Genomic DNA, 72,089 nt, shown 5'->3' with positions numbered 1-72,089 from the left:
AAGGCACCAGGTGAGCCTCCCTTAGCAGAGTATTCTACAAAGAGGGGCCACTGCAGAAAAAGGTCCTGAACCTCTTGTGAAGGGGGCACACAATGAAAGGCCTCAGATGATGATCGCATGGTCTCGCTTAGTTCATGTGGGACATGACAGTTTTTTTAGGTATCGCAGTCCTGAAACACTTAAGGCTCACTTGAGTGATTTGTACCTGACCAATATGAATTATGAGGTACAAATAAGAATGTGGCTTAGCCCAAGATCTGTCTGTTCCAAACTCTGCACATTCTGGCAGATTCTGGGCTTGAAATGTTCCTTAAGGTGCTGATATTAGATTCATGGCTGCCACAAGTAAAAAGATAACAGTTGATGATTAATATGGGGATGATGCAACTATTTGGCAAAGACAGAGAAAGCTGTCCTTCTTCTCTCATTCACTGAATCTACCACAGATCTATGGGCCTGGCACTCCTAGGGAAAATTAATATAACAAATATATGGTACCAGAGGTTTTTACAAAACAAATCTTACACAATGTCAGCAAAGAGGTCAGTAGAAGGACATTTATCAAAGTCTATTGAGTTGAATAATATGGAGATCTGAGACATAATACCAGCAATGATGAGGTCTCCTGGTTGGTAATACTTGTGAAGAAAAGGAAGGGGACTGCAGATGCTGCACTTAGTGTTAGGAATCTTGCACATCACCTGAAGCAGAAGCACTGATGGCAATAGTACAAATCCAACTATCTTGCAGGAAATAATTCCTCTTCTACCTAAATTCTCCTGTCCCCACATTATCTTTCAGTAAGTCCTTTGCTGTGTTGGGCAGCCTAACTTAAGTCCACACTACATTGATTTGTGAGTCAGATTGTGCAGTGTAAAGCATTTGTTATCAGCCTGACCAAGCTCTGACTATCTCTTGTTACACCTTGGAATTGTACTGGCAATATTCACAGCACCCTCCTATCTTCATTGATAATAATGCAACTCATATTTGTAAATCCCTTGATATGTGGAATCGAAGCTCCCATGCTTAATTTCATAATTACAGGGAGGATAATAATATCATTGAGATTTACAGGCACTTAGATGTGACGGCTGCAATCATCCAGCTCATGTGATCATCCAATGGTGTTATGGGAATCAATGGTCCCAGATAGTGCAATTTGTAGCTGAAAACTAGGTGGATGTAACTATAGTAGTTAGGAGCAGATGATATTTATATTCTCGACATTGTACAAGCAGGGACCTTTGAGCAAATACCATACTAGATGCATTACACTTGAAAGTGAAGTTACTCAGCTTGCTCTGTGCAGGTCTCACTGGTATTCACAAACTGACAGATTAATAAGATGATGTCAGAAATCCCCTTGAAAAAATGATGTGTGTGGAGGGAGTTAAATGTCGTTGAAAAACCGCCCGAAGTTTGTATTCTTTACAGTCCTGAGTTTTGTTCATTTTGTTGTTGTTGTGGGTTTTTTTAAATAAATTTATTTATTTTTAAAATATTCAAATTAACAAACAATCCTCAAACAACAAAAGAGGGGGGAGGTATTCCATAAATACCCATGAACCTCTCTCCTCCCCATTGTGGGTCCTTTATTATATTTTTTCTCCACATTTTCTCTGTTGGACTTCTGTTCATTTGTAATGAGATACCCAGAGAGTAAGGAGCAACTCGTCATCCCAGCTGATCCACCCCCTCTTCCCATGGCAGATGTTGCCCATCTTATAATGTCTGCCAGAAACTATTCATTCCCTGCCCAGAACTGTATTGCAGAAACTTCCAAGTTCACTTAAGATGAGTTTGGCTTCAACGGACTTTAAGGCCCTAGAAACTATAGACTGGTTAGCTTAACATCTGTCCTGGGAAAACTGAAATACAGGTCAATCATTCATTAGTATTTTTATTTATACACTCCACTTCCACTGAAAGCATCTTACTCCAAGTAGCTAACAACAAGAATACAGGAACACATCTCAAAATCAAGAGCGTCAAGAACAATTTCATAATAAAAGAACAGCAAAATAGCAAATATAATGACATAGAAAAAGGAATGGTTTAGTGTAAGAAATATAGCAAGATGACATTAATAGAATTAAACCTCTCGGAAACAGCAAAAATAACCACTCATCTAACCACAACACCCTGCTGACTATATGGTGACTGTAATAAATGATGAAGATTCAGTATCACACAAGCCGGAGCATTATACGTAAGCTTTGCTCCACAACCAGGCCGTTCGGGGGAAGAACACAAGATGGAATGCTTTGCTAGATGAAATGCACTCACCAGCAGAGCTAAACAGGTTGCTGAGTGCAGACCTTTCTGGCCTTCATGCAATGAGAACAGGGCTTTCGAATCCCAGACCTGGGAGCTGAATATGATGCTGATATTTGTAATTCTACCCAGGTAAAACCCTTTATAGCCAGCTCTACACCCAGACATCTTTCCCCCCAATGGAATGTGTCCCTGAACTCTAGTAATGCTCGTTACTTGACTTGTGAGTGTGTGCAGGTACTAGTGTACTGTACAAATGCAAAATTTACATGTGTTGCTGCTAACTCTTTTGCCTCTGGCCCCATGTGTGACAGGCAGGTGGATGGCTGCTCCGGAACTTTTTTCTCATTTCCTTTTGTAAAAGGTTCGATCTCCTACTCCCCCAATTTGAACTCTAAATCTGTCCTAGGTTCTCCCTCCCCCGACACGCTGGAGCAAATATTGGGAGGGTATGAGGCCCACGCAGGGAGAGGAAAAGGGAGAAAATCCATTGTACAAGCAGAAAAGCTTGCACTCATGGGATGAAGCAGTTGGATACGACACACAGAGTTGGGGCAGGAGGTTTCTGGAGTTGGGAATCTCCACAGAACAACTAGCCAAATGATATCGTCCATTTGCATATAGGCAGACAAAATAAATTTCCCACAAATTCTGGGCTCTGTATAACTTGGATTTATTGTTTGTACTGGAAATTATTCAGGAAATAAATGGCAACGCTGTGGCATTCAAAATGGAAGGGAAGAGCTTATATTATATTCTTGAGTTGGCTGTATGTTGTTGGGCTGCCGGATGTGGGGAGGAAATAATGAATTAACATAGGATAGCTCCAAAGAGGGGGTATCTTCATATCCACTCAAGGTGGCAGATAATTATGCCACTACGTTTGGCAAACCTAAGGAAGAAAGCTTTGGCTCCCATATCTTGTTTGGTTGGCAGACTTGGGATAGGGAGTTGATATTAACATAGGATGGTTCCTATATTCAATCCATATGTTGCAATATATATGTACTGCCTAATGAGGGAATAAAGGGAGAAACTGTAATCTAAACTGAAATCCAGTTGAACTAATCAGTTGTGGTTGGCTTAAATCCCTTTGCGTAGAAACAAATATAGATGCAGCAGGGCCATAGAATTGTAGGTGCTTCACTGATTTCTTCTTCTTAACTGGTCCTTGTTGTTCAGCTCTGGCTTCATCACAATAATATAACATTTTGGGGAAAATATACAGCCTAGTAAACCAGCACTGGAGGCCAAAATGGAGAAGATCTCCACAGCCACCATATATTTTCCTTTGGTGCTTAAGTAAGTTGGAACAAAGGACAGCCACACACTGCAAAATACCAGCATGCTGAAGGTGATAAACTTGGCTTCATTAAAGCTGTCAGGTAACTTCCTGGCTAGGAAGGCTACAGAGAAGCTGACGATGGCCAGCAGGCCCATAAACCCCAAGACACAGTAGAACATGGTGACTGACCCTTCATTACATTCCAGAACAATTTCTTTACTCATTGAGTTCATGTCTAAAGCTGGGAATGGGGGAGAAGTTGCCAGCCACACAGTACAAAGAGCAGCTTGAATCAAGGAACAGGAAAGAATAATGGAAGTGGCCTGTTGTTTCCCCACCCATTTCCTCATGCTGGACCCTGGTTTGGTGACCATGAAAGCAAGGACCACAATGATTGTCTTTGTCAACACACAAGAAACTGCCACTGAAAAGATGATGCCAAAAGCTGTTTGTCGAAGGAGACATGTCACTTTCTTAGGTCGACCGATGAATAGCAAAGCACAAAGGAAAGCAAACAAGAGGGAGGTGAGAAGAGTGTAGGAGAGGTTGCGGTTGTTGGCTTTGACTATGGGAGTGTCCTGGTGCTTAATGAAAATCCAAAGCACCAAAGCTGAAAGGAAGGACAAGAAAACAGCAAAGCAGGATAAAGAGATCCCCAGGGGTTCCCCATAAGACAAGAAATGGATGACCTTTGGCACGCATGAATCCTTTTCCACATTTGCGTAATGATCTGGTGGGCATTGAAAGCATTCATCCATGTCTGAAAAAGAGAAGCTGTAGGAGCACCACGACATGCATAATACTAAAATGATCAAAATGAAAACAACAAAACCTTAAATAAGGGTTGCCAGCTTCAAATTTTAAAAACAATTTGCCACACTTCTCATGTGATTATATTATTAGCAATATGCCATATTCAATTCCCACCCACTCCCAGATGTTAGGACCTAACTTGACTTCTGAAGCTCAGTGTTATCACTTACGGTCAGGATTCCATCAGATTTTAGTTGTTCAAATTTTTAACATCCCAACATGATTTGAGCTTCCCATTGTAATATGTCAACTGGAGCAAGGTTGTATATCCGTTTTAGCGCTTCTCTGAATTGTGAAACATAGATCTTTGGTCTTGTTTTTAAGACAGCGAGAGGCTGTTGTCCGTTAGCTTTCCCCTGAAGTTCTTTTATATTTCTGAAAGTTTCTGCTTTTTCAGCTTATGATACCTCCTTTGTCTGATTAATAGCCAGCTATCAATGGCTTCGACTGATATTATTGAATATATCAGGCTGTATCCCCATATCAGGAACCACAACCTTCACTGAATTCTGAACAACTTTCCGGAAATTTATGAACAACTGAACACCACAAGGGAAGTGTGTGTCTGAATATCTTAGTGTCAGTACATTTTAAAGGCTCTATACATGATGTCTCTTACCTGTCTGGTTAGAAATCTTCCCTTCTGGACATAATACGCAATCATAGCAGCAAAATGGTTTCCCTTCCTTCTTTGTTTTTTGATAACCCAAAGGACAATTGGCATTACAAAGAGAAAGAGGCTGGGCCTGTTCACAAATGAAAAAGGATCATGGTTTCTTTTTTTGCAATATTGTGTATCCACAATGTATACTTGCTGAACCATCTCCTTGAACTGCTGCATTACCAGCACCAAACCTGGGCAGTGTGTATGGAGTTCCTAGGTTGCCCAGACAAAAAGGCATCCTGCTCGACCTCACTGATGTGGTCCAAAGGAAAGCAGATCAATATGTCACAGATTTGGGTAGGGAAAGGAAACCAGTAAGCCCCGTTGTGATAAAAGGAATCCTTGGGCATGGAAGAGACTTAAGAGCCTCGGACACAAGATCACCAGGTTGATGGACTAGATGGAATGGACAGTAAGGACTGACATAACCCGAGACCAGGAAGAAGAGACGTTGGATGAAGATTGGAAGAAAGTTTTTTTTTTAAAAAAAAAATTATTTTGAGAATTAGTGTAAAACTAATGAGTATTAGGAAAAATGTTGGAATGAAACTATTTGGCTTTAGCAGAAATGATATAAGGAGTTATGTATAAATAAATATTAAGTTTTAAGTTTTAAGGTATTTTATGGTAAGATAAGGTTAAAATAAATTAAGGTAAATTGAATGACAGAACACAGTGAAAGATAGTAAGAATTTGCTGAGTGAATTAATATGTTAGACCGTTAAGGTAAATTACTTAACAAAAATTGAGAAAGATGGAAAGAATTTGCTGGAAAAATTAACTAAACTAGAATACAAAAAGGGAGGTGTGAGGAGGTCGAGGAAACAAGCAAATGAAAGATAAAGATATGGAGTATTGGATGTGTGTTTTTTATTGTTGTATTGTTGTATTGGTTTTTATGTTTTTCTTTTCTTTTTTTATGTATCGAAATGTATGTCTTGTTGAACTTTTTGTTGTTTTCCTTTTTTCTTTTTTCTGTAATTTCTAAACCTCTAATAAATATCTTTTCTAAATATCAAAAAAAGAAAGAAAGAAAAGATAAAATGAATCCTTAGGCTGCCTTCCCCTGCATGAATATGACACTCCCCAAATTTATAAAGTTTTACTTTTTTTCAGGTGGTATATTTGGTGGTAGTAGTGCAATAATGGATTTAATGAGTGTCACTTAATTGGCAAAACATGGAAGATCTCTACAGCCATGCCCTTACTCCTACACTAAGCACATGGATGAACAAAGCACAGAGCTAGGTCAGTATCTGAACTGCAAATCATTGACTTCCGGAGGCGGCGCCTTCGGCAATGGCGGATTCCCTCTAGTCTTGAGGGAGTAGCTCCGCGGAAATCGGGTCTTGACGCTACGGCAAAGCGGGGACCCCTTCAAAAACCACAGGCGGGTGAAGCCTGTGACTGTGGGACTTGGCGGGCACCTTTAGCGCCCCCCCAATCTGCGAGGGAACCCTGTAAAGAGTTCCGGAGCGAAACGGGGAGTCTGGCACGGTGCTGAGAGTCAACTGCTTCTTCCGTGGAGTGAAGCCGCGCAGCTGTTGCCGGAGAGCGCTGACCTTTTTCCTGTGACAATTCGGCTAATAAACAACTACCCGTGAGTAGGTCAAGTTTGAAGATCGGGGAATTTAAGGGAAAGAAAGGACTAATTTGGCACTGAAGTGGGAAGGCGTAAACAGGAAGTCCGCCTTCCGTTTTTTGTAAATAGATCAAAGCGAAGACTGTCTAAGCTAAGACCCTGAAAATCGTGTTGGAAAAGATTCAAATCTTAACATCAATAAAAAGAGAACTCCCTCCCTGAGGTGCGGGAGAGGGGAGGGAGAAGGGGAAGTATCTTTTGCTTGCAAAAAAAGAATAGAGAAAGGGAACAAAGACAATCACGTAATGCCTGGGAACGGACTGTCAAGGGACAATGGAACTGCCGTATTGAATTGCGCTGTTAAAGGATAATGCAACTCTTTGACAGCTAACTCTGTAAGAGAGATACTTTGACTCTGAAGGGTCTCTCCGGACCTGAAACTGTTGCTTTTCTTGGTTAAAGGGGGGATTTCTGAAAGTTGGAAAAGTTACTTTATTGTTACAAGATTGGACTGCTACTGTGTCCCCCTAGAGGATCTTTGAAATTGCTACAATTGGCCAGGGAATTTTCCACTCCAAACTGTCCAGGGGAATTTTCCACTGCAAAACAAGTAACTGTGGGATTGACCTTGATCCTTAGATAAAGTGTTATGGCAGACTCGATTCAGGAAAAAACAACAAGATCGGGTAAAATTAGACTGCAGCAGCGTAGACCATCAGCATCTGGCCTCCCTGCCCCACCAGGGGAAGATTCAGCTCAGGTGGCGCCTAAAGGAATGGCATCTGAAGGGGGTTTAGCTTCAGCACTAGATAAAATTTTTGAATCTTTGGAAAAATTAAGCAAACAAGTTGCTGAGGCGACAACTAAAATTGATCAAAACACTTCAAGCATCAATAACTTGGGGCAGAAGGTGAACTCAAATACAGAATCTATTGAGAAACTGCTGCAGGAATCTACTTTGAACTGAAAAACAGCATTGGCTGTAGAGGAAAAGATACCACCGATATGTAGGCAGCTTGAGGACCACAAGTCATTGCTGTCTATGATTGAATTAAAAGAAAAACAGACAAATCTAAGGATCAGGGCTGTACCTGAACTTGAGAAAGATAGTTTGAGTGACTTTCTTACGCAGGAATTCACAGACTTTTGGAACTTAGATTCAGACAAGTTAGATTTCAAGATAGTAAGTGCTTTTAGACTTGGAAGAGGGGGGAGAAAGAACAGGGTGAGAGACTGTTTGATTACCCTCCGATCAAGAGAGGAGAGAGACAGAATATTGAGTCTGCACTTCCAGAAGACCTTGGAAATAAATGAATCAAGAGTGGAGATATTTAAGGACATCCCTAAACATCTTTTGGATCTCAGGTCCAATTACGGAGATCTGGTGGCCCTGTTAAGAGGAAACAGAACCATTTTTAGGTGGGAATTCCCCCAAGGCCTATCTTTTACCGTTAAAGGGAAAAAGTTTAAAATAAGATCAGTGGAAGATAAAGAAAAATTTCTGAAAGAACACGGAGAAGACCTGCAAAAAGAAGCTGAAGAAGAGCCAAGAGCTTTAAAACCAGGAATACAAGACATAGTACCACTACCTTTGGGACTGGACAAGTTAGAGAAGGTGACACCACCAACAGAACAAGAACAATTACTTGGCGCAGTTGGAGGAAAAGCAAAATAAATACACTATGTCCCTGCAACTATTAAGTTGGAATATTCATGGATTTAACTCCCCGGAGAAAAGGAAAAAAGTCTTTCATTTATTGAAAAAGGAACAATTGGACTTGATTTGCTGGCAGGAAACACATGTGATAAGGCTTCATAGGAAAGTATTGATTAATAAAAGATTGGGTCAAGAGTTTATTTCATCGGACAAGGTTAAAAAGAGAGGAGTAGTAATTTACGCTAAAGAGAGCCTATCACCGAAATTTATTTTTAAAGATGACCAAGGAAGATATGTGGCAATTGAAATCCAAACACAAGGAGAAAAATTTTTGATAGTAGGAGTATATGCACCAAATGAGGGGAAATCTGAATTTTTTAAGAAGTTGCATGAGACATTGTTAGACTATATGGATTACAACATTATCATGATGGGAGATATGAATGCAGTGGTATCTACAAACATGGACAAGTCGCAGAGACAGGTAGTTACCAAAGATGGCAGACTAACAAAAACCTTTTTTGAGATGACTGACAATATGGACTTGATTGACATTTGGAGAATAAAGAATCCCTTGGGCAGAGAGGGAACGTTCTTCTCTGAAGCCAAAATGACATGGACAAGAATTGACCAAATTTGGATAACTAGAGGACTGGCACCTAAGACTCGAAAAGTGGAAATTTGCCCTAAAACTTGCTCCGACCACAATGCTGTGAAAATGGAGATGAAATTAACACCTACCGGTTCCTTCAGATGGAGGATGAATGACACCTTGTTTAGAGATCAAGAGGTTACCAAGAAGGCCCAAAAAACCTTGAGAGACTATTTTGAGATAAATATGAACACCACCATCGAAAAAAGAGTAATCTGGGACGCAAGCAAAGGAGTTATGAGGGGGTTTCTAATTCAACAGAATGTAATAAAGAAGAGAACTCAAAATGAGAAAAAAGATAAAATTTTGGAAAAAATAAAAGAGGGTGAGAAGAAACTGAGAGCGAAACCAAAGTCACAAGAGATTCTGAGAGAAATAAAGTTATACCAAGTTCAATATATGAAGATGATGAATCAGGAAATAGAATGGAAAATTAAACAGATGAGACAAAGGACATTTGAATCGGCTAATAAATGTGGAAAACTGTTAGCTTGGCAAATGAAAAAAAGACAAAAACTTAACACCATTACCAACTTGGAAGTGGAAGGAAAGAACATCCAGAATCCAGTGGAAATTAGAAAATGCTTCCAGAGGTACTTCAAACAGTTATATACACAAGGGCCACAGAAAGTTTGATTTAGACCAATTCTTAAAAACAAATGGACTACAAAAAATCTCTCAAGAAAATAAGTTAATGTTGAACTATAAAATAACAGAACAGGAGGTGGAAGGTGCCATCCAGAACATGCAGTTGGGCAAATCTCCAGGGCCAGATGGCTTAACCTCAAAATATTATAGATCCTTGAAGGACTGGATAATTCAACCACTAAAGGAGGTTTGTAATGAAATTTTGGAGGGGGAAAAAGTGCCAGAGTCGTGGAAGGAAGTTTATATTACACTAATACCGAAAAATGAGTCTGAAAAGACACAACTTAAGAACTACTGTCCCATATCCCTGCTTAATGTGGATTATAAATTTTTTGCAGATATTTTGGCTAAAAGGTTAAAAAAAGTATTAGTGGAGGAGATTCATAAAGACCAAGCTGGCTTTCTCCTGGGTAGACACTTGTCTGACAACACGAGGAATATAATCAACATTTTGGAGAAGTTGCAAGTGAATATAAATACTAAAGCAGTTTTAATTTTTGTAGATGCGGAGAAAGCCTTTGACAATATTTCTTGGAGTTTCATGAAGAAAAATCTTCAGGGGATGGGGGTTGGTCAAGGGTTTGAAAATGGTATAAGTGCAATTTATTCAGAACAAAAGGCTAAACTAATAGTTAACAATGTGGTGACAGAGGAATTTAAGATAGAGAAAGGGACACGACAAGGCTGCCCAATTTCCCCATTGCTTTTTATTTCGGTCCTGGAGGTTCTGCTAAATATGATCAGAAGGGATCATCTGATCAAAGGTATACAGGTCGGAGCCAAACAGTACAAATTGAAAGCTTTTGCGGATGATTTAGTATTGACGTTACAGGAGCCAGAATCTAGTACTAAAAGAGTATTAGAATTGATTCAGGAATTTGGTCATGTGGCAGGATTTAAGTTGAACAAGTTAAAAACTAAGGTGCTTGAGAAAAATTTAACACCGATTGAGAAAGAGAGGTTTCAGAAGGAGACAGGTTTAACATTGGCTAAGAAAGTAAAATACCTGGTTGAAAGAATGGCTGCTTCTTGAGAACACAGACATTTTGGATTTAGAAGGTTTTAATAATGCTTTTGGGTGGCATGCATATTTGTGGTATGACAAGGTTAAAGCACATAAAGCATTCAAAAAACATATTGTCAGGAAAGCATTGTTTAATGTCTGGATAAGATATAAGGATTTACTTGAAAATAAAACCCCAAGGTGGTTATCACCGATGGAAGCGAAAGCACTGAAAAAGCTCAATATGGAGGCCAATATGGGAAATTCTGGAACAAGAGGGAGACAGATTGAAACTGCAGAGTTTTGAGAAACTAAAAAATAAAGTGCGAGATTGGCTTCATTATTATCAGATAATGGAGGCATATAATTCGGACAAGAAAATTGGCTTCCAGGTGGAAAAATCAAAATTAGAAACAGAACTGTTAGAACCCAAAACTAAGACTTTATCAAAGATGTATAACTTGCTGTTGAAATGGAATACTCAGGATGAAACGGTGACATCTGCTATGATTAAATGGGCACAAGACGTTGGACATAACATAATGATGGCTGACTGGGAACAGTTGTGGACCACAGGTATGAAGTTTACGGCATGCAATGCCTTAAGAGAGAATATTATGAAAATGATATACAGGTGGTACATGACACCAGTCAAGCTTGCAAAAATCTATCATTTGCCCGATAATAAATGTTGGAAATGTAAAGAAACTGAAGATACATTCTTTCACCTTTGGTGGACGTGCCCAAGGATTAAGGCTTTCTGGGAGATGATCTATAATGAAATGAAAAAGGTATTTAAATATACCTTCTTGAAGAAACCAGAGGCCTTTCTCCTGGGCATAGTCGGCCAATTGGTGCCAAAGAAGGACAGAACTTTTTTTATGTATGCCACAACAGCAGCAAGAATACTCATTGCAAAGTATTGGAAGACACAAGATTTACCCACTCTGGAAGAATGGCAGATGAAGGTGATGGACTATATGGAACTGGCGGAAATGACTGGCAGAATCCGAGACCAGGGAGAAGAGTCGGTGGAAGAAGATTGGAAGAAATTTAAAGCCTATTTACAGAAATATTGTAAAATTAATGAATGTTAGAATGATGTTGGATAGAAAGTAAGTGGTTTCTAGCTGTAATACTATAAGGGAATATGAAAAATGGATTACTAACAGGTAAAATTTTAACGTTACAATACTTTAAGATTAAAGATTTGGATAAACAAAGAGGGGAAGGATTTGCTGAACCAACAAACCGAACTGGAATACAAAAAAGGGAGGCGTGAGGAGGTCCGGGAAATAAGCTAATGAAAAATAAGTAATGGAAAGATTGAGTTGTTTTTAACTATTTTTATTTTGTATTTTTCTTTGTATTTTTCTTTTTTATTATTATTATTTTGTAATATTTTGAAAATTTCAATAAATATAAAAAAAAATTAATTGCAAATCATTGTACAAGTGATGGATAGGCTACAAAATACGAATTTATCTCACCTGGTTGAACCTGCTGGGCCACACAATGGCTTCTTCACAAATGCTGAATGCTTCTTCTTGGGGAGCCATGGGGTCGATCTTTCCAACTTTCACTCTCCAAAAGGACTGGTTTGGAAATGTAACCCAGTTTATAATATCAAATCCAGACTCTAACTCTCCATTTTGGTTGAAGGAAACTTTCCCCCCAGCACTATTATTAAATGAGATGCTTTTAACAAAGTGGTTGAGCTGTTTGGGGAGAAAGAATAGGTAGAATTAGAGAGAAATTAAAAGAAAGCAAATTCATAAGAATATACAAAAGGCTGGTGATCATTCGCAATTGATTACTGAACTGTTTAAAAGCTTTATACCAAGGAAGAATGGATACGGAGAGAGGAAGAGCCCGATAGGCCACCTTGAGCTTATTGCAGGAACGTTGAGAGATACGTATAACAATAAACAGATACAGTAATAAACTACAATAATAAAATGTAACAGTGGTACTAATGAAGGCAGTGGAGCAGGTCAGAATGGTATAGCAACTACTACATTTATAACCGTGACGTGGTGGAAGATAGAAGCAGGAAAAAATCTTGCTCCATGCTTCTTATTATCAGCTTTTGGACTTTCCAGAGAATCTCGATTCTCTGTTTTTTCCTTTGCATCTGGTGAGCAGTGGAGATTAGACAAAGTCATGGAAGAAATTGGATATCTATGGCTATTAGCCACAATGAGTTTATACTTGCTCCAGAAAAAGGGGCATCGTGCCTCTGAACACCAGACTGTTGGGAGACGACTATTGCCATAATGTCCAGACTGAGCACTTCCCACAGGTATCAAGTTGGCTGCCTTGGGAAACCTTTGGACTGATCCACCATCATTTCTACTCTACTTTTAGCACCCTTGGGACATTACCGTCCACAACTGCTCATTCTGAAATGTTATTCCTTCATCCACTGTCATTCTGCCTTTGAGTCTAGATGGGTGCATGGCATGCAAAGCATGTGTAACCACATAGACTTCTATGTAGTCATTGTAGTTGTAGGGTGCGTGACTGACAGGTATTGGCTATACTTGCTGGGAATATGGGTGTTGCAGTTCAGAAACATCAGGAGGGCTGGAGGTTCCCCATCCCTGCCTTAGGACTAGAGACATGTGTCTGGAGTCAAAGTTGGTTTAACCTGCTGGGCCATACAATGGCATCCTCATGAATGGTGAACTTTCCCCAGGGGTCTTGTGGACCATTTTGGTTAAAATAAACTTTCCCCCCCCAGCACTATTATTAAAGAAGCTATTTAAGGAAGCTTTCAATGTTTGATGGATAACTGTATTTTAATATTTTGGTGGAAGCTGCCCAGAATGGCTGGGGAAGCCCAGCCAGATGGGCGGGGTATAAATAATAAATTATTATTATATTATTATTATTTCTCACCAAATGACTGAGCAAATTGGACAGGGGGAAAGTGTTGGAAGATTCCATTACACCTTTAGTTGCAGGCATGGGATTGTTACGTGTCACATGTCTGTTTACATTTCAGCACAGTTTGCTGGCGTAAGCAGAACTTCCGCTGTACTGCTTTTGTTTTGACTCTCTCTCCGAGAAGATGGCAAGGAAAGATGGCATGTTTCTTTGTTCTGATTTATGAAAAACAAATCTGTAGTTGTAGTATGTACCCACAGCCTCTTCTGTTTGTGTGGTTTACAATGCTACATATAGTGCGCTCGTCAGCTAGCTTGAGTCGCTAATTTATGTCAGAGCCAGAGCTTGATGGATCTTCGCAGTGCGAAGGCTGAGAGGGAAATGAACCAGCTGGAGGCTAGCCAGCTGGCCTTTCAGCCCCCAGATGTCGACAGAAAGATGGGGAAAGAAGGGTATTTCATAAGAAAATATAACCGGTTGATGATGAACTTTCGTTCTTGGGGATATGTGCAATTGGCCCTTCAAAAGATTCATAAAGACCAGTAATGGATGCAATAGAAGTCATTGAGCATTACATCATCACCATCATCTTCTTTTGACAAAAAAGGATGCTGGACTAGATGGGCCAATGTCCTGGTCCAGCAGCATCTTCTTATGGCCTTAAGTAAGTAAATGCAGAACAATTACCTCCTGTGTACTCTCTTTCTCTACATACATATGGGTATTTAATTTCAGTAAGGTTTTTTTTAAAAGATCTTTTCATGAAGAATAATGAGAGGGGGGGGAGGGAGGGAGAGAGAGAGAGAGGGAGGGAGGGAGGGAGAAAAATCCTTCTGAAGAAGCTGCCATTTGGCCTTAAATGGAAACTTCTGGTGTAATCTCCTATTAGTAAGAATAAAGAGCTAGCCCCATTCAGTGTGAGTCAGTCACAGCCCTGAGTGTGGTCCCTAGAACAGATTCACACAACAGTGAGCTATGCTTTCAATATCACATGTAATTTGGTCTTTAGATGCTAACCACCCTTGGTAGAAACAGAAACCTTTCAAACACTCTGGATTCTTCCTTTTTATTATTATTTCCAGGCCTATGGTGAGCATTCCTGCATTATTGTGCTCATGATATTACCTTCCACATCTGTTGATTCCAAAGCTTCAGCCGCCCTTCATCCACCCTGCGCTTGAATTTAGATGAATGCATGGCATGCACAGCATGTGCCACAGCATAGACTGCATTGTAGATGCTATAGCTGTGGCCAGTCATGCTTGTTGGAAAAATAGAGCCAGGAAGAGTCTCCAGCTTCTCCTCCCCAGTGCAAATATCTCCATCCTGCATATTTCCCTCAGAGTCAGGGAAATGACACTGAAATGCCTTTTCCCAGTATATCCTCATAAAGCCGTCTTCTTTTTCCAAGATGGGATTTCTCATCTGAACAAATTCCAGGAATCCCAAGACCTCCTCTGAGTGAATTGTGAAGGATAGAGTACCATGGAGGAAGTCTATGTCCTGATCTCTCTGATAGGGAAGTGATGTGAAATCCATCTGTACTGTCATAACCCAAACTTTCCCTTTAGCCTTTATTGGTATATCTTCATATTCTGACATAGCAGGAAACATTCTCAAAAGTGTCATGGAATCAATTTCTCCATGAATGATCAACACATTAACAGTACTTCTCATTGCAACATTAAATGTCTTGAGCCCATCTGCAACTACGTCCGTAATACCATTAGTATAAGTCATTGTTGGAAATCTTCCTATGAAATCAAGGCAGATTCCTCTCAGAATAAATTTTGGAACCACGCTCTGTAGAAACCTCTCTCCATTCTCATTATCCGCAATCAATACACCAGTCCATAGCCATCTGAAGTGTAGCAGTAACATGAGAATCCCTTCATATTGATGGTCTATACTTGGAAACATTTGGTTAAGGAAAGCAACTTCATTTTTATTATTTCTCATTGGAGCAGGACCATAGATGAGCTAAATCAAAAATAGGAAATGAGGAGATGAGAAATTTTGTTTAAGTGCACAGTGGTTTTCTATGTTAACTTGTATTGACTGCAGTGAAAGTACAATCTAGATTTCAGCTTTTGTTTTGAGGCAGTGCTGCTGACATGGGATCTTGTCCAGGTTTTCCTCAAACTTAAGAGACCATTAAAGAATGAGCAATCCACAAAACATAGAAAAATGTTCTCACCAATGAAATTGTAGTAGCACAATGTATATGCTGGTCGAGGGTTGTGGCAATCTGCTCAAACAATAATTGTCAGTTACCTTTCATGGTAGTGCCATGTCTTACATTACAATGGTGAAACAGGACTTCCACCATATTCCATTGTAGGATGAGAACTCCCATAATCTATGAGCACATTGCCCTTGCTGGCTGGGGCTGATGAAAGTTGGATTTCAATAACATCGGCAGGACACCTTACTGTAGTCCCTCAGCCAGCTTATTTCAATTATTTGTATTAAGATATCTATCCAGCTTCTCACCTTTTATTTCCAAGTCAGTTAATAACATTCTGTATTAAGCAACAAGGAGAAAAAGCAAATGAAAAAGAACTGACAAAGGATCAACACAGTAACAGTTGTGAAGTGGCAACTGATCATCGGCACCTGCAAAGTGCTAGGTTTCTGCCTGAAAAGAAGACCCAATGCTCTGGGTAGTTTCTAACAGGAGAGGTGCTCTAAGAGAATGATACCTGTGGAATCCTGTAGTTGCTCAGTATACTTGCCATATGAAGACAAACCTCAGAGTTTGGACCTCCAATGACTGCTGCTAGTTCATTCTGGGAGTCACACTTGTAGTTAGGGATGAATCTGCTGTACGTAGAGAGGAGTTCCAAGGAGGAACGATAGGTCCAGCTGGCACTGAAATGGCTGTTATAGATGTGGAAGCCCAGGGTGAGGTTGGGTAAGATTTGGAGGTTTGCATTGATCTCCTTTACAGCAAATACTAATGCCAGGATATGTTGGTAGAGCTGTGTCATAACCCTGAAATGAGAGTTACATGCTGTAACACAGTGTGTTTCCTTCTCGGTAGGAAAATTTCTACACTTCAGCTGCCCCAATACTATCTTACTGATCAATCTGAATTCAGGTAAATCTGGAGGAATATTAACATGCACAGGTTCCAGCTCTAAACTATGGTGTTTAAATCTAGTTATTTCTAAATTAAATTTCTATACACTGTTGTTCATCCAAGGATCATAGTGCACTTTAAAACATAAAAACACAAAAAAATGTTGTACAGATGGTATTTAACACCAGTGAAGTTAGCAAAAATGCATCATACTCATGATAATAAATGCTGGAAATGCAAAGAAAAAGAAGGAACCATTTACCACATGTGGTGGACGTGCCCCAAGGTAAAAGACTTCTGGGAAAGGATTTATAATGAGCTGCAAAAAGTGTTGAAAAACACATTTATTAGGAAACCAGAAGCCTTTTTACTTGGAATAGTGGGGGTGAAATCCCCAAAAAGGATATTACTTTTTTCCTGTATGCCACAACGGCTGCGAGAATATTGCTAGCCAAGAATTGGAAGAAAGAAGATTTACCAACTATTGAAGAATGGCAGATGAAGATGATGGACTATATGGAACTTGCCGAACTAACTGGGAGACTCTGAGACCAGAGAGAAGAGATGGTGGAAGAAGATTGGAAGAAGTTTGAGGAATAGTTGAAAAAAATATGTTAATATTTAAATCTTAGAATAGCTTTGGAAGTGAATATAGGCTGTAGGGGGTAGAAGTAGCAGATAGCGTATTTTAAAATAGTATTATTTGTAAGTGAAATGTGAAGATTTTTAAGTGTGATAAAAAAATGGTTAGAAATCATGATATATGTAAACTGCTAAAGATGAGGTAAAATGAAAATCAGATAGGTGGGACTTGGGGAAGCCCTCCTTACAACGTTTAGAAAAAATAAGGATAAGACAAGGATCTGTTTGTATTGTTTGTTTTTCTGTTTGTGTTGTTTATTTGTGTTATAAAATGAATATTTTTTTTAAAAAAAGAAATACAAAACACATCTTACACAATGTCATCAAAGAGGTCATTAGAAGGACATTTATCGAAGTCTATTGCGTTGAAAAATATGGAGATCTGAGACATAATACCAGCAACGATGAGGACTCCTGGTTGGTAATACTTGTGAAGAAAAGGAAGGGGACTGCAGATGCTGCACTTAGTGTTAGGAATCTTGGACATCAACTGAAGCAGAAGCACTGATGGCAATAGTACAAATCCAACTATCTTGCAGGAAATAATTCCTCTTCTACCTAAATTCTCCTGTCCCCACATTATCTCTCAGTAAGTCCTTTGCTGTGTTGGGCAGCTTAACTTAAGTCCACACTACACTGATTTGTGAGTCAGATTGTGCAGTGTAAAGCATCTGTTATCAGCCTGACCAATCTCTGACTATCTCTTGTTACACCTTGGAATTGTACCGGCAATATTCACAGCACCCTCCTATCTTCATTGATAAAAATGCAACTCATATTTGCAGCTTCCTTGATATGTGGAAACAAAGCTTCTATGCTTAATTTCATAATTACAGAGAGTATAATAATATCATGGAGATTTGCAGGCACTTAGATGTAATGGCTGCAATCATCCAGCTCATGTGATCATCTAATGGTGTTATGGGAATTATTAGTCCAAGGTAGTGCAATTTGTAGCAGGAAACTAGGTGGATGTAACTATAGTAGTTAGGAGCAGATGGTATTTATACTCTCATCTTTGTACAAGCAGGGACCTTTGAGCAAATACCATGCTAGATGCATTACACTTGAAAGTGAAGTTACTTAGGTTGCTCTGTGCAGGTCTCACTGGTATTCACAAACTGACAGATTAATATGATGATGGCAGAAATCCCCTTGAAAAAATGATGTGTGTGGAGGGAGTTAAATGTTGTTGAAAAACCACCCTAAGTTTGTATTCTCTGCAGTCCTGACTTCTGTTCATTTGTTTTTGTTGTGTTTTTTATAAATTTATTTATTTTCAAATTTACAAATCTACAAACAATCCTCAAGCAACAACAACAACAACAAAAAAAGGATTCCATAAATTCCCATGGACTTATCTCCTCCCTGTTCTGGGTCCTTTATTAACTTTTTTCTCCTGCATGTTTAAAACCATTTATCCAGGGGTTCTCAACTCTGAGTTAGACCTCAATCTCCTTGTATTTGTATTGTTATTTTGCACTGTACCTTTAAACTCAACCTCGTTGTTATCAGAATCACCCAGATTTGGCTTTACATGTTTCTCAAAAAATATTGTTAGTAGTAGTGAGTACATTATTACATGAGCACTGTTCCACAGCATTTGATATTTTCATTTATATACATTCATTCAAAATAAGATGGGGTATGTACTCTTCTCCATTACTGTTTGTATTATAGTTTATAATTTTTGTTAAGTGATATGTCATGCAGGTCATCGTCTGTAAAAAATTATTTTCGGTTTATGAAGCTTTCTATATCCACCCACCACGCTGACGAAGAATTCTCCGAAACAGTAGTCAATATTCGGAATTACTGTTCAGTGTTGGACATCATTCTTGAATACATAAAGCTTCACAGCTTTTCTTCCACCGTACAAAGTTTGGTACCTCGCTTCATTTAAAGATTTTCAGAGACTTCGAGACTAAAGATTTCATTTTGAACTTTTTATGATTTGAAGTCAATATCAAGAATTACTGTTCAGTGTTGGACATCATATTTGTTGAATACACAAAGCTTCACAGCTTGTTCTCTTTGCCACACAGGAGTTTGTTTGGATACTTCATACAATGAGAACAGGGCATGGGAATCCCAGACCTGGGCGCTGAATAATATACTGATATTTGGAATTCTTCCCAGTTGAAACCCCTTACTACCCAGCTCCACACCCAGAGATCTTTCCCCTGACTGGAATGTGTCCTTGAACTCCAATAATGCCTCTTACTTGACTTGTGAGTGTGTGCAGGTACTAGTGTACTATGCAGATTCAAAACTTACATTTGTTGCTGCTCACTCTTTTGCCTCTGGCCTCATGCGTGACCAGTAAGTGCCCTCTGGAAGGCTGCACCGGAACTTTTTTTCTCATTGCCCTTTGTAAAAGGTGTGATTTCCCTGTCCCCCATGTGAACTCTAGGTTCTCCTTCCCCCGACACACCAGAGCCGATGTTGGGAGAGTATGAGGCCCACACAGGGTGAGGAGAGGGGAGGAAATCCATTGTACAAGCAGAAATGCTTGCACTCATGGGATGAAGCAGTTGGATACAACTCAAAGTGTTGGTGCAGGAGTTTTCTGGAGTTGGGAGCTTTGAATCTCAACAGAGCAACTAGTCAAACGATATGGCCCATTTGCATGCAGGCAGACAAAATAAATTTCCCACAAATCCTGAGCTCTGTATAACTTGGATTTATTGTTTGTACTGTTGCATTCAGGAAATAAATGACAATGCTGTGGCATTTAAAATGGAAGGGCAGAGCTTACATGCTTGGGTTTGCTATATGTTGTTGGGCTGCCGGATGGGGGTGGGGGGAATAATGAATTAACATAGGACAGCTCCAAAGAGGGTGTATCTTCATATCAACTCAAGGTGGCAGATAATTATGCCACTATGTTTGGCAAACCTAAGGAAGAAAGCTTTGGCTCCCATATCTTGTTTAGTTGGCAGACTTGGGATAGGGCGTTGATATTAACATAGGATGGTTCCTATATTCGATCCATACGTTGCAATATATATGTACTGCCTAATGAGGGAATAAAGGGAGAAACTGCAATCTAAATGGCAATCCAGTTGAACTAATCAGTTGAGGCTGCCTTAAATCCTTTGCGTAGATTCAAATTAAGATGGAGCAGGGCCATAGAATTTTAGATGCTTCAGTGATTTCTTCTTCTTAACTGCTCCTTGTTGTTCAGCTCTGGCTTCACCACAATAATATAACATTTTGGGGAAAATATAAAACCCAATAACCCAGCACTAGAAGACAAGATGGAGAAGATCTCCACAGCAACCATGTGTTTTCCTTTTGTGCTCAAGTAAGTTGGAACAAAGGACAGCCAAACACTGCAAAAGACCAACATGCTGAAGGTGATAAACTTGGCTTCATTAAAACTGTCGGGTAACTTCCTAGCTAGGAATGCCACAATGAAGCTCACAATGGCCAAGAAGCCCAGGAAGCCCAGGACAGAGTAGAACATGGTACTGGAACCTTCATTACACTCTGATACGATTTGGTCAGTCACTGAGAGCATGTCGAATTCTGGGAATGGGGGTGAGATTGCCAGCCACACACCACAAAGGGTGGCTTGAATAAGGGAACAGGAAAGGACAATAGAAATGGCCAGTCTTTTCCCTGCCCATTTTCTCATCCTAGTCTCAGGCTGGGTGGCCATGAAGGCTACAACCACAATTATAGTTTTGGCCAGCACACAAGAAACAGCCACTGCAAAGATGATAAGAAAAGTGGTTTGCCGAAACAGGCATGCCACCTTCTCAGGCTGGCCAATGAACAGCAAAGCACAAAGGAAGGAGAGCAGGAGGGAGACAAGGAGAGTGTAAGTAAGATCCCGGTTGTTAGCTTTGACTATGGGAGTGTCTTGGTGCTTCACAAAAATCCAAAGCACCAAAGCAGTGAGGAAAGAAAACGAGAGGGCCAAAGTAGCCAAAGAGATTCCCAAAGGTTCTCCAAAAGTGAGGAAGGTTATGAATTTTGGAATGCATGAATTATGGGCATGGTTTGGATAATGATCTTCTGGACATTGAAAGCAGTCATCCATGTCTGGAAAACAAAACATGTGGTTTAAAATATGGTAGCCCTGATGGAACCTTGAAATGATCATATCTTGATATTACAAAGAAATGAACGAGAGTTGTCAGGCTGAAATCTAAAAAAACAAATATTCAGTCTTATTGTGCCATTTTGTTAGAAGGTTGTCATATTCTGGATTGTGTAGAGAAACAAACATCTGATTACCCTAAATTTTTTATATTTTATATGCTCTGTATAGTATGTCCTTACCTGTCTGGTTTGAAATCTTCCCTTCAGGACATGGAAGGCAATGATAGCAGCAAGATGGCTGCCCTTCCTTCTTTGCCTTATGATATCCCAAATTGCAATGGTCATTACAAAGAGAAAGGGGCTGAGCCTGTCCACAAATGAAAAAGGAGAATGTTTTCTCTTTTGCATGCTTCCATATCTACAATGTACTATATTATGGAAATCCACTAAGCTATCTCAAACAGGACAGCCAACAGAGGTCAGAAGCCAGATAAGTGTTTAAGGCCACTATTTCCTTGTTACACTTAACAGTGATAGCAGTCCACATTGGTTGCTCACTTATGTGATTTTTCCCCTTGGCCAAGTTATATAGTTATCATAGCTGACATCATGAAAGGTATGTCTTCTCAGCATAATTAGTTGCAGTTACTTGGTTATACTTTGCTCACTCATCTTTTTGTTATGCCTTTGAGTTCCAATGCATGATTATTTGGAAGTAAGTTACACTGTACACCATAGAACATGTTTCATGCATACATAGGAACTCAGAATGGTGAGGTCAATACTATACAAGTATGTTGGTGTTTGAACTGTGAACCTCTGTGAAAATGAGTAGTGGAGACACCCCAATATATGAACGGACCTTACCTGATTAAACCTGCTGGGCCACACAATGGCTTCCTCAAAAATGGTGAAAACTTCTTTTTGCGGAGTCATGGGGTCAATCTTTCCAATTTTAACTCTACAAAAAGACTGGTTTGGAAATGTGATCCAGTTTAGAATATCATATCCAGCTGCTAACTCTCCATTTTCACTGAAGGAAACTTTTTCTCCAGCACTATTATTAAATGAGATGCTCCTCACAAGATGGTTGAGCTAATAGGGGAAGTGGAAGTGGGGAGAAATTAATGAAAACAGTTAGACAATTATTATCTTTCCCACTTGAACAGAAGCTCCCCATTTGTAGAAAGTTCTTCTCAGGGAAACATGCCTGTCCCCATCTCTGTCAGCTTCCAGGCACAAAGCTAAACATTCCTTTTTGCTTAGGCTTTTGGCTGTTAATTTGGATCATTTCTTGGTATGCTTTTGGCCATTTTTGTGGTGCTCATCTTTTGGTTGGGTGTGGAGTATTTATACTTTTTATACCATTGTTGGATGAGCACTTCAAGAATTTTGTTTGATTTTGTTTTTCCTTTTCATATCTAGCCTTTATTAATGTTTTATTCTGTTGGTGTTCACTAACTTTGTAAGTAAATTTGAGACTTTTTTTTGTAGAAAGTGATGTATAAATGTGAATGTAAATCATTATCCACAGAGTGCATAACATTTTAAAATCTGCATGCTGCTAAATTGTTGCTTTCTGCTTTAAAGACTATTATTTTGACTTGGAAAATCAAAAATTCAGCCTTAGAAATGGACACCTAAAGAAGAACGAAATCTAAAAGCTATGGGTTGAGGAAAAAGAGGCCAAAAAAGTTGTGTGAAAGGTAAACAATATTCTACTGCCCTTCAGATTCATTATGTGGCTAAGTGGGGGAGTAGTTAGAGTTTATTTATTTTTTCTCCATAATGACTGATACTTAGCGCTAGCTTACATTTTTAATTAACAATGTGTATATATCTGGGGAAAGTCAGTATCAACCATTCAGTTATCTCCATTTTATTTTATTTAGTCCCCCCAATTGTTGGTGTATGGTTATTGGACAGATACACATAGCTAGACCATACATGAGTTGTGACCAAGGCATTAGTGGGGTTTTTTTTAAAAAAAATGACTTTGACACAGCACTAGCCGAGGAAAAGCAAAATTCAAACAGCAAAACTGATGAAGTTTTCAAAACTGGGTGGGAAGGTTGTTGGGAGGAGAGGAATATATCACAATCAGTGCTTCATCTTACTTAGCTGTGAGTGATCACCAAAAAAAGAGAGAAGATGTGAGGAATGAGAGAACATTTTCCTCAGTGGAATATTATTATTATCATCTGTGTATTACTTATTACATTTCTATACTGTCCATAATGATAGTTGCCTTGCAATTCAAATCAACTGGAATCTCCCACTGACAAGAATAAAGAGTTGACCCCACTTCCTGCAAGCCACAGTCGCACCCCTAAACTGCTGCTATATAGAACTTTCAGTGAGTCACATAATGCCATGTGATGTATCTAACATATCACATAATGTGGCCCAGAACAACCTTAGTAAAAAGAAAATTTTCTACAGATCGCTGATGTTCTTTTTGCTCCCATAGATATGGTGAACTCCAGATTTAAAAGGGTATTAGCCAAGTTCATGGAGAAAATGACTACAAGCCATGACAGCAGACTCAGAGCCTCAATGCCTCTGAATATCACCTCCCAAGAGTGGGAGGAGACCATTACTATTGATGTAATCCAGCAAAGCTCATCTCCGGCTCTTTGTGTGTTCAGTATATTACCTTCCACAGTTCTTGGCTAAGAAACTTCATTCTTCCGTCATGCACCATTCCTCTGTGTTTGAATCTAGATGAATACATAGCATGCAAAGCATGTGCCACAGCATAAACTGCATTGTAGATACTGTAGCTGTGGCCGGTTATGCTCCTTTCAAAAACTGATGCAGGAAGAGATTCCAGCTTTTCCTCCCCACTGCAGATTTCCCCATCTTGGCTGTCTACCTGGGAGTTGGGGAAGTGGCATGCAAATGCATTTTCCCAGAAGTCTCTGATAAAACCATCTTCTTTAGATGAAGTAGGACTTAAAATCTGAAGAAATTCCTGGAATCCTACAGCTTCACTGGAGTGAACAGCAAAGGATATAGCACCATGGAGGAAGTCTATATCCCAACCTCTTTGAAAGGGAAGAGATGTGAAATCCATATGGACTGTCATAATCCAGACCTTGCCTTTTTCTTTTATTGGTACTTCTTGGTATTGTGAATACTGAAAAAATATGCTCAGCATGATCATGGTATCTATTTCACCATGAATGACCAAGGCATTAGCATTACTTCTCATGAGAATATTGTGTATTTTGATCCCCTCATCGAACATGTCAGCAACAGCAGAGGAAAAAGCCATTGTTGGGAATTTTTCTATTAATTCAAAGCAAATGCCTCTCTGGGCATACTTGGGAAGCATGTTCCGCACAAACCTCTCTCCATTGTCATCACTCACATACAACACCCCAATCCATGTCCACCTGAAATGCAGCAGTAACTGGAGAATCCCATTATATTGATGGTTCAGTTTTGGGAATATCTGGTTGTAGAGAACTGACTGGGTTTTCTGATCTATCACTGGAGCAGAGCCGTATATGAGCTAAATAAAATGGGGAAAATAAGGATACAGGAAATGATACTATCAATATTTAAGGAAAATGTGAGCAGCGATATTATGTGTAAAGTCTATTTTCTAGATATCAATTCATATTATATTCTGATTTGAATCACTGTATTCAAGTAGTGGATGAATTATGACAGTGTTCACCAACCTGGTGCCCTTGCCCACATGATTTGGAAAACAACTCCCCTCAGGCTGAACCAGAATTATGATGGTGGATGGAAGTTGTAGTCAAAAACATCTGGAGGGCACTAGACTGAAGAAGGCTGAACTAGGAGATTTCAAAATTTCTGAAGTTCCTGTTAGTGGGTGAACTGCAAAGGCACAACAGACTGGAGCTACCCTATACACCAGGCTTCCTCAATCTGTTGCCCTCCTGATGTTTTTTTACTTCAATTTCCCCCAGCCTTTAGCTGGCGGCTTCATTTACAATAATGGTAATATAGCTGCATCTTGCTTGGAGACTGATGTGAGTTGTAGCATGTTAAGGACCACTAAGGAGCACCCAACTGCACCCTGTGTTTCCTTCCTACAGCCAACAGGGATTGCTGATAGATGTTAGAAAGGAGTAGAGCCTGCAGGAAGAGAAGACATGCAATTTTCCCTTCCTGGGGGGCTGCCAGATAAGTTAGGTGGCAAATAGTCAAAGCCATACAAAGTTTCAGGCTTGGTGAGATCTCAGGTCCTCTTCTAAAAGAAAGACCAAAGAGAGGGACAGAGGCCAGGCAGAGACCAGAAATGGAAGAACTGGCTGGAGTCACTGTTGAACAAATAATGAGCAGAAAGCAAAATTCCTAGAAGGACCTTGAGCATCCGGCTTTGCCCTTGGTAAGGTATATCGACTGGCCATGCTTAACAGACCCCAGTCTGGCAAAGTATCCACGGAGATGCCAAAGAAGGAACTAGAGTGCCAAAAGAGGTGCTCTCCTGGCATGGAGACTGTTTTGAGTCTGATAGGGAAGTAAAACTCATTCAGGGTTTATTTACCAGGAAATGCTGCAAGGTCTTAAAAGTTAGTTTTTTCCTTCTTCATACATTCAACAGCAAGTGCCTAGTTATAGATGCCAGAAAAAGAACGTCTTGGCTTGACCAAGTAGAAACTATGGATGGATGAATCTGTCAATTTCATTTTCTTTCAGTATTTTGTTGTTCCAGTTCTCCACATTAGTTTCCTTTTTTAATTTTTAAGAAATCCCTGTTAAATTCCATTAGTATTTTAATGAGAATTCGTCCTGAGGCAGATACAATTATGCACACATTATGTGGCTGGAGAACGGCGTTTCAAAATTTAGAGACGAGCGAATTTCAAAGGATGGCTGTGTTTAAGATCACATATTATTTTGGGAAATGCAGATTAAGTAGATTTAGCTTTTAACGCAAACTGGAACAAAAATCCCACCCACCCACCCACCCCTATCCATAGGAAGGACAGTACTTTATGCTGGCAGATGTGTATTAACCTGTATCACGGGCTGATCAAAGGAGGCTGTATTGATGCTCAGGGTAACTAATGCTGTCTGGGGGTTGCAGAGTACGCTGTATCAAATAATGCCCAGTAAAAGCTGTGAGTAACCTGTTTTTATTTTTGTTCAATATTCTGAAGAAGAAAACCCCATTGATTTCCTTTGAAATATGATGGTTATTTTTCTTTTTAAGCATTTGACCTTAAGGACATATTAAACCCCTATGTTCCATGCATACACCTTACCTGTGGAATCTTGTATATGCACAAGGTATCTGCCATGTAGAGACAGACTTTAGAGTTAGGTCCTCCAATGACTGCTACTGGATTGTTCTGAGGATGGCATTTGTAGTTAGGGACAAATCTGCCCTGTGTAGAGAAGAGTTCCAATGAGGCCTGATAGGTCCATCTTGGATTGAAATAGCTATTGTAGATATGGAAGCCCAGGGTGGCATTGGGTAGGATGTGTGGATTTTCATTGATCTCCTTTACAGAAAATACCAAGACCAGGATGTGCTGGTAGATCTGAGTCATGACCCTGAAATGAGAGAAACATGTTATGTGCATTTGCATCAGACCAAAGTACTTGTACCATTATCCATACTGGCCAACTAATCCTTTACCACTGAGTGGAGAGACCTTCTGGAGTTCAAGGACATTGGGAAAGCATGAGATAGAAATGCTGTAGCTTAATTATAGAACATCTGTCTTGTAAGCAGAAGGTTGCAGGTTCAATCTCCAGCCTCACCCAACAAGGCTCCAAGTCCCTGCTATCTGAAACCCTGGGAAGCCAACTGTCAGACAATGTGTAGACAGTATTTAGCTAGGTGGACTAGCATCCTATGCACCTAGAGGGCTTTTCTCAATGGTGTCGATCTCCCTCCTGAAATTCCCGCAGGCAGTTTCTTTCCTTGGTCATGATCGGAAGCAATTTGAAGATGTTTGCATTTGTTCATACTTTTGGAAGTAAATAGGTATTGTTAGGTGCTGTAGGGTTTTTATAAGAGGAAGAAAATAGCAGATATTGGGGAGGGGCAAAGAGTTCATTGCATACAGTTCCAGAATTATTGCATACAGTTAGGTGGCAAATAGGTATTGCATACAGTTCCAGAATTAACATAGTTATATGCAAAATTATTTGATAAATCAGAATCCTATGTGAGATCGCATGTTCTCATTCTTTTTGTAGTAGGGGCTGACTGATATTGGAAATTCCCTGACTCCCCCCCCCCCCATAGTTAGAAATTAGAATGCTTTCAACCATAAATTCACCCTGCTATTGTACTATTCCCCTTAATCTCTCCAACAATAGCAAAAACAACCATAGGCTCCAGTTACTTTAACCCCAAAAGTCCTTAGACAGTGGAGTTTTATGATCACATTTTCCATTGATTTGATTGTATGTTGCTAGCCAGCCTCGTCACCCTTTGAGGAAGAAGAGTAGGATATACATTTTAGGTGCAACAGCTTATAATATGGGAAATCTCATTGTGGAATAGTGAAATAAGGAGAAGAGGTGCTCTCTCTTTTGCATGTTCATGATTTAAGTATAGCTTCAGAAGCTCATACAGGGGCATGAGATAAGGTTCCTACTGGTGCTGCCTTCAACACTATAGCTTGCACCATTCCTTTGGCAACCAACCCACCTTTTAGCCGTTCCAACCAAACAGTATATTATTATCCCACACCACATTTTGGCTGAGAGGGCCCTCTGTAGAAATTTTCCATTTATTTTTTTATCAGGGGAGATATTTTTCAATGTTCACACTGGAACTCCTGAAGAAGAATATATCACATGCAATAGTAAAATCAGTTAATTTTTTATAAATTTAAGGTCTTACAGAGTTTCTTCAAAGAGGTCAATAGAAGGACGGTTTTCGAAGGTTATCAGTTTGAAAATTATAGAGATCTGAGACATAATGCCTGCAATTATAGCGTCTCCTGGCTGGTAGTGCTTGTGAAGAATAGGAAGAGGGTCACAGAGTCTGCATTTAATAATTGGACTCTTGCTTGACACCTGAGGCAGAAGCACTAATACCAATATCACAAATCCCATGATTTTGCATGAAACAGTTCCTTCTGTACACCAGTTCAGCTTTCCCCACATTATCCTTCAATTTGCTGATTTGCACAACCTGACTTGAATGGAGAACCAGTTCTTTGTTTAAAATTATCACTGATTAGACTGGCAGAGTCCTGACTATTCCTAGCCCCAGTTCTGAATGGTGCAGTGATGATTATAAGCATTTATAGGTCTTGGTTCATATTTTTGCTGCTGCTTGATGCAATTCTGTTAGGACTTGAGAGAAAACTGCATTGATTATGGCTAAGCTGATTTTTTGAGCAGTAGTAATTAATGACCAACCATAGTTAATGTAATAATTAAAGGGACACACATCTATTTATAATTACAGTTATTACATGCACAAAACATATTTACCACATCTCAGCAAAACCTATCTCTTCACTTGGTTGCAATAGACACAAAGACTTGTAATAACCCACAGCAAGAAAAGCTTCTCAGAAAAAAGACTTAAAACATATGTGGTGAACATCCAGCCTGAAGGCCAAATGTGCTTTATTAAAGGAACAGGTTTTGACCATTTTCTCCAAATCAAGCCCACCCACCCCACACCTGATGCCATATGTGGTGTGGTGTGTACAGTGGGAACTGATGTGGCTTATAATATACAATTGGGAGCTAAAGCAAACTCCTGATCATTCATTTGTTTGAGATGGACCATGAGAGTGCACCTTTCTCTCAGGCGGGGAGAAGTCGTTTCCATTAAAACTGCTGTTGAAATAGAAGAAACAAATCTCTATCTGGCAGTGGTTTCAATGAAAGCCATTTCACCCCCACCCCCCACCAATTTGGCTCCTTGAAATGCTGAAAAGTATAGGTTCAAAGAGCAATGTTAGGCTATTTGAAAGCCCTTTTGAAAAGAGCTCCCTCTCACATTTTCAACCTCATAATTGAAATAAATCTTGACTGCACCAAACAATAATCCAACCCCACTTTTGAAAGTCTGACTTTTACTGGTTTTAGATTCCCATAATTGTGAGAGGGTTCATTCTCAATCTTGTCTTCCTGGAAACATCTGATCAGGAATCCAAATATGCCCTCTCTCAGAACAGCAAGAAATTGTGCATGTAACTCATTAGCTAAGTTAGACTGATTCTACTTACTTCATTGGCAAGTCTCTCTGCTGCATTGTTGCTTTCCCTCCTAGCAAGTAAACACATGTTCTTGTATCCAAAGTTAATCATGCTTAGAACACGCCCATTGAAAATAATGAATAGTTAATAACTAATTTAGGTCCATGGGTTTCAATTGCTCTACTAAGCATATTTATTTTTTCAATATTGTGCTGAATCATGCAAGCTGAACATTAATACCAAACTTCATTCTGCTGTCCAGAGAATATTTAATAAACACAAAAGATGTAACTGGCTGTACGTATGAAAAAATAATATATACTATTCATTGTATTAAATTGTAGATTTCAACAGAAGTAATAAAGTTCAACGAAAAATGTTGAAATGGCTGCTGAACAATGCCAATGGCTTTGTAACTTATAAAGTAGCTCTCTGTTCCTTGGCAGCAAGGATGCTTAGGGGAAAAGAACATTTTATATGAGGACTATCTTTTATTCTATGCACCAAATGATTTTAGTAGATTTGGCTGTGGTTTTACTATTTATTTCACGACTATTGATGTTTCAGAAGATGTCTGAATGGATGTTTGGGTAGTGCAATGTATCAGTTCTTTTTATTTAAGCAAACAAAACAAACAAATAAATGCATTTAAAATATACATTCATTGTTCTGATTGCAAAATTCAACAACTACAAACAATCTGTGACTGAGAAAATGAACTACTATTAAAAAGGCGGAAGATATTTCAAAGCTGCAGTTGGTTCAGCTACCCTCAATTCCCAGGGAGTGTTCTTCTTGTAATTCCAATTGATCTAGCCCAACAAATTTTCACAAACTTCATGAAGTACTTCCATAGAGGTGGCAGGAAAAAATAGCAATGTGTCTACAAAAAACTGCCATCTTATCATTTAATATTCCGCTTGGTGAGGCCAAGTTAAAAATGACAACAACAACCCATCACATATTTAAATAAAGTTATTCCTACATTAAAGCCACAGTATTGAGGAATAAAGAATATAACAGTAGCAGAGGGAAGATTGCCAGGTAAAATCTGAGATGATGATTCTCAAATAAATGCCAGTCAAACAAATTACTTATTTCTAGGAGAAGTCTTGTTGCTGTCCCATGGGGGATGTGGGACCCAGAATTTCAGGTGCATCATTAACTTGTTCTTTTTAGCTGCTCCCTGCTGTTCAATTCCGGCCTCAGGACAATAATATAACATTTTGGGGAAAAGATACAACCAAGTAACCCAGCACTGGAGGCCAAGATGGAGAAGATCTCCACAGCCACCATGAATTTTCCTTTTGTGCTCAGATAGCTTGGAACAAATGAAAGCCACACACTGCAAAATACCAGCATGCTGAAGGTGATAAACTTGGCTTCATTAAAACTGTCAGGTAACTTCCTGGCTAGGAAGGCTACAGAGAAGCTGACAATGGCCAGTAGGCCCATAAACCCCAAGACACAGTAGAACATGGTGATTGACCCTTCATTACATTGCAGAACAATTTCTTTATTCATTGAGTGCATGTCTAAATCTGGGAATGGGGGAGAAGTTGCCAGCCACACGGTACAAAGAGCAGCTTGAATCAAGGAACAGGAAAGAACAATGGAGGTGGCCTGTTGTTTCCCCACCCATTTCCTCATGCTGGACCCTGGTTTGGTGACCATGAAAGCAAGGACCACAATGATTGTCTTTGTCAACACAGAAGAAACTGCCACTGAAAAGATGGTGCCAAAAGCTGTTTGTCGAAGGAGACATGTCACTTTCTCAGGTTGACCAATGAATAGAAGAGCACAAAGGAAAGATAACAAGAGGGAGATGAGGAGAGTGTAGGAGAGGTTGCGGTTGTTGGCTTTGACTATGGGAGTGTCCCGGTGCCTAATGAAAATCCAAAGCACCAACCCTGCGATGAAAGCAAAAGAGAGAGCAAAACAGGCCAAAGAGATCCCCAGTGGTTCTCCATAAGACAAGAAACTTATATCTTTTGGAATGCATGAATCTTTTTCCACGTTTCGGTAATGATCTTGTGGGCACTGAAAGCATTCATCCATGTCTGAAAAAGAGAAGCCAGATTTCTATACAGCATTTATGTGAATTACAAAAATGTAGACATATAGTTAGAATGAAAGTTGCCATGCTGATATAAGAAATGCAAGTTTACAGTCTCCTCATGTAATCATGCTAACAAGTTGTGGAGAGATTTTTCATGGGCCACACATGTCTTTGGAAGCCCAGTAGTATCACCTTACAGGTATTACCACTTGGAAAGGATCTGGAACATGTCTATTTCCTCTTTATGTTAATTCTGAATGGGTATTTTAACAGTCATTTCCTCCATTTTTATTTCTGCATTAATCTGGATATTCCAACTATAATACATATTTAAATGTATGAGATGCTAGATTTAGATTGCTGAGAACTGTGTTGAACAACATTTAAGTGAAGGGTCAGTTGCAATCAATATAGATGTTCTAATCTGCACCTTTATCCAAGAAATATTCTTTAATTAATTTTCTACCAGAATCTGCAGACATTTAATTCCTCCAAAGCTCTCAGCATCACTGCCTCCAGCAAGTTTCAATAAATTATTAGGATTGGTATTAGTTCTACCATGGTGTTAATTGAATCATGGTGTTGACTAGGAGAGCACTGAGATCTGTAACAAAATTTTGCAGTGTTGGAATCCCACTGTTCAGTATTTTCCATTCCACTTCATCTCTTATCATATATTCTTTTCTGCCACGACACATCAGTCTCCATCCCATAGCCATTTAGCACGCCTTGTATTCATTGGGGGGGGGGGTGCTTCTGCTGCAAGCCTAGTGGTTCTTCCAAGCAGGCTTGTATATCTCCACCTAGTGTTTGAACTCTGAGTGCTGAGATTCCTATTAGTACTCCAAACCCCCATATCAGCAGCCCCAATCATCCTTAAATTTTGAACATTTCCAACTAACATAACTTTCCTTACCTGTCTGGTTGGAAATCTTTCCTTCTGGACATGGCAGGCAATCATAGCAGCAAAATGGCTCTCCTTCCTTCTTTGCCTTATGATATCCCAAATGGCAGTGGTCATTACAAAGAGAAAGGGGCTGTGCCTGTCCACAAATGAAAGAGGATCATGGTTTCTCCTTTGGAAAATTCCATATCAATAGTGTTCTGTATTATGGAAATCTGCTGAGCTATCTCATACAGGCCAGCCAATGGAGGTCAAGAGCCAGAAAGCTATTAAAGACCAGCATTTCATTATTACAATTACAGCCCCCTTTGGTTGGTCAGTTCTGCGCTACTTTAGATAATATTATTATCTAAAGTCTCACTCCAATGGCTAATACTCACAACTGGAGATGACATTGAAACAGCTAAATAGAATTAGATCTCATCTCATTGCAGACACTATTGACTATTTAAAAATATGAGGAGCATATTGAATTCCAGTCCTTGCATCTAATCTCATTCTGGAGCCCATGTGGAAATACGTTGGGTTTATTTTAGAATTCCACAATGGCAATATACCTGGAATAATGACAATATCTCTGGAATATCTGGAGCCACTGCTATCACTGCGAAGAACAACAGCAGCAGCAGCAGGAAAAAGAAGAAGAGGAGGAGGAGGAGGAGGAGGAGGAGGAGGAGGAGGAAGAAGAAGAAGAAGAAGAAGAAGAAGAAGAAGAACAACAACAACAACAACAACAACAACAACAACAACAACAGCAGCAGCAGCAGCAGCAACAACAACAACTAATATTTGTTCCCTGCCCATCAGACTGGGTTGGCCCAGCCACTCTGGGTGTTAACATTTGCACATATCATAAAAATTGGAACTCTGTGCAGCAACTTGTTTTTTGAAACACATTGGCAGTACGTTGTGTGTCAAGCCACCCCCCTAAATAAATCACCATTCACACAGAAATTTTTGTTTAAGGTTTTTTTGGCATAATTTTGGCCACAACTTTATTAAAATACATGTGAGTGGTTGCTTAAGCATTGGTTACGACTATCTGTCCCCACCCCGGGACAGAACTGACTTCCGGATTCCAGTGAAAGCCAGTAAGAGAAAACAATATTGGGGAGAGAATGGGGCTGTGCACCATACCATCAACCCCTCCCCGCATGCTCCCAGGGGCTTGCAAGGCCCTAGCCCCTTTCCAGGGATACAGACAAAAGTATGGCAAACCCCTGGATTCCTTTAACAGAATTCCCTTGCAGCAGCAGCATTGGAGGGATAGGCACAGGCAACCCTTACCCCTCCACCAACCAAATTTTAACCGCAAAAACCAAATGGCACCAGCCAATCTGCCAAATGGACAAAATTCCTACCAGGCTCTTGCCCCCAAAGTAGACGACCCCATGACAGGCATAGCAATGTCAAATTCAACAGCCCTAAATTAGGGATGGTGGGCGGGCGATCTGATGCATGCAGCAAAAGAGACTGAAAAAAGCTGTGTACCAAGAATATATAAACTTTGGGCCTACCCTCTAAATGGTAACATCAAAATCTCCCCAACAACCCAATTTGGCCCAATCACAGCCATGGCCATCCAAACAGTCCCACCCAGTAACCAAGAGGGGATGTCCTGTTAGACCCCACCGCAACACGTGCTCTCCATGAAGGAGAACATGCTTTGTATTGTATTATATATAATTCTATCCTTGATAAATGCACACTAAATTACCATGTTTGAAGTCAAATTTATTCATATAGCTTCAAAGGTTTCCAGGAGGAAGAACTTCTTTGGTTAAAAGAATGGGTGACATAACTTACTTGTCACATAGAGAAGACGGCTTCTACATATATCCCCATGTGTACCCTCAACCCACGGGTGAACAGAACAATGTCAGTATCTGAACTGTGAAGCACAGTGGAAGTGACTGGTAAATAGACCCCACTATATGAATGGACCTTACCTGGTTAAACCTGCTAGGCCACACAAGGCCTTTTTCACGAATACTGAACACTTCTTCTTGGGGAGCCATGGGTTCAACTTTCCCAATTTTGACTCTATGAAAAGACTGGTTTGGGAATGTGACCCAATTGATGATATCAAATACAGCTTCTATCTCTCCATATTCATTGAAAGAAACTTTTTCCCCAGCACTGTTGTTAAAAGAGGTGCTTCTCACAAAGTAGTTGAGCTAAATTGGTGGGGGAAATGTGAGCAATTCATGAGGATGTAAAGGAATGATGAGAGAGTTATTAAATCTGTATATAGATTATCATAATAATGTACTGTATAAGGAATTGCTATCCTTTTTCCTGTCTACAACTAGAAATATAACACAACATTAGAAAACAACTACTAACTGTGCTCTAGAAGCATACTGGGATAAAATATGGAATATTGCCCTTAGGCAGAAACTACAAAAGCATCTTAGAATTTTCAGGAACACAAAGTCCAAACATGTATGGTACATGTTAATTTAAATATGGTACACTGGAAAGGACAATATTGCCTTTTTGTCATCAGCTAAACATGCGTGATTCTGAGACAATCTGTAAAGATGGAGAGTAGAAGATACCAAACTGATATAATCATTTCCAAACAATTTAAAACTGTTATGTTTGACTGCATTACTTACATTGGAATATTTATTGGGGATGAGAGAATATAAGGATTGTTTGTTATATACATTTTTAGAAACTTTGAAGTGAAGGAAAGGTGGGGAAAGAAATAAGATAGCCATTGAAATCATAGCAACAAAGTCCTGTCTCAATAATCATAACTGTCAGCATGACTAAATCTGGATGCAATCAAATGAGATAAAAACAGCTAAGTGACATACTTCCACAATGTTTAATTCATATTGCGTGTCAAGACCCTCAAGCCATCCCCCATTAGAATAAAGAAATTCACACTGACGCAGAATTTTGGTTTAAGGTTAATGGGCAAAATTTGGGCCACAACTTTATTGATTACACCAAATGTGAGTGGTATTGGCTTAGACATTGACAAAAGACTATATCGGACTCCTGCCCCCTTTGCAGGAAGTCAGTAAGGGTAAACCACCCAAAAAGAAAGCCCTGCATCTCCCCTGGTGTTCCCAGAGGCCTGGCATGACCCTAGCCCCTCAACCGGACTTCAGACAGGATCCAGGCCCTGGATTCTTTTAATGGAATAACCTTGGACGATGGAGGGGCAGGCGATGGCCAACATCCCTTCCCCCATTCATCAATAAGCCAATGCCTAACCGCCAAACTTTACAAAGTTGTGATGATTGCTAAGAGGTAGGAGAAAACCAAAAAGCTAGTGCATATCTGCCAAATGGAAAAATTCCTACGCAGTCCCCATCCCAAGACGGGTGATCAACCAAAGTCCAAAGCAAGGCCAGAGGACACCTAAATTAAAGGGACGGTAGGTGGGTGTTTGGCAGCACAAAGTAGGTGCTTGGCACACATCGGGCTGCCACTTTTATACCCCCCCACAATCACCCCACTCAAAATGATTGGCCAATCATTTTGAGTGGGGTGATTGACCCGGCATGAGGGTATTACTCCTCCCATACCACGGTAGGGGGAACTGGGTTGACGGCCTGCCCACAACAGGGACCATCTTTTAAGATGATCCCACTTATTAAAATGCTCAAAAGAATAAACATACTGTCTAAAGAATATCTTACCATGATGTGTAAAAGACAGTAAAGTGAATGCCAGGTGCATTTCTTTGGGAAGGTAAATTTAGGATTAAATTTCATATTATGACTTTGTAAGCACAAAATATGTCAACTTGACATGCTTATTCAAAGAGTATTCTAATGCTTAATGTTATGGGTTGGAAGAAAAAAAAAATAATTTCAACCAGTCATTAAATGAAATACATTATGAGTGATATGTAGATCTATATCAAAGCAGATAGGGGGCACCTGCCTTAAGAGCAGTGCATGTGAAAAGGACTGAGGAGTCCTAGCTGACTACAAACTTAACATGAATGAATAGTGTGAATCAGCACCAAAAATACCGAAGCAATTCTAGGGTGTATCAAAAGAAGTACAGATCAAGGGACTCTTAAAAATAGCCACTGAAGAACAACAACAGGTCTGATTCAGCAGGGATCATTTTATGTTCTAAAGTTCTTAGTATGCTGAAGACATTACCTTCCACAATTGCTGACTCAGAAGCTTCCATCTCCCTTCACCCACTATTGCTCTGTGTTTGAATCTCAATGAACGCATGGCATGCAAAGCGTGTGCCACAGTATAGACTGCATTGTAGATGCTGTAGCTGTGGCCGGTCATGGTCATTTCAAAAACTGATGCAGGAAGATTCTCCAGCTTCTCCTCCCCAGTGCAAATTTTTGTATTCTCTCCATCTACCAGGGAAGGGTTGAAAGAACAAAGAAATGCTTCTTCCCAAAACTCCCGGAAAACGTTATCTTTGTTTTCCAAAGTAGGTTTTATTATCTGAAGAAATCTCTGGAAACCTTCTATCTCACGGGAGTGAACAGAAAAGTATATAGTACCATGAAGTAAGCCTATGTTCCAGCCTCTTTGAAAGGGAACTGATGTGAAATCTATCTGGGACGTCATAATCCAGACTTTCCCTCTTCCCTTTGTTGATTCATCCATAGTTTCTGAATAACTGGCAAATGTTCTCAAAACTACCATGGTATCAATTTCACCATGAAAGATTACTGCATTAACAGTGCTGTTAAGGATCAGATAGTTTGTTTTGACCCCATCTTCCACCATATCAAAAATATTATTGGAAAAAGTCATCATGGGTATTCTTAACATGAAATCAAAGCAAATACCTCTCTGGATAAACATGGGAACCACAGTGTGTACAAACCGCTCTACATTGTCATCATGCCCAGATAGGACCCCAATCCACGTCCACCTGAAATGCAGCAATAACCGGAGAATCCCTTTATACTGATGGTCCACATCTGGAAACATCTGGTGGTATAGAACAGCTTCTGCTTTCTTATTTTTCACTGGGGCAGAGCCATATATAAACTAAAGAAAAAGAAAATTATTTAAGCAAGGGGGAATGATATTGAAGAGGCCTGAACAAATCTTTTCAACAGTCACCACAGAGGAGACATACACTGAAATTGCAAAGGCAGAGCTACGTTGGCCAAGTGGGTGCCCTCATGGAATATTGCAGTGGAGTGTTCACTGGCATATTTCACATAATGTCAGTTTAATTCATAGGTATTTAACGCACTAATGAATAAGTGTTTTGGATAATACCTCCCATCAGTCCTTGTGAGCACAGACAATGATCAGGAATTATTACATTTGTGGTCTGCGTTATTTCGAGAGCTCAGTCTTGGCTGACCTTATTTGTTCTAAGGAAATAAAACCTGAATTTAAAAATAATTGACATTTGCTAATGGCTATGTAGTATATGTATATGATTTGGTGGGATATTGAGGATACCTTCTGGTTAATCCTACATTCCATAAAAGGGGTTAGCAAAGGTACATCAAGATAATGATACATTTTGGAGATGAGAGTAGTTTAGCAAAAGATTTTTTCCTCCCAGCGATTTCAACAAGTTTATACGTCGAAGCATTGGAGCTTCTTCACAACATTGCCACCCAAACATAGCATGCACAATAATCCCAAAAAAGCATGTTGAATATGATGCTTTGGAAACATATTTTATCTTCAATGTGCAAAGCCACATTTAAAGGCAAGAGATGTGACAAATTGTGTCTCAAAAACTGATCTGACAAATGCACATGTTTTACCTGTGGAATCTTGTAGATGCACAGAATATCTGCCATGTGGAGACAGACTTCAGAAGTAGGTCCACCAATGACTGCTACTGGATTGCTCACCCTATCACATTTGTAGTTGGGGATGAATTTGCCCTGTGTAGAGAAGAGTTCCAATGAGGCCTGATAAGTCCATCTTGGACTGAAATAACTATTATAGATATGGAAGCCCAGTGTAACATTGGGTAAGAGGTGTGGATTTTCATTGATCTCTTTTGCAGCAAATATTGAGGCCAGGAAATGCTGGTATATTTGGATCATAGCCCTGTAATTAGAGTTACATGCTGTGTCATGATGTATTTGATTCCGAATACGATGTGTACTTCATTTCAGTTAGGTACATGGAAAGTATGGTTTCAGTAACAGAAACATAGCAGAAGTATAATGAAATGTTGCTGGAGATTGACATTCTTCATCTTTGTTTACCTGTACAGTTCTAGTACTGTTTTCAACAATACTTGTTAATGGAAGGATGTCTCTGAAATTATCCATTAACCAATTTATTTTAGGATTGTAGCATTTCCATACACAACAACAAGCAGTTGCTGAAAACTCAAAGCTAATCACCCTTGTATTTTTCTGGAAACATGCTATCCCTTTGAAAATAAATTGTAGATGTGGGGTTTATGAGGAATAGGAGTTTTAATTCATAGGAAGAAATTTAGGTGGCTTACCAAAGGTGATCTCCACCTCTTCCAATTTACCACATTTTGTGCAGTGGGTTAGCCATGATCAGCTGCAAGAATTTATAATCTAAGGTACCCCAAGGAAGTCAAAAGACATACTTGCCCAAAAGCAAATCAATCATGTTGCATATAGCAAGGGAAAAGACGGCATTCAGTAAAAATGGAAAATATGTTTTAAACATAATATATTAATATATAATTAATCTTGTCCCATCCACTAGAGCAGGGGTGGCCTACTCGCAAGAGACTGCAATCTACTTACAGAATTAAAAACTGGCATTGATCTACCCCTGGTTTTTTTTGGGGGGGGGGTTTCAGGTCAAAGTTGCTGAGCTTTTAGGGGGGAGAAATGCCCCATTTTTGGGGTTCAGGTCTAAGTTGTTGAGCTTTCTTTAGGGGGGAGGAAAGGCCCATTTTTATGGGTTTTGGAGGGAAAATAGGAGCAGCTACTCACCAAGAAATCACTGGGGAAACCAACAGCCTCACTCCGTTTTCCATTCTGCAGATTATGCAACAATGGAGGGCAGGGCGAGGGGGCGGGGCTGGATTCAATTTTAACAACGCTAAGGAAAGGGACCCAGCGATTGACCGCGATCTACCAAAACTTCCTGGGGATCTACCAGTAGATCGCGATTGACCTGCTGGACATCCCTGCACTAGAGCTATCAATTGATGGACAGAAAAGAATTGAAGCAAATTTATTAAACATAATGCATTAATATGTAATTAATCTTCTCCCATTGTCAGGGCAGAGCCAGGACGCTCCGAGTCCCCAGAAATAGCTGAGCATGGGCGCTTAGAGATATGAACAGCAGAGGAATACGTCTATGTGGAAGAGGAGGGAGAAGAGCCCAGTGAGGCAGCGTCAATTCCAACAGAACCCAAGAACCAGGAAGAGGGGGGTGGACAGGCCGACTTACAGGCATGGCAAGGGTTAACCTCTGAATCGGATGGGGCGGGAGATTTACAACAAAACAAGGACAAAAGACAGGGCCAGAGGCAGGGCTCTAGGTTCCTGCACTTTAGGTGCTGGAGGAGGAGGAAGAAGAAGCTGTTGGCTGTATCTTAAGGGAGTGACTCGGATTGATGGATTAATCATTATGCCTTCTGTATATAGTTATAAATAAAGACTATAAAACTGTCAGCGGTCTGCCGTGGTTTATTGTGAAGAGAGCAGCATCCAGCCCTGACACCCATCCACTAGAGCTATCACTCGATGGACAGAAAAGAATTGAAGCAAATATATTAAACATAAAACATTAATATGTAATTAATCTTCTCCCATCCACTAGAGCTACCATTTGATAGATAGAAAAGAATTGAGGCAAATGAATGCTATGCTTTTTTTTAATCTAAGAAAACTTACATGGGTTCTTCAAATATGTCATTAGAGGGACATTCCTTAAATTTGATAACTTTGGAAAATCTGTATAGATGAGACATAATACCAGCAATGATTTGGTCTCCTGGCTGGTAATACTTGTGAAGAACAGGAAGAGGGTCACGGCGGCTGCAGCTGATGTCAGGAATCTTGGACACCACCTGTGGCAAAAAAACTACTACCAAGACTACAAATGCTACTAACTTGCATAAAAAAATTCTTTCTGCCCACCAGTACACCTGCCAACACATTATCCTTCTCTGAATCCTGACTTAAATGGCTCTCAGTTGATCTATGTCTCCAGCTATGTCTCAGGGATCAGACTGACCCAGTGTGATTGTCTCCAGCCCCAGCTTGGGGGTATTAAAAATCACACCCAGCCTTGTTTTTTCGTAGGTGGTTATCACAGTTCCCTTGGGACTTAAGAAGCAGAGTAATCTTTACTAATTGGATAATTACAAGGTAGCTAATCTTCTCTTTCTGTTTCTATAAGAGATATCAGAAGAAAACATATTTATCACATCTCAGCAGAAGTTGCCTCTAGTCCAACTCACTGTATTTGCTGGTGTCATGAAAGTTGCAAATTAAGTCAGTTCATAAATATACATATGCAAATTTCAGTGGTCACTGAGAAACAAATGAGTAGAGATGTATTGTCCATTCCTTTCCATCTTGCCTGTGCTGAAATCATAGGTCCATTATGTCAAAATAGATCATTGTTCAGTAGCACCTTAAAGACCAACTAAGTTTGTTCTTGGTACGAGCTTTCGTGTGCATGCACACTTCTTCAGATATATATATATATATATATATATATATATATATATATACCGTATCTTTTGCACCATAACACCCACTTTTTTCCTCCTAAAAAGTAAGTGGAGATGTCTGTGCGTGTTATGGAGGGAATGCCTACGGGTGGCATGCCTACAGATTTTCCTCCTCTAAAAACTACGTGCGTGTTATGGTCGGGTGCGTGTTATAGAGCGAAAAATACGGTATATATATATGTATATATGTATACATATATACTACATATTTCTTCTGTGTCAGACCAACACGACTACCTACCTGAATCTAGATTATTTTTGAAATTCTGCAAAGCGCTAAGTAAAGCAGTAATTTTAATAACAAAAAATAACAAATGATCATTCCAGTAGTGCTTTGGGGGGGGGGGTGAAGCATTGATATTCACACACTAGGTTGCAACTCTGAGAAAGACATGTCCAACATCACCTCGGAATGAGCTTCCTCCAACAGTGGGAATGCAAAAAAGGCATCTTCCAATCTTAACAGATTTGTAAAGGGAGTGGTTCTCCTTTAAGTGTTTGGCTTTCAAGTTGCTAAGGGTTTAACCTTAATATGCTTACATCAATATCTTGAATTGTACGAGTACTGTATATGCCGTCTGTGCAACTGGTGCAGATGAAGTCAGAACAAGTTCTTCCATATTGGTTGCCAGTAACATTGGGCAACATTGAGACGCGGGTGGCACTGTGGGTTAAACCACAGAGCCTAGGACGCCGATCAGAAGGTTGGCGGTTCGAATCCCTGCAACGGGGTGAGCTCCCATTGCTCGGTCCCTGCTCCTGCCAACCTAGCAGTTCGAAAGCTCATCAAAGTGCAAGTAGATAAATAGGTACCGCTCCGGCAGGAAGGTAAACGGCATTTCCGTGCGCTGCACTGGTTCGCCAGAAGCGGCTTAATCATGCTGGCCACATGACCCGGAAGCTGTACGCCGGCTCCCTCGGCCAATAAAGCGAGATGAGCCGCAACCCCAGAGTCGGCCATGACTGGACCTAATTGTCAGGGGTCCCTTTACCTTTACCTTTACCACTGGGCAAAAGGTAAAGTTTCTGGACTGTCTTCAAAGACTCCGAAACAGTGCACTCCAGTCATCCAATTGGAAGGTTACCAAATGATAGATTATTGTGGCAAGGCAATAATATGGATTGTTGTGGCAAGGTATCAATATGATGAAAGAAGAATACAAGGCCTTGACCAGGAAGCATGTAGCTGCGGACAGTTTAGCATGAGGACAATTTAGTTAGCAATAAAAGCATCAAGCTGTAAATGAGGATGTTATGAGAGATTTTGCTGATGATCTTATCATCAGACTGTCCCATGCAAGCATGAGAATTAATCCTAATTATTTGCACAAGTTGTTGAAAGAATAACAGAAGAGTCTTGCTAGATACAATGTGCTTGTCAGCAGAATTAGGCTGAATGTATATCTCATTGGTCTTCGTGGAATGGGAGTGTGAAAAGCATCACCAAAGAAAGAGTATAGTTGTTACCTTTGAGAGTAATGGGAGACTGCAATCTGCATAGATGATCTTGGTGGATATCACTCACTATTGGAATTTCCTGCCACAATACATTTTGTCTAAACATTTTACTTGGCTCTCAGTTCAGGGATTAAAAATTCATAAAAAGGGTGTGAAAGATGTTGGACACTATACATTTCTCTTTCGATTTAAATTCCACCTGCATGACTAAGCTTTTAGTCTCGTTCTTCAAGGTTATGGCAAAATTTCATTCTATCAATTAAGATCTTTATTACTGGGATTTAATTAACCAGCAAGGGAGAATGGGGCAACTCAGCAACACAGTTTGTTGCATTGAAGAGGATGGAAAGTATAATGCTCCTTAAGAAAAGGGCTAAATCTAAGATGCAGATCCACACATTATTCTGCTCACTTTCTTTCCAAGTAAGCAGACAAAAAAGATGAGGATTTAGAATATCTATTTATTGTTCGGATGGTAAAGAAAAGCACTACAAACATGTGGCTGAGAAAACAAGGTATTAAAAAGTCAGAGGGTGCTTGACCACTGCAAGTTGTTTCAGCAATATTGTCTTCTCAAAGAGTGTTTATGCCATAATTGTCATCTATTTAACATAGCACATTTTCACAACAATTACAGAAGTAGTATTATGGAGTTGGCAATTTTATGGTGACCTCTGATGGGGATAATGGGGAACTGGAAATTACTTACATGACAATTTTTGCTGGCATAAGTTTCATCACAGATTATAAAAGGATTACTCCAATATGGCACTGACAGTTAAAATTACATTTGCATTTTGCTGAAAAAATGAAAAACACAAAAGTACCATAGACCTCATTTCTAATTAAAATATGACATAGATGAAGGACCCAGAATTTGTCAATTCTTCCTTCTGAGTTGCTCCTTGCTATTCAACTCAGGCTTCACCATAATAATATAACATTTAGGTGTAAATATACAGCCTAGTAAACCAGCACTGGAGGCCAAGATGGAGAAGATCTCCACAGCCACCATATATTTTCCTTTGGTGCTTAAGTAAGTTGGAACAAAGGACAGCCACACACTGCAAAATACCAGCATGCTGAAGGTGATAAACTTGGCTTCATTAAAACTGTCAGGTAACTTCCTGGCTAGGAAGGCTACAGAGAAGCTGACAATGGCCAGCAAGCCCATAAACCCCAAGACACAGTAGAACATGGTGACTGACCCTTCATTACATTGCAGAACAATTTCTTTATTCATTGAGTGCATGTCTGAATCTGGGAATGGGGGAGAAGTTGCCAGCCACACAGTACAAAGAGCAGCTTGAATCAAGGAACACGAAAGGAGAATGAAAATGGCCTGTTGTTTTCCCACCCATTTCCTCATGCTGGAACCTGGTTTGGTGACCATGAAAGCAAGGACCACAGTGATTGTCTTGGCCAACACACAAGAAACTGCCACTGAAAAGATGATGCCAAAAGCTGTTTGTCGAAGGAGACATGTCACTTTCTCAGGGTGACCAATGAATAGAAGAGCACAGAGGAAAGAAAGCAAGAGGGAGATGAGGAGAGTGTAGGAGAGGTTGCGGTTGTTGGCTTTGACTATGGGAGTGTCCCGGTGCTTAATGAAAATCCAAAGCACCAACCCTGTGATGAAAGCAAAAGAGAGAGCAAAACAGGCCAAAGAGATCCCCAGTGGTTCTCCATAAGACAAGAAACTTATATCTTTTGGAATGCATGAATCTTTTTCCACGTTTGGGTAATAATCTTGTGGGCATTGAAAGCATTCATCCATGTCTGAAAAAGAGAAGCCAGATTTCTATACAGCATTTATGTCAAGTATAAAAAATGTACCAATTTAATTAGAATGAAAGTTGCCATGCTGATATCAGAAATGCAAGTTTGCAGTCTCCTCATGCATGGGCCACACATGTCTTTGGAAGACAAGTGGTATCACCTCACAAATACTACCAATTGGAAAGCATCTGGAACATGTCTATTTCCTCTTTATGTTAATTCTAAATGTGTGTTTTTAACCATCATTTCCTCCATTTTTATTTCTGCATTAATCTGAATATTCCTACTAAAATACATATTTAAATGTATGTGGTGCTAGATTTTGATTGCTGAGAACTGTGTTGAACAACATTTAAGTGAAGGGTCAGATCCAAACAATACAGATGTTCTAATCTGCACCTTTATCTAAGAATTGTTCTTTAGTTAATTTACTACCAGAATCTGCAGATATTTAATTCCTCCAAGCCTCTCAGCATCACTGCCTCCAGCAAGTTTCAATAAATTATTAGGACTGGTATTAGTTCTACCATGGTGTTAATTGAATCATGGTGTTGACTAGGAGAGCACTGAGATCTGTAACAAAATTTTGCAGTGTTGGAATCCCACTGTTCAGTATTTTCCATTCCACTTCATCTCTTATCATATATTGTTTTCTGCCTCAACACATCAGTCTCCATCCCATAGCCATTTAACACACCCTGTATTCATTAAGTGGGGGCTGGTGCTGCTGCAAGCCTAGTGCTTCTTCCAAGGAAGTTTGTATATCACCACCTGGTGTTTGAACTCTGATTTTTTCCCCCTACATGATGACTGGCATTCAGAGAGCTGAGATTCATATTAGTACTCCAAACCCCCATATCAGCAGCCCCAGTCATCCTTAAATTCTGAGCATTTCCCTTGAACATGATTTCCCTTACCCGTCTGGTTGGAAATCTTTCCTTCTGGACATGGGAGGCAATCATAGCAGCAAAATGGGTCTCCTTCCTTCTTTGCCTTATGATATCCCAAACGGCAATGGTCATTACAAAGAGAAAGGGGCTGTGCCTGTCCACAAATGAAAGAGGATCATGGTTTCTCCTTTGGAAAATTCCATATCAATAGTGTTCTGTATTATGGAAATCTGCTGAGCTATCTCATACAGGCCAGCCAATGGAGGTCAGGAGCCAGAAAGCTATTAAAGGTAAAGGTAAAGGTACCCCTGCCCGTCCGGGCCAGTCGTGACCGACTCTAGGGTTGCGCGCTCATCTCGCTCAAGAGGCTGGGAGCCGGCGCTGTCCGAAGACACTTCCGGGTCACATGGCAAGCGTGACGAAGCTGCATCTGGCGAGCCAGCACCAGCGCCATACACAGAAACGCCGTTTACCTTCCCGCTATAAAGCAGTCCCTATTTATCTACTTGCACTTAGGGGTGCTTTCGAACTGCTAGGTTGGCAGGAGCTGGGACCGAACGGCGGGAGCTCACCCCGTCGCGGGGATTCGAACCGCTGACCTTACGATCAGCAAGTCCTAGGCACTGAGGTTTTGCCCACAGCGCCACCAAGAAAGCTATTAAAGACTAACATTTCATTAATCCAGTTACAGCCCCCTTTGGTTGGTCATTTCTGCACTACTTCACTTCATCATGTTATTTAAGTACGTCACATCTAGCTAGAGGAGCATGTTAGAAGAGGGAAGATGAAGAAGAAATGATGAGAAACATATAACTTCACTTTCTTACCCTTTTCAAGGCTTATTGGCCTAGAGATATGACCAGGCTTCTATCAAGATATTTTTCAATGTGTGGAACATGAGGAGCCATAGACAATCATCACAGAGCCAGGATAGGATGAACTCAGGTGGGGAAAGATGGTGGCAGTTTATCTAAAGTCTTACTCCATCTGGCTAATACTCACAACTGGAGATGCCATTGAAACAGTTAATTATAATTAGATTTCATCTCATTGCAGAAATGATTGACTGTTTAATAAATATGATGTCAGGGAACTGCCATCGGAAGGAAGGGAGGTGGAAGGGCTCACACAGGTTGGGAGAGACTCAGCAGCTGAAGAGGGAACCAGTAGGGGGAGAAGAGCTGAGCTGAGGGAAAGTGAGCAGGAGGGATGGCTCCGAGACACTTCCAGCGAAAACAGTGGGGAGGTTTCAGGACCTCCTGTAGGGACACCCACTCCTCGCCGGAAACTGTCACGCAGAGAGTCCAGAAGACGTGTTTCCGTTAAGGAGCTTTTATGTTGGAAGCGATTCCGAAAGCAACCACTGTCGGAATCTGCAAGCGACTGACAGAGCCATGTTTAAGGGGCTCCGTTACAGACAGAGGTTTGCAAACTTGACCAAACTCTGAGGGACTTGGATTTTACGCACAAGCAGCTCATCGTCCCATCACAGCATTCCGACAGTCTCTGTGAGCAGTTTGTGCAGGAGAAGGCATCATGAGCAACCCAGCCGGAACCGGAGAAGCAGGAGCTGGAGCGGGTCCAAGCCTGGAGGAAAGGTACCGGGCGTTGGAGGTCCAGCTAGCGCTGCAGACGGCGAGGCTCGAGGAGAGGAGGGCTCAAGATGCAGAGAAGGGGAAAACCACCCCGCTCGCCAGAAAGTTGCCAGGATTGGTGCAGAAGTTTGGGGGGGAGGCCAAGGACTATCATGCCTTTAGGACAGAGATGCAATATGCCCTTAATCTGCAGTTTGATGACTTTCCCGACGAGGAATCGCGGGTGGCTTTTGTGATTGGGCATCTCGAAAAGGGGGTGAAAGACTGGGTGAGGCCCCTGATGGCAACAAACAATGACATCCTGAAGGATACGAGGAAGTTTTTTCGTGCTATGGATTTGATGTTTTCCAGCGATATTGAGCAGGGAGTGGTACGCAGACAGTTAATGGCGTGCAAACAGGGGAGCCGATCTGTGCGTGAGTACTGGACTGAGTTTACCATGTTGATCCATAAATTGGGGTGGGATCTATCGGCGGAACCCATTCAAATGCTCTTTGAAGAAGGGCTTGCTTCGGCGGTAAAGGATGAACTTTCCCGGGCGCCCAGGGCGGAGTCTATGGACCAGCTGACCAAATCAGCGCTGACCATAGGAGCGCGCCAAGAGGCGAGAGCCTTGGAGAGGCGGGAAGGGAAGGGGGAACGTTGGAGGGAGCTTCGCATTCCAGAGATTCCAGAGCCACCGTTCCCGCCGGGAGAGCCAATGGAAATTGGAACAGCGCGCGCGTGCGCAGTTTCAAAGCCCAGTGAAGAGCGGAAGAAGGAGGGAAAGGGCGCCAAGAAATGTTATCTCTGCCAACAGCCAGGTCATTTTGCCAGAGTCTGCCCCCAAAGAAAGGAATGGCAAGGAATGGCGGGAGCTGTTGGGGAGAGGGAGGAAAAGGTACCGGAGCAAGTAAAAGCCAACGCCTGGCTGCCACCGTCGGGGCACAGCAGCCAGGCCAAAGAGCAGTGAAAGTGCCCACGCCGGAACCTCCTAAACCCGCCCTAGTGATAGAGGTGTTACTAGAGCTGCCTAACGGACACCCACTAAAGATAAAGGCGCTATTGGACTCAGGCAGCTCCTGCAATTTCATGAGTAAGGAGTTTGCTGCTGAGCACCAGATACAGACTATCCCTTTAAGTAACCCTTTGCAGGTGACCACGATCGATGGAAGGGAGCTGCTGGGAGGAGAAGTCAGCCAGCAGACCGTCCCAATGATAATGAGGGTAGCAAGACACACTGAGCTAATAGCGTTTAATGTGGCTACCTTGGGAGGAGCTCCCATTATTTTGGGGATGAGCTGGCTAGCGTTACATGATCCGCTAGTGGGCTGGCATCAGAGAGTGGTCTCCTTTGGGTCAGCACATTGTCTAGAACACTGCAAAGAGCGGGAGGCTCAAGGAGGGGCCAGAGCCACTCTAGCAGGGACGGAAGTAACGGAGAAGGGGAAGGTTCCCCAACAATACGCCGACCTGAGCAACGTCTTCAGCGAGAGGGAGGCAGACAAACTACCCCCACATAGGCCCTTTGACTGTCAAATCAATTTACTCCCTGGGGCACAGCTCCCTGTAGGCAAGCTGTACGCCATGTCAGACAGAGAGATGCAGGAGCTAAAGGAGTTCATTGACAAGAACCTGAAGAGAGGGTTCATCAGAGAGTCCAGGGCGGTGGGGGGCAGCCCAGTGTTTTTTGTGGACAAAAAAAACACGGACTAACCCAGGCTTGTAGTGGACTTCAGGGCCTTAAATGCAGTGTCAGAACCAGTGACTTTCCCAATGCCCAGAATTGATGACATTTTGACAAGGGTCAGGAAGGGAAAGATTTTTACTAAACTGGACCTGAGGGGGGCGTACAACCTGATACGAATAAGGAAGGGGGATGAATGGAAAACCACCATGTTCACCCCTTTGGGGGCATTTGAATATTTAGTTATGCCCTTCAGCCTACAAGGAGGCTCCGCGTGCTTTCAATCGTTTATGAACCACGTCCTGGGGCCTTTGCTTTACAAGAATTGTGTGGCCTTCTTAGATGACGTGCTAGTATATTCAGAGAATGAGGAGCAGCATGTAAAAGACGTCAGGGAAGTGTTGGGCAGACTGCAAGCCAATCAGCTGTGGGTGAAGCTAGAGAAGTGTCAGTTTCATGCCAAGGAGGTGGAATTCCTGGGGTACCGCTTGTCGGACAAGGGATTGGCCATGGATCCTGGCAAGGTCCAAGCGGTACTGGAATGGAAAACACCGAAAACAAGGAAGGATGTGCAAAGATTCCTTGGATTTGGAAACTTCTATCGGAAGTTCATCAGAAATTTTGCCCACTTGACGGCTCCCATTACGGACTGTCTCAGCAGTAAGAGGAAATTCGTTTGGACGGCGGAGGCGGAGCGAGCTTTTGAGGAACTGAAAAGGGCGTTCGCTTCGGAAGAACAGCTCCTGCATGTGGATTTACAAAAACCGATGCGAGTGGAGACGGACGCATCAGACCGGGCTGTGGGGGCGGTGCTTTTGCAGCCTGGGAAGGAGGAGTCAGAGTGGAGACCGTGTGCCTTTTTTTCGCGAAAGCTGAACAAATCTGAGAGGAACTACACGGTGTATGACCGAGAACTACTTGCCATTCATGAAGCGTTCAGGAGATGGAGGCATTTATTAATTGGGGCACAACATAAGGTGCAAGTGTGCACGGACCACAAGAACTTAGAGTATTGGAGAACGGCACGAGTGCTCAACCAACGGCAAGTGTGATGGGCCCAGGAGTTCTCCAAATTTCACTTTGAAATCTGTTATGTGCCAGGTCCAGAAAATGTTAGGGCGGACGCTCTCTCACGCAAACCTGAATATTTGGAAGGGGAGGGGGCACCCGAAGAGAGACATGTCATCCCAGAGGACCGCTGGGTGTGTGGGGCGGCATTGGTGGGGCAAAGAGAACTGGTAGAGGAAACAGAGAATGATGAATATGCCCAGAATAAGCTCAGAGGTCTTAGGGGTGAGGGAGAGGAACCAGGGGGTTTTGAGGAAAGAAATGGAGCGTTGTATTACAAAGGGGCACTGTATATCCCCGAAGGAGACTTAAGGGGGAGGGTACTCAAGCAGTTGCACGACAGCCCCACAGCGGGGCATTTTGGACAACACAAAACCATGTGGTTGGTCACCAGGGAATTTTGGTGGCCTAAGGTGAGGGAAGATGTACGGGAGTATGTAAGAGGGTGTGAGCAATGCCAGCGAGCCAAAGGGGAGAGGCGGGCGCCGGCGGGGCTATTAGAACCCTTACCAACCCCAGAACGACCTTGGGAGGCAGTGTCGATAGATTTTATGACTGATCTGCCGAAGTCCAAGGGGAAAACAGCCATCATGGTGGTGGTAGACCTACTGACAAAGATGTGCCACTTTGTAGCCTGTTCGCATGCAGTCACGGCGGAAGAGACAGCGAAGTTATTTGTAGAACACATTTTTAGGTTGCACGGGGTGCCATTGAGGGTGGTCTCAGACCGACGAAAACAATTTACTTCCAGGTTCTGGAGGAAGCTCATGAGCTTACTGCAGGTGGAGGTCAACTTTTCGACTGCCCGGCACCCTGAAACCAACGGGCAGGCGGAAAGAGCAAACGGTGTCCTCCAGCAATACCTGAGGTGTTATGTCAATGACAGAGAGAATGACTGGGTAGAGAAGTTGGCGCTGGCGGAATTTGCCTACAACAATGCAGAGAATGTGTCCACAGGGATGAGCCCCTTCTTGGCTAATTATGGGTGTCATCCCAGGGCATTCCCAGGGGGAGGAGGGGAGAGATGGAGCATCCCGGCAGCCGAGCATTTTGTAGAAGAAATGGAAGCAATCCATCGTCAGCTCCAACTCAACTTAGAAAGGGCGAAGGAAGAATACAAGAGGCAGGCAGACAAGAACCGAAGGGAAGGTGAAACCATAAGGGTGGGAGATCGGGTGTGGCTGTCAACCCAAGGGTTGCCGTTCAAAGGAGGTTGTAAGAAATTAAGACCCAGGAGGTTGGGTCCCTTTGAGGTCATTCAACAAGTCAACCCAGTGGCTTTCAGGCTCCGGTTACCCAACCACATGAAACTGCACCCAGTATTTCACAGGTCGTTACTGTCACCGTATGAGGGGGGACGAGAAGGGATGTCCACTCGGGGACCGATCATAGAAGAAAGGGAATGCAGCAGCCATGTGGCAGAAATCCTCGACGCCAGGTGGAAGGGGGATCAGGTGGAGTATTTGGTAGCGTGGGAAGGAGAACCGGAGTCAGAAAACACTTGGGTAATGGCCGAAGATATCAATGACGAGGTATTGATAGAAACGTTCCATCAAAGGTTCCCAAGGAAACCTCAGCCTGTGGAGAGGTTCCGGAGGGAATACTTTGGGACCACCGATGAGGAGGAGGAGTTGGAAGGATTCACGGATTCGGAAGGGGAAGGGGAGATGGACTCTGAGGAGGAGGAGTACTTCGAGACCAGGAACCGCGACAGGTGGAGAGAAGTGTTTGAGACATCGGAAGGTGAAGGAAGTTCCTTCCGGGGTTTTGCCTCCTCACCGCCCATAGAGGAGGGGGCGGGAGGGGGTGAAGGGGGCCCTGGAGGGGAGGTGGATGTCAGGGAACTGCCATCGGAAGGAAGGGAGGTGGAAGGGCTCACACAGGTTGGGAGAGACTCAGCAGCTGAAGAGGGAACCAGTAGGGGGAGAAGAGCTGAGCTGAGGGAAAGTGAGCAGGAGGGATGGCTCCGAGACACTTCCAGCGAAAACAGTGGGGAGGTTTCAGGACCTCCTGTAGGGACACCCACTCCTCGCCGGAAACTGTCACGCAGAGAGTCCAGAAGACGTGTTTCCGTTAAGGAGCTTTTATGTTGGAAGCGATTCCGAAAGCAACCACTGTCGGAATCTGCAAGCGACTGACAGAGCCATGTTTAAGGGGCTCCGTTACAGACAGAGGTTTGCAAACTTGACCAAACTCTGAGGGACTTGGATTTTACGCACAAGCAGCTCATCGTCCCATCACATATGAGGACTTTATTGAATTCCAGTCCTTGCATCTAATGTCATTCTGGAGCCCATGTGGAAATATATTGGGTTAATTTTAGGATTCCACGATGGCAATACATCTGGAACAATGGCAATATCTCTGGAATGTCTGGACCCACTGCCAACACTGCTAAGAACAGCAGCAGCAGCAGCAACAACAACAACAGCTATTATTTATACCCTGCCCATCAGACTGGGGTGGCCCAGCCATTCTGGGTGGTAACTTTTGTAGATATCATAGAAATTGGAACTCTGTACAGCACCTTGTTTTTTGAAACACATTAGCAGTAATTTGTATTATATGCTGTGGTCTAAAACACAGAGCCTAGGGCTTGCCAATCAGAAGGTCAGTGGTTCGAATCCCTGCGACAGAGTGAGCTCCCATTGCTCGGTCCTTGCTTCTGCCAACCTAGCAGTTCCAAAGTACGTCAAAGTACAAATAGATAATTAGGTACCACTCCAGCAGGAAGGTAAACGACGTTTCCATGCGCTGCTCTGGTTCGCCAGAAGCGGCTTAGTCATGCTAGCCACATGACCCGGAAAAACTGTCTGTGAACGAACGCCGGCTCCCTCGGCCTGTAAAGCGAGATGAGCAACGCAACCCCAGAGTCGTCCGTGACTGAACTTAACGGTAAGAGGTCCCTTTACCTTTTATCCTTCATAAGTGCACACTAAATTACAAAGTTTGAAGTCAAATGTATCCATATAACTTCAAAGGTTTCCAGGAGGAAGATCTTTGGTTAAAAAAAATGGGTGACATAATCTACTTGTCACAATAGAGAAGACCACTACACATACACTACAGGACGCGGGTGGCAGTGTGGGTTAAACCACAGAGCCTAGGACCTGCTGAACAGAAGGTCGGCAGTTCGAATCCCCACGATGGGTGAGCTTCCATTGCTCAATCTCTGCTCCTGCCAACCTAGCAGTTCGAAAGCATGTCAAAGTGCAAGTAGTTAAATAGGTACCGCTCCAGAGGTTGGTAAATGGCGTTTCCGTGTACTGCTCTGGTTCGCCAGAAGCAGCTTAGTCATGCTGGCCACATGACCCAGAAGCTGTACACTGGCTCCCTTGGCCAATAAAGCGAGAATGGACCTTACCTGGTTAAACCTGCTGGGCCACACAAGGTCTTTTTCACGAATACTGAGCGCTTCTCCTTGGGGAGCCATGGGATCAACTTTCCCAACTTTGACTCTATGAAAAGATTGGTTTGGGAATGTGACCCAATTGACGATATCAAATACGGCCTCTATCTCTCCATATTCATTGAAAGAAACTTTTTCCCCAGCACTGTTGTTAAATGAGGTGCTGGTCACAAAGTAGTTGAGCTGAATTGGTGGGGGAAATGTGAGCAATTCATGAGGATGTAAAAGTATGATGAGCAATTTATTAAATCTGTTTATAGATTACCATAATAGTGTACTGTATAAGGAATTGCTATTCTTTTTCTGGTCCGCAGCTAGAAATATAACACAACATTAGAAAACAGCTACTAACTGTTGTGGGTACTAATCAGTGGGATAACTAATTTTATCCCACTATGCTCTAGAAGCATGGTGGGATAAAATATGGAGTATTGCCCTGAGGGAGAAACTACAAAAGGATCTTAGAATTCTCAGACACACAAAGACCAAACATGTTTTGAAATTATATATATTAATTTATGTATTGTATACTGGAAAGGACAATATTGTCTTTTCATCAGCAGCTATACATGCTTGATTCTAAGACAATCTGTTAAGATGGAGAGTAGAAGATACCTAACTTTCTAATGGGCCTTAGAAAGCACTGCTAATAACAAGGCCAGTGGAAGTGATGATATTCCAGCTGAACTATTTAAAATTTTAAACGATGATGCTGTTAAGGTGCTACACTCAATATGCCAGCAAGTTTGGAAAACTCAGCAGTGGCCAGAGGATTGGAGAAGATCAGTCTACATCCCAATCCCAAAGAAGGTCAGTGCCAAAGAATGCTCCAACTACCGCACAATTGCACTCATTTCACACGCTAGCAAGGTTAAAATTCTACAAGGCAGGCTTAAGCAGTATGTGGACCGAGAACTCCCAGAAGTGCAAACTGGATTTCAAAGGGGCAGAGGAACCAGAGACCAAATTGCAAACATGTGTTGGATTATGGAGAAAGCTAGAGAGTTCCAGAAAGGCATCTACTTCTGCTTCATGGACTATGCAAAAGCCTTTGACTGTGTCGACCACAGCAAACTATGGCAAGTTCTTAAAGAAATGGGAGTGCCTGATCACCTCATCTGTCTCCTGAGAAATCTCTATGAGGGACAAGAAGCTACAGTTAGAACTGGATATGGAACAACCGATTGGTTCAAAATTGGGAAAGGAGTACGGCAAGGCTGTATATTGCATCCATTCTTAAGGAAATTAGCCCAGAGTGCTCACTGGAAGGACAGATCGTAAAGCTGAGGCTCCAATACTTTGGCCACCTCATGAGAAGAGAAGACTCCCTGGAAAAGACCCTGATGTTGGGAAAGATTGAGGGCACAAGGAGAAGGGGGCGACAGAGGACGAGATGGTTGGACAGTGTTCTCGAAGCTACAAACATGAGTCTGACCAAACTGCGGGAGGCAGTGGAAGACAGGAGTGCCTAGCGTGCTCTGGTCCATGGTGTCACAAAGAGTTGGACACGACTAAACAACAAACAACTGAGGTAAGCATTTCTAAATCTGTTGATTGTTTTGTGTTGTTTGCCCTTTAAAAAAAAGCATATGGAAAATCAAGAAAGAAAGAAAGAAAGAAAGAAAGAAAGAAAGAAAGAAAGAAAGAAAGAAAGAAAGATCCTAGCAAAAAAGTCATGTTGATGTTAAGTCTCAATAATCATAACTGTTAGTATGACAGCTGAGTGACATACTTCTATGTTTAATTCATTTTGTTGAAATGCTCAAAAGAATAAACATGCTGTCTAAACAATATCTTAGCATGATGTGCAAAAGACAATAAAGTGAATGGCAGGTGCATTTCTTTGGGGAGGTATATTTAGGATTAAATTTCATATTATGACTTTGTAAGCACAAAATATGTCAACTTGACATGCTTATTCAAAGCGTATTCTAATGGTTAATGTTATTGGTTGGAAATAATAATAATAATCCAAAACTTTGACCAGTCATTAAACAAAAGGCATTATGAGTGACATATACATCTATATCAAACCAAATGGGGAGCCACTCAGGAACAACAACAGGTCTGATTCAGCGGGATCATTTTATGGTCTAAATTTCTTAGTATGCTGAAGATATTACCTTCCACAGTTGTTGACTCAGAAGCTTCCATCTTCCTTCACCCACTCTTGCTCTATGGTTGAATCTCAATGAACTCATTGTATGCAAAGCGTGTGCCACAGTATAGACTGCATTGTAGATGCTGTAGCTGTGGCCGGTCATGGTCATTTCAAAAACCGATGCAGGAAGATTCTCCAGCTTCTCCTCCCCACTGCAGATTTTTGTATTCTCTCCATCTACCAGGGAAGGGCTGAAAGAACAAAGAAATGCTTCTTCCCAAAACTCCTGGAAAAGGTTATCTTTGTTTTCCAAAGTAGGTTTTATTATCTGAAGAAATTTCTGGAAACCTTCTATCTCATGGGAGTGAACAGATAAGTATATATTACCATGAAGAAAGTCCACGCGCCAGGTTCTCTGAAGGGGAACTGATGTGAAATCTATCTGGGATGTCATAATCCAGATTTTCCATTTTCCTTTTGTTGATTCATCCATAGTTTCTGAATACCTGGGAAATGTTCTCAAAACTGCCATGGTATTAATTTCGCCATGAATGATCATTGCATTAACAGTGCTGTTGTAGATAAGATGATATGTTTTATATGCCTCTTGCGCCATATCAAGAATACAACTCGAAAAAGTCATCATGGGTATTCTTAATATGAAATCAAAGCAAATACCTCTCTGGATAAACATGGGAACCACAGTGTGTACAAACCTCTCTACATTGTCATCATGCCCAGATAGGACCCCAATCCACGTCCACCTGAAATACAGCAATAACTGGAGAATCCCTTTATACATATGGGCCACATCTGGAAACAACTGGTGGTATAGAACAGCATCTGCTTTCTTATTTATCACTGGGGCAGAGCCATATATGAACTAAAGAAAAAGAAAATTATTTAAGCAAGGGGAAATGATATTGAAGAGGCCTGAACAAATCTTTTCAACAGTCACCACAGAGGAGAAATACATTGAAACTGCAAAGGCAGAGCTACGTTGGCCAAGTGGGTGCCCTCATGGAATATTGCAGTGGAGTGTTCACTGGCATATTTCACATAATGTCAGTTTAATTCATAGGTATTTGACACAATAATGATTAAGTGTTTTGGATAATACCTCCCATCAGTCCTAGTGAGCATAGACAATGATCAGGGATTATGACATTTGTGGTCTGCATTATTTGAAGGGCTCAGTCTTGGCTGTCCTTGTTTGTTCTAAGGAAATAAAACCTGAATTTAAAAATAATTGACATCTGTTAGTGTCTATGTAGTATATGTGTATGACTTAGTGGGATATTGGTCATAACTTAGATATTTATCTTACTTTGAGGACACCTTCTGGTTAATCCTATATTCCATAAAAGGGGTTAGCAAAGGCACATCAGGATAATGATTCATTTTGGAGATGAGAGTAGATTAGCAAGAGATATTTTTCCTCCCAGATATTTCAACAAGTTTATATGTTGAAGCATTGGAGCTTCTTCACAACATCGCCACCCGAACATAGCATGCACAAAAATCCCAAAAAAGCATGTTGAATATGATACTTTGGAAACAAATTTTATCTTCAATGTGCAAAGCCACATTTAAAGGCAAGAGATGTGACAAATTGTGTCTCAAAAACTGATCTGCCCCATGCACACGTTTTACCTGTGGAATATTGTAGATGCATAGAATATCTGCCATGTAGAGAGAGACCTCGGAAGTAGCTCCACCAATGACTGCTACTGGATTGCTCACCCTATCACATTTGTAGTTAGGGATGAATCTGCCCTGTGTAGAGAAGAGTTCCAATGAGGCCTGATAGGTCACTCGTGGACTGAAATAACTATTATAGATATGGAATCCCAGTGTAATATTGGGTAAGAGGTGTGGATTTTCATTGATCTCTTTTGCAGCAAATATTGAGGCCAGGAAATGCTGGTATATTTGGATCATAGCCCTGTAATTAGAGTTACATGCTATGTAATGGTGTGTTTGATTCAGAATATGATATGTACTTCATTTCAGTTAGGTACATGGAAAATAAATATATGGCATTCAGTAACAGGAACATCACAGAAGTATAACAAAATGTTGGCATTCTTCATCTTTGTTTATCTGCACAATTCTAATACAATTCTAGTGATGTTTTGAAAGATTTGTTAATGTAAGGATGTCTCTGAAATTATCCTTATCCCAATTTATTTTAGGATTGTAGTATTTCCATCAAGATTTTATATATTTGAATTACTCTGCGTTCTTTCCAAATTGGGACCAAGGCACCCAGTATGTAACATTTTCTCTTTAGATTTTTATTTTTAGGATTGTGTATACATTACTGTGTTTAAACATGGCTTGCTGGTCCTTGATATTTTTGCCTCTTTTCTGCTTTAATACATCAAAGCTAGGCATGTGTGACATCGGAAGGATGGGTCAAATCTCTCACTCTCACTCTCACTCTCACTCTCACTCTCTCTCCCTTTCTCTCTTACACACAAACACACAAAAAGTGTATGGTGTATTGTTTTTGTTGTAGTTTTTTAAAAAATAGATTAGTTGCAGGTCAGTAGAAGATAATAGATTGGATTTCAAATTTCCTGCAATGAGCATGTTTGGAGGAGATCTAAGGGAGCTTCCTCAGATACAAGTAAGCTCATTTGGAATCATATAAAAACCACATTTTTAGACCATTAACACTCGATTTTTGTTTTCTAGGACACCCAACCTGTTGCCCTGTTGTTGGACTATAACTCACCAAACCATTGGTCATGCTGGCTTGGGCTGACAGGAGTTGGAATCCAACAACATATGTAGAAGCAGGAGATGAAGAAGGTAATGGGACCCCTGACCGTTAGAATTTCTCCATCTTAGAAGTCTTCAGGCTTGATTTAAACAATTGAATTTGGCAATATTTGGATAAACTTTCATCCATTTCATTAGATGCATAAAGAGTAATATTTGTTTGTCCATGTCTTTCTTTCTTTCTTTCTTTCTTTCTTTCTTTCTTTCTTTCTTTCTTTCTTTCTTTCTTTCTCTCCATACCTCCAGCTCTCTTTCTTTCACACATGAACACACAAAGTGCAGATATTATTTAGATGAAAGGGAAGGGGTTACAGGCTGTGACAGTTCAGTCAAATCTTACATGCCCAGTGACGTTTCACAACAACAAGCAGTTGCTGAAAACATGAAACTAATAGCTCTGTTATTGTTCTGGAAGTATACTGTCCCTCTGTAAATAAATTGTAGATGTGGGGTTTATGAGGAATAGGAGTTTTAATTCAAAGGAAGAAATTTAGGTAGCTTACCAAAGATGATCTCCACCTCTTCCATCTTACCACATTTTGTGCGATGGGTTAGCCATGATCAGCTACAAGAATTTATAATCTCAGGTAACCCAAGGAAGTCAAAAGACATACTTGCCCAAAAGCAAATAAACCATGTGGCATATGTCAAGGGAAAAGATGGCATTCAGTTTAATGGAAAATATGTATTAAACATAAAACATTAATATATAATTAATCTTCTCCCATCCACTGGAGCTACCATTGGATAGACGGGGGGGGGGGGATTGAGGCAAATGTATGCTATGTATTTTTTTAATCTAAAAAAACTTACATGGGTTCTTCAAATATGTCATTAGAGGGACATTCTTTAAATTCGATTGAATTGGAAAATCTGTATATATAAGACATAATGCCAGCAATGATTTGGTCTCCTGGCTGGTAATACTTGTGAAGAATAGGAAGAGGGTCACGGCGGCTGCAGCTGATGTCAGGAATCTTGGACACCACCTGTGGCAAAAAAACTACTACCAACACTAGAAATGCTACTAACTTGCATAAAAAAATTCTTTCTGCCCACCAGTACACCTGCCAACACATTATCCTTCTCTGAATCCTGACTTAAATGGCTCTCAGTTGATCTATGTCTCCAACTATATCTCAGTGATCAGACTGACCCAGTGTGATTGTCTCCAGCCCCAGCTTGAAGTGATACTGGGGGTATTAAAAATCACATCCAGCCTTGTTGTTTCGTAGGTGGTTACCACAGTTCCCTTGGACATTAAGAAGTAGAGTAATCCTTACTAATTGGATAATTACAGGGTAGCTAATCTTCTCTTTCTGTTTCTATGAGATATTGCAGAAGAAAACATATTTATCACATCTCAGCAGAAGTTGCCTCTAGTCCAACTCACTGTATTTGCTGGTTTCATGAAAGTTGCAAATTAAGTCAGTTCATAAATATACATATGCAAATTTCAGTGGTCACTGAGAAACAACTGAGTAGGGATGGATTGTCCATTCCTTTCCATCTTGCCTGTGCTGAAATCATAGGTCCATTATGTCAAAATAGATCATTGTTGAAAATCTGCAAAGGGCTAGGTAAAGGGGCAATTTTAATAACAAAAAATAAACAATGATTATTCCAGTAGTGCTTTTTTTGGGGGGGGGGGTATTCACAACACTGAGAAAGACGTGTCCCACATCACCTCAGAATTAACTTCCTCCAACAGTGGTAAAGCAAAAAAGGTATCTTCCTGTCTTAACAGATTTATAAATGGAGTGGTGCTCCTTTAAGTGTTTGGCTTTCAAGTCGCTATGGGTCTTATCTTCATATGCTAACAACAATATCTCGAACTGTACTAGTAGTGAATATGCAGGTCTTTGAAAGAATAACACAAGAGGCTTGCTAGATACAATGTGCTTGTCAGCAGAATTAGGCTGCATGTGTATCTCATTAGTCTTTATGACATGGGAGTGTTAAAAGCATCACCAAAGCAAAGAGAATAGTTGTTACCTTTGAGAGTAATTGAAAACTTCAATCTGCATAGTGACATCTAGATAATCTTGGTGGATGTCACTCAGTTTTGAGATTTCCTGTCGCAATACATTCTGTCTAACATTTTTCTTGGCTCTCAGTTCAGGGATTTAGAATTCATAAAAAGGTGGTGAAAGATGTTGTACACTATGCATTTCAATATTGATTACATTAAAATTCCACTGCAAGTCATGTGAAAGTATTTTTGAAATGTGTTTCAGGATTCATCTAATGCAGAAGACTAAGCATTTAGTGTGGTTATTCGAGGTTATGGCAAAATTTCATTCTATCAATTAATATTTTTATTACTGTGATTTAATTAAACAGCAAAGGAGAATGGGGAAACTCAGCAACACAGTTTGTTGCACTGAAGAGGATGGAAAGTATAATTCTCATTAAGAAAAGGGCTAAATCTAAGATGCAGATCCACACATTATTCTGCTTAATTTCTTTCTAAGTAAACAGACAAAAAAGATGAGGATTTAGAATATCTATTTATTGCCCTGATGGTAAAGAAAAGCAGTACAAACATGTGGCTGAGAAAACAAGGTGTTAAAAAGTCAGAGGGTGCTTGACCACTGCAAGTTGTTTCAGCAATGTTGTCTTCTCAAAGAGCATTCATGCCACAATTCTTATCTATTTAACATAGCACATTTTCACAGCAATTACAAAAGTAGTATTATGCAGCTGGCAATTCTATGGTGACCTCTGAGGGGATAACAGGGAACTAGAGTTTACTAAAATGGCAATTTTTGCTGACATAAATTTCATGAGTTTACCAGCTCATATAACTAAGGAAGAGGCATGAAATAGGTGTGTCCCTCCTGGCCTCACCCCATGCCGTCACACCCTGGAACACCCCTTTTAAGAGATGTATACCTCCTCTCTTTGCATTTCATTTGGTGAGGAGAATTGAACAAGAATATATCACAGATTTGAAAAGGATTACTCCAATATGGCACTGACAGTTTAAATTACATTTGCATTTTGATGAAGAAAGGAAAAACACAAAAGTACCATAGACCACATTTCTAATTAAAATATGACATAGATGAAGGACCCAGAATTTCTCAATTCTTCCTTCTGAGTTGCTCCTTGCTATTCAACTCAGGCTTCACTACAATAATATAACATTTAGGTGAAAATATACAGCCTAGTAAACCAGCACTGGAGGCCAAGATGGAGAAGATCTCCACAGCCACCATATATTTTCCTTTTGTGCTTAAGTAAGTTGGAACAAAGGACAGCCACACACTGCAAAATACCAGCATGCTGAAGGTGATAAACTTGGCTTCATTAAAGCTGTCAGGTAACTTCCTGGCTAGGAAGGCTACAGAGAAGCTGACAATGGCCAGCAAGCCCATAAACCCCAAGACACAGTAGAACATGGTGACTGACCCTTCATTACATTGCAGAACAATTTCTTTACTCATTGAGTGCATGTCTAAATCTGGGAATGGGGGAGAAGTTGCCAGCCACACAGTACAAAGAGCAGCTTGAATCAAGGAACAGGAAAGAACAATGGAGGTGGCCTGTTGTTTCCCCACCCATTTCCTCATGCTGGACCCTGGTTTGGTGACCATGAAAGCAAGGACCACAATGATTGTCTTTGTCAACACACAAGAAACTGCCACTGAAAAGATGATGCCAAAAGCTGTTTGCCGAAGGAGACATGTCACTTTCTCAGGTCGACCGATGAATAGAAGAGCACAAAGGAAGGATAACAAGAGGGAGGTGAGGAGAGTATAGGAGAGGTTGCGGTTGTTGGCTTTGACTATGGGAGTTTCACGGTGCTTAATGAAGATCCAAAGCACCAAAGCTGCAAGGAAGGACAAGGAAAGAGCAAAACAGGCCAAAGAGATCCCCAGTGGTTCTCCATAAGACAAGAAACGTATGTCCTTTGGCACGCATGAATCCTTTTCCACATTTGGGTAATGATCCGGTGAGCACTGAAAGCATTCATCCATGTCTGAAAAAGAGAAGCCATAGGAGCACCACTACATGCATAATACTAAAATGATCAAAATGAAAATAACAAAACCTTAAAGAAGGGCTGCCAGGTTGAAATCTGTGAAGAAAAAAATAGTTTGCCACACTTCTCATGTAATTATATTATTAGCAACATGCCATATTCAGGAATGGTTCAAGTCCCACCCACCCCCAGACGTTAGGACCTATCTCAGCTTCTGAAGCTCAATGTTATCACTTATGGTCAGGATTCTAGCAGATTTTACTTGTTCACATCTTTTAACATCCCAACATTATTTGAACTTCCAGACTAATATGTGGTCGGGAGCACATTTGTATTCAGTTTTAGCTCTTCTCTGAATTATGAGACATGGTTCTTAGGTCTTGTTTTAAGAGAGATAGTGGCTGTTGCACCCTTAGCTTTCCCCCTGAAGTTCTTTCATGTTTCTGAAGTTTTCTGTCCTCCCCCCTCCCACTTATGATACCTCCTTCGTCTCATTTTATTTTATTTATTTGTTGTACATAATTACCAGCTGTCAATGGCTTGGACTGATCTTACTGAATATATCAGGCTGTATCCCCATATCTGGAAGCACAACCTTCGCTGAATTCTGAACAACTTTCCTGAATTTTTGAACAACTGAAGTAGTGTCTGAATATCTTAGTGCCAGTATATCCTTAAGGCTCTTTACATGATGTCTCTTACCTGTCTGGTTGGAAATCTTCCTTTCCGGACATATAATGCAATCATAGCAGCAAAATGGTTTCCCTTCCTTCTTTGTTTTTTGATAACCCAAAGGACAATTGGCATTACAAAGAGAAAGGGGCTGTGCCTGTCAAAAAATATAAGAGGATAATGGTGTCTATTTTGCAATATTGTGTATCCACAATGTATTATATTCTGTTAATTTGCTGAACTCTCATTTTATGTTAGAATAGGCAAGAGACATATAGGAAAGGGCAATCAAGGGCTCCTGGCCATGATGGCTTTGCTCTGTCTCCCACAGTTGGAGGCAACTTTTGTTCATTATTGTCATCCAATGTAGTGCACCTCTGGGGGAGAAGTTGAACTGATGCATTAGCAGTACGAAACCTGGGCAGTGTGCATCGAGCACTGGGTTACCAAGACAAAAAGACACCTTTGCCGACCTCATTGATGTGGTCCAAAGGAAAGCAGAGCCATATTTCACAGGTTTGGTTAGGGAAAGGAAACAAGCAAGCCCCATTGTGATAGAAGAACCCTTACGCTGCCTTCCCCTACATGAATATGATCCTCTGTAAATTTATCAAGTTTTATTTTTTCCAAGTAGTAAATTTGGTGGTAGTAGTGCAATAGTGGATGTAATGAGTGTCACTTAACTGGCAAAACATGGAAGATCTGCACACCCATGCCCTCTCTCCTACACTGAGCACATGGATGAACATAGCACAGAGCTAGGTCAGTATCTGAACCACGAATCATTTTGGAAGTGAAGGATAGGCTACAAAATATGAATTTATCTCACCTGGTTGAACCTGCTGGGCCACACAATGGCTTCTTCACAAATGCTGAACACTTCTTCTTGGGGAGCCATGGGGTCGATCTTTCCAACTTTCACTCTCCGAAAGGACTGGTTTGGAAATGTGACCCAGTTTATAATATCAAATCCAGACTCTAAGTCTCCATTTTGGTTGAAGGAAACTTTCTCCCCATCGCTATTATTAAATGAGATGCTTTTAACAAAGTGGTTGAGCTGTTTAGGAAAAAAAAGGATAGAACAAAAATGAAAATAAAAGAAAGCCAATTCATAAGGATATACAAACGACTTATCATCATTCCCACTTATTTACTGAACTGTTTAAAAGCTTTATACCAAGTAAAAATAGATATGGAGAGGGAAAGAGCCCTATAGGCCACCTTGAGCTTATTGCAGGAACAATGAGAGATACGTACAACAATAAACAGATACAGTAATAGACTACAATAATAAAATGTAATAGCGGCACTGATGAAGGAAGTGACTGGGCAGCTGTGAAACATGTCAGAATGGTATAGCCACCACTACATTTATGACCATGACGTGGTGAAGGGCAGAAGCAGAGGTTGGCTGCCTTGGGAATCCTTTGGACTTATCAATCACCATTTATACTCTACTTTTAGCATGCTCAGGACATTACCTTCCATAACTGTTCATTCTTAAATTTTACTCCTTCATTCACTATCATTCTTTTTTTGAAGCTAGTTGAATGCATGGCATGCAAAGCATGCGCAACCACATAGGCAGCTGTGAAGACACTGTAGCTGTGGCCAGTCATGCTCATTTCAAAAACAGATGCAGGAAGTGTCTCCAGTTTCTCCTCTCCACTGCAGATTTCTTCATCCTGCAGGGCTACCATGGAGTTGGAGAACAAACACCCAAATGCTTGTTCCCAGAAGACCCTAATGAAGCCATCAGCTTTCTCCGAGGTGGGGTTTCTCACCTGAAGAAATTTATGGAATCCTACAACCTCACTGGAGTGAATAGCAAAGGATATAGCACCATGGAGGAAGTCTATGTCCCAATCTCTTTGAAGGGGAATGGAAATGAAATCCATCTGAGCCGTCATGATCCAGACCTTACCATTTTTCTTTGTTGGTATATCCTCATGTTCTGCAACCCTGGGGAACACCCTCAGGATTATCATGGTATCGATTTCACCATGAATAACCAATGCATTAACCGTGCTTCTCATAAGAATTTTGTTTATTTCAAATCCCTCTTCAACCATGTCACCAATTTCACTGGAATATGACATTTTGGGGATTCTCATTATGAAATCAAAACAGACACCTCTCTGGGCAAACATGGGGATCACATTCTGTTCAAACCTCTCTCCATTGTCATCATGCCCAGACATCACACCAATCCATGTCCACTTGAAATATAGCAGTATCTGGAGAATTGCCTCATATTGATGCTCCAAATTTGGGAACATTTGGTGATAGAAAGCAGCTTGGGTTTTCTTATCTATCACTGGAGCAGAACCATATATGAACTAAAGGAAATGATTAAAAATTAAATGAGGGGGGAAAGACCATTATTTTATCATTACTCCAGGGAAGACATAGGTTGATTCCATTAACCATCAGTGTAGCGGGCAAGTGGCATTCATCTGACTGCCCTGCACTGAAGACTCTGTGGTGCATCATGAAGGCAAGTGGTAGGTGTGAGTCAGCTGTGAGCTTAGTGTAATATACTGCAAATATACTGTTGGAGTCAATCTGGCCCTTCCATAGGTGCTGCTACCTACCCCCTCACTTACCTGGTTCACTGAAGTGGCCCCAGTTTGGCAAGGTCAGGTAAAGACTACATCCCCCCTAACCAATATTATTTGGTGTTCTACAAGCAGAGATACCTCAGCAGAATAGATATGACCACAGAATGTTGACCTAGAGTTTAGAACCTACTTCATTCATTAATTTTTCTTTGTCTATTAATGTTTTCCATCCAACTAGTCAAGATCGAGTCTCAGGTGTGGTTGGGAGGTGATCCAGCAGGTTCTCCTTATGTTCTTTATTTAGCAAGGGATCAACTGATCAAACCCTTCCTGGCAAATTTGCCAGGAAAATCTGAAGCCTCCCATATTAAACATCTTTTGGAAGATAGGTCAAATGATATTACACTGGCTGTGGCAAAGTTTCTTTTGGAGGTTATTAAGAAACAAAGATCATTATGCCCTAGATAAAACCAAAGGACTGCCTTGGTTTTTCCCATCTGTATGTCTGGTCGTTTTAAATGTATCTAGTTTTGAAATTGTTTTGTGGGTCTTTGGACCACAACTTTTAAAAACAGTTAAAAAGGAAAGAGATGAGCAAATGGCTTGTTAATCTTTCCCACTGCATGCATACATCATACCTGTGGAATCTTATAGCTGCACAGGATATCTGCCATGTAGAGACAGACTTCAGAGATAGGTCCCCCAATGACTGCTACTAGATTGTTCTGACTATCACATTTATAGTTGGGGGTGAATCTGCCCTGTGTAGAGAAGAGTTCCAATGAGGCATGATAAGTCCATTTTGGAGTGAAATAGCTATTATAGATATGGAAGCCCAGAGTGACATTAGGTAAGATCTGGGGATTTTCATTGATCTCCTTTATAGCAAATATCAAGGCCAGAATATGCTGGTAGATCTGGGTCATCACCCTGTAATTAGAGTGACATGCAGTGTGACAGTGCATTTGCTACAAAATATGACATATACTTCCATGCAGTTCAAAGCATTCTTGAATAACACATGATCTAGGTAAGCATGATGAAATATTGTTACACAGAGCAGTTTTGTCCTCTGTGCTCACCAGCACAGTACTGATACAGTATTCAGTACATCTCTGAAATACTCCTCACCCCAATTTCTCTCAAAGATTTTGAAGGAGTCAGAGATTAAACCTAGGACTCTCTGCATTAAAACCAGATCCTCTACCCCTAAACTACAGCCCTTCTCTTTATCAATACTTGTTGAGAACATACGGCCAGGGCAAGGAGGAACTACTCAAAGAAAGCAATAAACACAGTAATCCAAAAGTCATTGAGGACTAAAATGACAAATGAATTTCCCTGCTCCAATCCCTGCTACATTTGTTACAACCAGGAAAGTATTAAATATTTAAGAGTCTTAAAATGAGAACATTATCATGATCACAGTGCTGAAGGGTAGAGTAAGAGAGGACAGATGTATAACATTTTTACAAAAAAGAAGAACTTTACACAGTATCTTCAAAGAGGTCGTTGGAAGGGCATGTTGTGAAAGCCATTGGACTGGAGAATCTGTATATCTGAGACATAATGCCAGCAATGATGAGGTTTCCAGGCTGATGAAACTTGTGAAGAATGGGAAGCGAGTTGCATTTGATGTCAGGAATCTTGCACGCCATATGAGGCAAAAAGACTAGAAGCAGGACTATAAATGCAACCAATTTCCCTGAGAGAATTCTGTCTCTACACCCATTCACTTGTCCCCACATCCTCCTTCGCTGAGTTTTGTGATGACCAGAACAGCTTGATTTGAAGGGCTGCACACTGTTGTATGAGGCGTGTCTCACACTGTGCGGACTAAGATGTGCCTGATCAGACTGGCAGAGTCCTCACTGTCTTCAGCTCCATGTAAGAAGTGCAAAGAGCATAGTAATATCATCCTTCTGCCTTGTAGTTTTGCTGGTGGTTACTACAGCTCCCTTGAAACATGAAGAAGTAGTAGGGTAATCATGACTAATTATTTAATTACAAGGGAGATAATCACCAATTTGGAAATGCACACTTACTCTGAGACATTGCAGAAATAACAGTGTTTATCACATCTGCTTCTAGATCACCTAAATTGGATGGCAAGAGATTCAGAGCCTTACAACAAATGACTTTTTAAAAAAGCCTTCAGAATAGTGAGAAGCTAAGAAGAAAAAGTACCACAAAAGAAGTCTGCATTTGCCTTAAAAGTTGCCAATTTATTTACTTTTAATTATATACCACTTAAATGCCAAAATGGCTTCCAAGTGGTTTAAAACTTTAAAATCAATTCATAATAATACTACAGAGCAACACTAGAACATTCTTAATGAAAGTATGATAATTAAAACAGTTTTAAAACAGTTAAAACCATAAATTCACAAATTCAGTTCAGGGGAGTGCTAGCCTAACAATATATATTACTTAGATCCATATATTTTTGTGGTTCCACTCTGAGCAGGACAAAGATGAATATCACCCAATGAATGTGGAAATCATAAGCCTTGCATAAACCAGACTTTTTAAGAAAGCTGTTTTCCATATTGCTTTTTGTGGAAGCTGAAATGTTTATATACTCTGAAGAATATTTATGACAATTCAAACAGAATTTAAGAAATAATTTAAAAACATACTCGTAAGCATAGAAATAGAATCCCAAAAGTTTTCAGCATTTGGTACATTGCATATTTATCATGTTAGCATTATTTCATTTCTATTCCTCTTTTCCTGTAAGGAGCTCAAGGTGGCTTACATCATTCTCCTGCTTCCCATTTTATTCTCACAGCAACCCTGGGTTGTACAATAGACTGAGCAGTAATTACTGGATTATCGTGACATAGGCTGCATCAAGACACATCAAAGAAGCATTTCTGGAAAATGCGTAGTAAACTTTGTGTGAGAAATCGCGTTGGCAAAAATGGAACTCGACAGCGCCATCTAGTGCCATACTGGTTCTATATGTATACATACTCATATTGAGCCTGTTTTCAAACATGAAATACTTCAAAACCTATACAGAAAGTCAATGTCTTATGGTGTAGTTTGGATAGTATGAGAACCATATAACACCTTGATGTCAGGTAGCAGAGGAACCAACCCACATGGCAGGTTTCCAGGAATGGACAGAACAAGAGAAAGTCCTTACCATCTGCTTTTATTCAATATTCACACAGAGAGGCTTGGGAACGTGGTCTCTCAGAATAATGGGGTTGCTCCGAGTCTCCACCCCCTCCCTTTCTCCTATTATGTGTCCTCATTACAGGTACTGACATGTGCCTTCTGTCTCTGAGCTCCCTGCTCTCCTGCTTTCAATGCCCGCCAGGTTCTGGGAGAGGAGGGTTCTGGAATGCTTTCTAAAGACACTGTGTCCGCTAGCTGTCCCCACTCTGGTGCTTCTTCTTCCTCCTCTCCCAATATTTCCCAGCTTTTCCCCTTGTCTGCCTCTGAGCTATGATCTCCCTCAAATCCCTGTTGCAATTCTGAACTGTCTTCTTCTCTGGAAAGGTCAGGCTGGGAAGAGGGTCTCCACCATTCCTCTTCTGCCCAGTCCCTGACACTTGATCACCAAAGATGTAGCTGCAGACACATGTAATGTTCTGCTGACACTTGTAATATGTTCACATGTAATATGTTCTGCAGACACATGTAATATGTTCACTCTCCTTACATTCACACCATATTTGTAAAGCACTCTTATGCCACTTTAACCCATCACATAATGTAACTTTTTGTAAAAAAAATAATATATACAACATGTGAGCCAGTTTATAATATCAAATCCGGTCTCTAGCTTTCCTTTTCCATTGAAGGAAACCTTTCCCCCACCACTATTATTAAATACAATCATCTTAACAAAGTGGTTGAGCTAAAGAAAAAGGGATGGGGATAAATAAAATTAAACAAAGGCAATTCTTAATGATATGTTAAAAGGTTAGTGATCATTCCCACTTGGTTACAGAACCCTTGCAAAGCTTTATGCCTGGTAATCATGGATATAGAGAGTGGAAGATGTGCATTTGCCACATTGAGCTAGTAATTAGTAAAGCAATCTTAACCCTGGCAGGACAGCAGCAGAATAAGACAGGGAAGAATAGCCGCCACTGCATCCACAGCTGTATCATTCCACCCCTGGTGGAAGGCAGGGACATCAAAAAATAAAATAAAATACTCCCTGCTCATCATCACGTCCTTTGGAATTTCCACAGCGTTCTTTTTCTACTCATTTGTATCTGCTGAGCCCTGGGGCTTGGACAAATTCATGGAGACATAACGAAATCTAGTATTCAAGGCAGTTATATTCATTCCCCAGAAACAGAGACATCATGCCTCTGAATACCAGGCATTGGGGCGGGGGAATGTGGGAGAAGGCTATTGCAAGAAAACTCTACTTCAGGGTGTCCCAAAGCTATATTCAAGACATTACCTTCCACAACTCTTGATTTGAAAGTTTTACTCCTTCATCCACTATCATTCTGCCTTTGCGTCTAGTTGAATGCATGGCATGCAAAGCATGTGCGACCACATAGGCAGCTGTGAAGACACTGTAGCTGTGGCCAGTCATGCTCATTTCAAAAACAGATGGAGGAAGAGTCTCCAGCTTCTCCTCTCCACTGCAGAGGTCTTCATCCTGTTGGACTTCATCCATGGAGTTGGGGAACAAACACCCAAAGACCTGTTCCCAGAAGACTCTAACAAAGCCATCTGCTTTCTCTGAGGTGGGGTTTCTCACCTGAAGAAATTTATGGAATCCTACAACCTCACTGGAGTGAATGGCAAAGGATATAGCACCATGGAGGAAGTCTATGTCCCAATCTCTTTGAAGAGGAATGGAAGTGAAATCTATCTCGCCTGTCATAATCCACACCTTACTATTTCTCTTTGTTGATATAAGGTCATATGCTGAAGCCCTGGAAAAAATCCTCAGGATGATCATGGTCTCAATCTCACCATGAATGACCAATGCATTGACAGTGCTCCCCATAATAATTTCATTCATTTCAAATACCTCTCCCATCACGTCATCAAAATCATTTGTAAAAGACATTTTGGGAATTCTCACTATGAAATCAAAGCAGATACCTCTCTGGGTGAACATGGGAATAATATTATGTTCAAACTTCTCTCCATTATCATCTTGCCCAGAAATAATCCCAATCCATGTCCACTTGAAATATAGCAGTAACCAGAGAATTGCTTTATATTGAAGCTTCAAATCTGGGAGCACTTGGTAATAGAAAGCCGCTTGGGTTTTCTTATCTAGAGCCGCAGCAGAGCAATATATGATCTAATGGAAATTTTAAAAAGTTAAGTGGGGGAGGGGACCAATCCCATATAATTTCTCTAGGGAAGACATATGATGCTGCCAGAAGTGGCCAGCAGGGTATGGCAAGTGTGCTCAGAGATTCTGTGGTGTTTTGGAAAGGTGAGTGGAAAGGGTGAGGCAGCAGTAAGGTCTGTACAGTGCACTTTCTTTCCAACTTGCAAATTTAAGCAGCTTTTGTAATAAAAGGGAAAAGTCTGCCATGTCCCTAATCAGATGACACAGTCTGTCCCTATGCTCTCTTTAAGGCATTAGTTTTGCCTTGATTTAATTTCTCTTCTGTATTTTGAGTTCTTGAATGGCATATATTGATGTTCAACAAGCTGTCTGATAGGAAAATAATTCCTTCTCCTTTGATCACCTGCTTAATTTAAATCTAGTACTACCAACCTTTGGCTAAGTAGCTCTGACTCCTGTCTTTATAACTGATTTCATCAAATGAAACAAAACTTTGACTTTTTCTAAGGATTTGTTTGTTCTTGCCAACAAATACATCAAACATAAAAAATATGAGTCTCCTCTTCCTGTACGTTTTGCTATAATCTTATACAGAGAAATAGATTGTGAACAATGTGCACAAAATGGTCACCAAGGAAGAGAAAGCCGAACACAGAGAGATCACTTCTGCAACAACAATGATGCAAGCAGTTAATGACAAAGTACAAAATCTACACTTCTTATTTACAGAGTGAGGAAAAGCCTTTATTGCTATTAAAATTCATCTAGAACAATTAACCCAGAAAACACAAAAGTTGGGAATCATTCCAAATGCAGCTACAGAACTGAGTGTGAAAAAACACACAATCCTTTTACAATGTCAGAAACCATTAACTGACTTACTTGATGACAAAGAAAATAGGAGACGACTTTGAATTTAAAATTCTGAGACACTGCAGATTTAATAAATGTCTTACTAACACGACGGACAACAGAAATGCCAGAAGTCCTCCTAATCATCAGACATAAAAATTGTTCATTGTCATCTAGCTCCCAACAAAACAAACAAAAATGCAGTATTTTCCCATGATATTATTATTTGCTTTGACAGATTTTTCATTAATGGCAAATTTATGAAAGCTGTCACTGTGAAAGTGGGGTCTGTGTATAACAACAACAACAACAACAACAACAACAACAACAACAACAACAACAACATGATTTTGCTGCAAGATCTAAGTACAGAGACACTGAGAAAAAGGCAGGTCCTGAACCTGCTACAGAAAAATCTCAGGAACCTCAAATACTTTATTGTTGGAGCTTCTGGAAAAAACATTGGAAATAAAACTGATAAAAAGAAAAGTTTACCAGGAAAGGGATGAGCAAATGGCTTGTTAACCTCTCTTCCTGCACGCTTACATCTTACCTGTGGAATCTTATAAATGGACAGAATATCTGCCATGTAGAGACAGACTTCAGAGACAGGTCCCCCAATGACTGCTCCTGGATTGTTCTGAATATCACATTTGTAGTTGGGGGCTGATTTGCCCAGTGTAGAGAATAGTTCCATTGAGGCATGATAGGTCCATTTTGCAGTGAAATAGCTATTATAGATACTGAAACCTAGGGTGACATTTGGTAAAATCTGGGGGTTTTCATTGATCTCCTTTACAGCAAATATCAAGGCCAGGATATGCTGGTAGATCTGGGTCACCACCCTGCAATTAGAGTTGCATGCAGTATGAGAGTGTATCTACTACAAAATATGACATATACTTCCATTCAGTTCAATGCATTATTACTGAATACACTATAGTATAATGGTTCTGAT

At 40.8% G+C, this 72,089-nt stretch overlaps 1 protein-coding gene across 1 annotated transcript; it reads right to left on the bottom strand.

The window, feature by feature from the left end:
• Positions 1-30,561: 30,561 nt before the first annotated feature.
• Positions 30,562-63,332, bottom strand: LOC308460911 (vomeronasal type-2 receptor 26-like; the record flags this gene model as incomplete). Its single annotated transcript, XM_080977445.1, has 3 exons — positions 30,562-31,460; positions 32,376-32,502; positions 63,264-63,332. The coding sequence occupies 3 exons, from the start codon at positions 63,330-63,332 to the stop codon at positions 30,562-30,564; spliced, it is 1,095 nt and encodes a 364-aa protein (XP_080833571.1).
• Positions 63,333-72,089: the final 8,757 nt, after the last annotated feature.

Source organism: Podarcis pityusensis, assembly GCF_964106645.2.
Source record: "Podarcis pityusensis genome assembly, chromosome: 13".
NCBI lineage: Eukaryota > Metazoa > Chordata > Lepidosauria > Squamata > Lacertidae > Podarcis > Podarcis pityusensis.
This window is presented reverse-complemented; position numbering and strand designations above follow the sequence as displayed.